At 39.4% G+C, this 72,089-nt stretch overlaps 2 protein-coding genes across 3 annotated transcripts in view; both read right to left on the bottom strand.

Moving 5' to 3' along the window:
- Window positions 1-5,231, bottom strand: part of CUNH4orf22 (chromosome unknown C4orf22 homolog) — a 520,196-nt gene extending 514,965 nt beyond the window's left edge. The window contains exon 1 of the mRNA XM_006084529.2: window positions 5,076-5,231. Coding sequence (XP_006084591.1) covers window positions 5,076-5,186 — 111 coding nt within the window. The 5' untranslated portion in view covers window positions 5,187-5,231. The remainder of the gene's footprint in view (window positions 1-5,075) is intronic.
- Window positions 5,232-40,954: 35,723 nt separating this feature from the next.
- FGF5 (fibroblast growth factor 5) lies at window positions 40,955-62,183 on the bottom strand. Of its 2 annotated transcripts, XM_006084526.3 has the most exons (3): window positions 61,656-62,183; window positions 54,212-54,315; window positions 40,955-41,665 (listed from the first exon to the last, which is right to left on the bottom strand). In XM_006084526.3, the coding sequence occupies exons 1-3, from the start codon at window positions 61,999-62,001 to the stop codon at window positions 41,315-41,317; spliced, it is 801 nt and encodes a 266-aa protein (XP_006084588.1). In that variant the 5' UTR covers window positions 62,002-62,183; the 3' UTR covers window positions 40,955-41,314. The 2 variants fall into 2 exon arrangements, with proteins under 2 accessions (XP_006084588.1, XP_006084589.1); XM_006084527.3 differs by lacking the exon at window positions 54,212-54,315 and having other exon boundaries at window positions 41,445-41,665.
- Between the last annotated feature and the right edge of the window lie 9,906 nt (window positions 62,184-72,089).

The following is a 72,089-nucleotide window of genomic DNA, read 5'->3' as shown; positions in this document are numbered from 1 at the left end:
GTCACAGCCCAGGGTTCCAGAGCTGGGAAAAGAAGTCCCTGTAACTATGGGCTGTAAAAAACAGTGCAAATTGGGGCTCAATGACACAGAGGCTGCTAGAGACCCAGCTGCTCCCCTTAAATGGCTGGCACACAAACTGAACTTACAACGTCCTGCTTCCTCCAAGCTCCAGTGCCAGGGCGAGGTTCTGGGGGACACAGAAACATATGAGGAGGAACTGGATTGTCTGGCATCGGGGCAGGAACTCAGGGGTGGCTTTATTCCAGGTGGAGGTGCTCACAGGAATCATTATTCCTATGCTGGGATCTTCTCAGTCACAGGGCTGACTGGCAGGCATTTCTGTTTGCCCACCCTAGTGATTCCCAGAGACCCCACCCTACCCAATTTGAAACCCCATCCAACCTGTGTGCATCTGATTTTTCATATGAATGGCCTGTCCTTGCTCAGGCTAAAATCTCTCAAACAAGCTGCAGCTGGGTCAGGGAGCCACAAACCTATCAATAAAAGGCCCAAGACCTGGCACCAGCATCAGCCTGCCTTGCTTCACAGCTGGGCCTCATCTGGGCACTTCTAAACCCAATACAAAGAGGAGGAATCTGCAGATCTCTCTATAGCTCCTGCTGGGTGGCCCCAGGTAGTGACTGATTTTACTCCTTCCTGGAGACCCAAGACCAGTGTACCCAGTAGTCAGTGTCAGACCATACCTTATTACAACTACAAATCCATAAGTGACACACTCAAGAGGCAGATTCAGTGAGCACCAAAGCCCCACTGAAGCAAGTCCTGCTCCATAAGGGTGTCTCCTGCACAGAAGCTCTCCCACTGTAGTCACAGCTAGTCCTCACAGCCAATTGGCCTGAAGGTCAATTCCTCCCAGTGACACCAACAGCAATCAAGTCTCAACTACAACAAGACTGTTCACACAGCCCACAAAGGCGTGTACCTAAAGAGTCTACCTCAGGTGATTGGGGAGGCTGAGCCACTGGGCCCTATAGAACACCTACTATACAAGGCCACTCTATCAACTCAAGGAGACATAGCAGCTCTACCCAACACATAGAAACACATACAGGAAAGCAGCCAAAATGCAGAGACAAAGAAACATATCACAAATGAAAGAAATAGAAGAAAGCAAATTACTGGATATAGAGTTCAAAGTTACGGTTATAAGGTTACTCGAGAATCTTTTAGAAATCTCCAAGGGACTTAGTGAGACTTTCAACGATCTTAGTGAGAATGCAAATAAAAAGAAAAAAAAAAGGAAAAGGACCAGTCAGAAATTAAGCATACACTGACTGAAATAAAGAATTTTTTAAAAAAAAAAAAGAAGAAGAAGAATATACAGGGATTCAACAGTAGACTAGAGGATCTGGAGAATTGAATCAATGATTTGAAATATGAGGAAGGAAAAAACACCCAATCAGAAGAGCAAAAAGAAAAAAGAATCCAAAAATATGAAGATAGTGTAAGGGGCCTCTGGGATAACTTCAACTGTACCAACATCCGCATTATGGGGGTGCCAGAAGAAGAGATTAAAAACCTATTTGAAGAAATAATGACAGAAAACTTCTCCTACCTGGTAAAAGAAATTGTTTACAAGTCCAGGAAGTGCGAAGAGTACCAAACAAAAGGAACCCAAAGAGGACCACACCAAGACACATCATAATTAAAATGCCAAGAGCAAAAGACAAAGAGAGAATCTTAAATGCAGCAAGAGAAAAGCAGTTAGTTACCTACAAGGAAGTGCCCATATGACTGTCAGCTGATTTCTAAATGGAAACTATGCAGGCCAAAAGGGAGTAGCAAGAAATATTCAAAGTGATGAATAGCAAGGAACTACAACCAAGATTACTCTACCCAGCAAAGCTATCATTTAGAATTGAAGTTCAGATAAAGAGCTTCACAGACAAGAAAAAGCTAAAGGAGTTCATCACAAAACCAGTATTATATGAAATGTTAAAGGGTATTCTCGAAGAAGAAGAAGAAGAAGAAGAAGAAGAAGAAGAAGAGAAGGAGGAGGAGGAGGAGGAGGAGGAGAAAAAGTTCAAAAATATGGGGAAGGTCAATGGGGAAAAAAGAGATATATGTACTATGTGTAATACTTTAAACAATAAAATAAAATTGAAAAAATATGAACAACAAAATGGCAACAAATACATATCTATCAACAATTGAATCTAAAAATCAAAATAAATAAGAAATCTAATGAACAGAATAAACTGGTGAATAAAATAGAATCAGAGGCATGGAAATGGAACAGACTGATGATTCTCAGAGGGATTATAAAGATTTTAATGCATAGGATATATGCATTACCTATGGACACAGACAATAGGGTGGCAAAGGCCTGGGGCTGGGCGGGAGCTATAAGAGAAAAAAAGAGGGGCATCTGTAATAATCTCAATAATAATGATTAAAAATAATTTAAAAAAAGAGTGGAGAAGGTTAGAGAATGAATCCAGCAAAAATAGCATGGCCATTTTGTATGTGAATCATTGGTACTAATTTTTATTGAAATTAATTGAAAACTTTTGGCAGTAAAACAATAAAAGAGTACCTGAAAGATAATAAATACTTGCAAAATGTTTGCCAATTAAATAAAACTTAGGCTGGACTATAAGCACTATACTAAAGTTAGGTGACTGAGATCAAGTCTAGAACTGATTCTTACTGAAATTTCTAGCAATTAAGGCAATATCTACTCCAATAGCTGCTTGGTGAAAGTTTATTAATTAAACAGATAGTTGGATGAATACATGGATGCATGCATGGACAGATGGATGTATAGATGACTCATAAAAGTTTACAGACATAAAAGCCCTTGAATATAGTCTTGTCCAACTCCTTCATTTTTCATATGAATTAATGGAATTTCAAACTGGTTTAAAATACAATAATATAGAATTAGAACCCAAATCTCATGACTATAGGATCTTCTAACTTTAATATGCTATCTCTCATTTACCATTTAAAAATGCTCCATTCAAACCAAAGTCAATTACTGATGATCATCCCCCCAAAAAAGAACAAGAATCACTTTACAGAGCATGCATGTTCCATGACCCCTGACACATGCCTGCCATGAAACAATTCTGAGGAGCCCACTTGTCTCTGTGCAATCTATATGAGCAATTAACCTGCATCCACATAAGTATTTGAGAATATAGGTCCATAGATCTAATGGCACTTAAAAACTGTCACTACTCTCTCTCTCTCTCTCTCTCTCTCTCTCTCTCTCTCTATATATATATATATATATATAATCTTAATATCATCATTCAACCAACTCTTCATCTTGTTTTTATGAAAGTATAATAATAAGCTTAATCAATGCCAAATTTAAAAGTAAACTTATCATTCCCCCAAATATAATCACCGTTTTCCATTTTGAAGACCTTTAAAGTTCTGATTGATGAAACACAAAGTATCAATGTTTCACTTCTAATCAACATTAATAATTTTAGTTCCCTACTCATATGAAAAACCCTGCCTTAAAAAAAATGAAACCCTTCTTAACGATACTAGGTTTATGCTTGGCAGTTTTCCACATGTGCTATAAAGATGATTTTAGTCTATTGGGATGTTTGTTGTCTGTATTTCATTCTTTTTAAACATTCAAAAATTTAGATGCAGACACTGTTTAGCACCATTATTTTCCCCCTTCATTTCAGTGATTTAGATGCAAGGTATAAAGCTCAATTTCATTACTTTAAACATATTACCTGCATAAAGTTTTAAAAGCTTGTTTTTCAAGCCAGAAGCCATGTTGGAAATTTTACTGGGATTCAGTTTTCAACATAATTCCAGAAAGATCAAATTACTTGTCTGAGGTCACACAACTGGTTTGTGGCAGAGCTAGAACTAAAATTAGATGTTTCCATTCCTTCAAATTATGTTCATATCTAGCACATGAATATGTTTTGGAGAATAAGCACTATTCAAATCTTGGAGTTCACTTTAAGTAAAATCCCGCTTAATGCAATATTTGGACTCCAAATATTTCAATCCACTAAAATGCTTAATGACGTTGTTGCAGATAAGGAGTTTGGGGAGTTGGCTGCAGGATACAAATCCTTTTCAAATTCGGGTGTGGGTTGGTGCCACACAGTGGTGGTCTTTCTGACTAAAGAGGAAGGGGCCAATTTGGGGTTCTGGGGCTTGTCCAGAAGGGCAGAATCTCCAGGTCAGCGCCCATTTCATTGACCTGGTGTGGGAATATGCGAGGGCTATGGGGACCCACCCTCCACCTCCCGCTTCTTAGGACGGGTGGCCTATTATTTTCCTGTCCATCCGGGTTCTCCTTGAGGAGACAAAAACTATCTCTTCTCAGACCTTCCCCCTATCAATACCCTATCTCACACACACACACATACACACACACACACACACACACACCTTTAAGAAGCTGGGAGGGGCGTGGTTGCTGGGTAGAAGACAGTAACCAATCTCATCACGTCTGATTTTGCTGTGTTGCAAGCTTTCTTTTCTTTTTCTTTTTTCTATCAACATTAGCTGTGATCATCAATTGGATAAACATGAGTCAGTAATATGCAAGCACAGCGACCTGAGTACCTACCTGTAATTAAAGGGCCTTCTGAACCAATGAGCGTAAGGTGGAAGTTTATGGGTTCAAATGCCCAATACACCACCAGATACCCCAGGTGAGTGCTGTCACCTTCTATTCTTCAGTACAAGTTGGCAAAGGAACGAGAAACAGGGTGTCAGACCTGAGTTACAGCAGAGTCTCAGCAGGCCTCCGACTGCAGGCACCAGTTACAGGAGAATGACTGGGACAGGGGAGCCGCCGGGAGGGGGCCCGGGAGGCCGAGCTACGGAGATTCAAGACACCCCATGCACACGCGCGGGTTTCTGCAGTGGGTGACGCCAAGGGCCCAAATTCTGAACTGACCGAGGCCTCGCAGGGCAGGAAGGACGCCGCGATTCGCCGCCGCCGCCACCTGGAAACTGCGCGGCGGGACGCTCACCGCCAGGGGGCGACCACCCCACGAAGCGGGGCCTTGGAGGGACCGAAAGACTGGCCGGCCATGGCCACTCCGCGGCGCTGTCGCCCTTACCTCCAGGTAGAACAAGTCCACGGTTGTGATCTGCGAGTCGAGGAAATCTTCATAGGTGTTGAACTGAGTGACGATGTTGTCCACCGCCGTCAGCCCCTCTTCCTGATCCATCGCGGTTGCCTCGGCTGAAGCGTCCCTAGCAACGCAGGCAGAAGGTTCCACCCACTGCGTTCTTTACCAGCAGCTGGGAGCTGTGGACGTTAATCCCGCCCCCGGGGGTGGTTACCTTTAGGGCTTCCGCCTAATTCCTGGCAACACCGCCTCCCAGCGCACACTCCAAGTCCAGGTCTGACACCTCAACTGGTTCAGACTTGCGTGAAATGTGGAGCCAGAGAGAGATGCAAAGTGCAATCCAAAATTAAAAACTATAAGACTGCCAGGATAGTACACAAAATATTATAGATCAGCGCTTCTAATCTCATTCTAAAACACTGTTATGCAGGACAGAAATATCGAGGTTAGTTCTCTGGTAACTAACATTTGTCTGTAAAGAGAATATCTCAGAACAGAAGTCTCAGGTAATGGTCTGTGACCGAACCCAATTATTTGAAAAGTTATAACTTAAAAGTAAATTATTGCTAGTGTTTGCGTATGAGGAAGAATTTATGAATTTCCCAAAGGGAAGAAGCTTGAAGAAAATATATTTGAAGACTTCTTTTGGCACCAAGTGCTTGTTTTATAAGCTTTTTACTTTTTAAGTTTCAATAAGCACACAATGAAAGATCTTGGCTTATATGTATAATTTTATTGATATTTAGAGGGAGAGAAAGAGGGTTAGAGACATAGAAACATCAACGAGAGAGAAATATTCCTCCGCTGCCTCCTGCGTATCCCCCACTGGAGGTGGAGCCTGCAACCCCTTCCCCTGTGCCCTGACCAGGAATTGAACCAGCAACCTCTTGGTTCATCGCTCCACACTCAACCACTGAGCCAACCCTGCCACGTGAAGCTGCCTTTCTTAAAGGGTGAAATATCTGTGGAAACTTAGAAAGTTTTACAATCAAGACCTTTCCTCTAGAACAAAGTTTTGCATATTTAAAACATGAATTAATGTAATCCAACATGGCTTTTGGAATCCATTTTTTTGGATTTTAATATTCTTCAAATTATCTTTGGGAATTAACACATATTACAATGGGAGCCTGTGGTAGCTGTAATTTGGTAAGTACTTACTGAATTGATTTTGAAGATCTTCACAGATGATCTAAAAAAAGTTTTATTTCAATGAAAGCATCTAGTAAGATACTTCACTTTTAGTTAGCTTTACCTTAAAAAGGTCATCTCCACAATTAGGATGTACAAATGTACGAATTTCAAGTAATATAGACACAATAATCTCTAGGATATCAATGACTTGTTTTTTAATTAATGAATATGTTCTGAAATGTTTAAAGGGCATTTTAGACATTGTTTTAAAATGAAATTTAATGATTGGATTTAGGTGAAGAGAAAGAAAGGAGAGAGAAGCCCTGGGCACTCATAACATGACAGCAACACAACAAAAACATTTATTGAGTGCTTCCTGCATGCCAGGCACTGGCCTACGTGCCAACAATGGATTACATCCTTGTTAATATTTGTGTTAAATTATTGGTCACCCACAATTTGACTTCATCTAATATCTAAAAAGATATGATAATGTAAGTAGTCCAAGAATGAGAAGAAGTTCATTTTACTTGAGACATTCTGATAGAAGACATATGTCTCAGTTTTATAAGTCCCTCCTGAAAGAGGCATTATTCTGGGCTAATTGAATACAAGAAAGGTCTTAGAAAAGTTTCAACCACTTAGTTTGTTCAGGAATTATAAATATTTGCTTTATTGCGATAATGTTTATCCTTTACCACATGCCAACTCTGTTCTAAATACTTTACATGTATTATTTTATTTAATCATGATAATAATCAACTAGGAAAGTAGTGTAAGCATTACTCTCAAAATAGAGACAGAATGAGCCTAAATCAGTGGTCGGCAAACCGCGGCTCGCGAGCCACATGCGGCTCTTTGGCCCCTTGAGTGTGGCTCTTCCACAAAATACCACGTGCGGGCGCGCACGTACAGTGCGATTGAAACTTCGTGGCCCATGCGCAGAAGTTGGTTTTCGGCCTGGGCGAGTCTATTTTGAAGAAGTGGCGTTAGAAGAAGTGGGGGGTGTTGGTCGGTCGGGCACAGGCGGGCCGCGGGATACACGGAGCAGGGGAGGCGTGCGATTCATGCACGAGTTGAGTGAGCCAGTCAGTCCGCAGTTTCATGTGCAGTGGTTAGTGCTAGTCGAATCCGCAAATCGCGCGCAGTTGACAAAAGTACCCACTAGAAGCATAAAGTTACCTGTATTTTTCCAACCAGCTGCAAATCCTACAGGTATTTTTGTCATCAATTTAAGAATTGTAAATTATTTTGTGTTGGTGGCTTTATTATTATAAAATGAAACATTTTTTAGGTGCCCTGTTTGAGGTGGCTACAAAGAAGAAGCAAAGAAAAACGGAAGATGAAAACCGTGAATTTAAAGTTGAATTTAAAGTTGAATGTACCTACCTATATAGTTTAAGTTTAAAAAATTTGGCTCTCAAAAGAAATTTCAATCATTGTATTGTTGATATTTGGTTCTGTTGACTAATGAGTTTGCCGACCACTGGCCTAAATGAATTGGCCAAAGTTTTAAAGATAAAAAATAGCAACATAGTTTATTATTCCCAATTTTCCACAAAAAAGAGGTAAATAGAGGTTTGAAGAGCCACATGGAATTAATAATGAAAGTTGCTTTTTGTTTATTGGAAAACAATATATGTCAAATTGTGAATGGGAACATGGATTGACACAAACCAAAGGATCAAAAGGGATGGTCTAGTATGAGGTGTGGAGGCAAGAAAGAGCGGGGCCTGTGGAGGGAAAAGTGCACATTATTTTCACAGCTGTGAGGGGCCCAATAAAGAGAGAAAGAGAAGAGAAGCTGACTGGAGGAGGAAAACTAGTAGAAAGACTTCAAACGCTAGGTTTGCATAAGGTGGTAATCATAGACTTGAATAAGAGAGAGGGATACAATGACACTGAGTTTGACTGCTGATCGTGCACTGCTGAACGACAGTATCTCACTGCTAATGTAAGCACTAATTGCATTTCCGACATTTGCCTTCTAGTTCTCCTCCACCGAAATGTTATCACTTTCAAGAAACAGCAAAGAATCTAGGGAATCTTTGGGTCCATTAAACTGTAGCACTTTAATGACAAGGACCTATATGTTAATAAAAGGTTAGGTTATTGTTAGCCTATGTATCATTCTATTATGATTCATTGTGGTTGTGGAAATCTCATTAAATTTGCCATTTGGTCAACAGCTTTTTGATGAAGTAATTTCTAAAGTGTCTAAATGTAAATAAGCACATAAATATTTTCAGTTTAGTAAGATCTTTCAACTGAAACTACTGATTTTCGACAAATCGGTTTCTCCATAAATATGGAAAGCAAAACGATTTATAAATTTAGACTTGTTCCTTACAAAAATACTTGAATAATAATAGGCCTAATTCAATTGTTTTTCTTTTCACTTTCAGACCTGTGTCTGATACACTACATGAAAGGATGGCAAAAAAGAAATTAATGAGCTTCAGTAAGTCTATGTTTCCTGTTGCAAAGTCTTTGTTATGATTGGGAAACACTTTATTTTGGATAACACGCATGCCTACTTAAAGTCTAGGATTTTTTTTAAAGATTGAAACCTGGAATTTAGTACCCAATCCCAAAGAAATTCTATTCTTTGCAAAAGAACCAACAAGTATTGTATATATTTACAACAAAAGTACAAAATGTGAGAGAGAAGAAACACATGCTATGTAAGAATAGCAAAATATATGTGACTGAGTTAAAAAAAAAAGTGGGGCACAATGTAGGAATGTAGGCAAAATCTCAGCATAAGCATCTCTGAAATAAATAGGCCTTGGTACTGTACTTACCTGGTGGAAGTATATAAAAGAATTTCAAATCTCTGCACTTTTTAAATTTCAAATATTCAGCAATATACCATGATATCTGGGGAAGTGAGCGGCAAGCATCCTTTTGGTGGTGTTGACATGATAGGAAGGGGAATGCCTTGCTTATTTTGCTAATAAGATGCTAAATACTCTGAGTAAGAACTTGAGGCTCCATTAAAATGGATTAATAATACATTACCATATTGTAAGAAAGAAAAACATATGCACACCCGAGTAAGATAAGAGATTTGTGTCTGATGTTGCCCAGTTCCTTAAGTGTCTGTGGATTGCAGGTGAGGACTATTGCCTAATCATCAGCCAAGGAGAGCTCTTTTGCGCTTTGTAATAATGACACTGAATTTATTGAAGGTGTTTCTTGTGATGAGATCACTGGACTTCCACACCATCTCAGTTCTTCTAAATTGCTGAAGTTCTGGTTCCACAGCTTCTCTGTCATGGAGAGACCTGTGTTCCTGTGTTGTAACTCATTCATTTTCTCCTCCTTTATCTGACAGCATAAAAGGAAGGGCCCAGAAGAAAGACAAGTATGAGATGGAACTGCTCCCAGGAGTTGGCAGATGTCAGCAGCTGCTAAAGGTTGACAGCTATTACTGTGCTATGGGATAGAGCAGTGGTTCTCAACCTTGGCTGCACATTAGAATCACCTGGGAATCTTTTTAAAATCCTGATTTCTGGGCCTCATCCTCCAGAAATTCTGTTTCTTTGTTACTAATGTTGTGGCCCCACCACATCACAAAGAAACAGGAACTTCCGGAGAATGAGGCCCAGAAATAAAAATTAAAAAAAAAGATTCCAGGTGATTCTAATGTGCAGCCAAGGGTTGAGAACCACTGGGATAGAGGATGGATCTAATTGCCACAACCATCTCTCTCGAACAGAGGAAAACGTGGGCTCTCTCAGGGCTCTGTACTGTTTTTCTTACAGTTTCACTGAAAATTCCCTCAACCTCTTTGCCTACATGGACATCAGGCTCTACCCTAAAACACCACTTTTCTGAGTGGCCCAACACTCTCAGAAAACATCCCACATGAATGGATGGCCACCACTGTGCTTAGAATAAATTAATATCTTAGAATGTATTTATGAAGAAAAGTCAAAAGTTTTTATAAATGGACACTGTTACATTTTTCAAAATTATGTGGTTAATATTAGCCAAAGGAGCACAAAAATATTGATTTCAATAACTAAGAGTGGATACTTGTGGCAACCACTGTGTCTCAGCAATGAGAATTTAAATGTGAACTTATTTTAATGAACATGGCAGAAATGTGTATTTGTTGGCCTTGGCCAGTATGGCTCAGTGGTAAAGCATAGGGCCTGCTCACACACCAAAGAGTCTCGGGTTCAATTCCCCATTAAAGGCATGTACCTGGGTTGCAGGTTTGTTGCCCGGCCTGGCTTCCACTCTCTCTAAAAATCAATAGAAAAAATATTCTCTGGTGAGGATTAACAGCAACAACAACAACAAAAGAATCTCCAGTTATCACATTTTCTATCAGGACCTCATTAGCATTCTTATTGTTCAGATTCTTTTTACCTTTCTCTGAAAACTTACTTTCCATGTCCATTCAGAATATCTACTGTCCTATGAATATTCCAATTTATAAGTGCTAGCCCATGTCCATCTATTTTTTTCCAAATTATTGCTATTCTCAGTCACTAACATCAGTGCTGGTGTCTCTGATTCGCATTATGAAACACTGAGGCACAGGAGGTGAAGGCAGCCAGGGGACTGGCATGGCTGTGAGCGAGTCTGTAAAATGTGGCTCTAATCTAACACATGCTTATCAATCACCAAATGCATCAATAATGATAACTTAGTCCTCTGTTTATGGTCCCATGTACAATGCACCATGCTCCTAATTTTCCCCTTTCCATTTACTATTAGTTTATGAGTCAATTATTGGGTTTTGAGGGTTTGTATAAAGGGCTACTGATAAAAATTGAATGCAAAGTACACTGAGAACCTTTCGAAATAAGCAATCTGAGAGCAGACAGTTTTTTTACTCCATGTTCTTTCATGATGTTTCCCAGTAGATTACATATTCCAGAAAGAGCACATGTACATGTAGCACACAGTAAATTCCTGAATTTAAAAAAAAGTAGTTTAAGCATACTGTTCCTTACTTTGATTAAAAATCTAGTGTTTGCCTTGCAGCATTACTGCAATGGAAGTTATCAAGAGCAATGTGACTATTGGCAATCATTCTAATTAATTTAAACCACCCAAAATTTTCAAATAATTATTAATACATAGTGAAAATCTGATCTTTAATCTAAAACAGACTAAAAATATGCTAAGTAAATTAAATATAAAATTAAAACTCATACTGGTTTCTGGAAGTTTGGCCTGGATAATTATTCAAGAGTGAAGAATTATATTATTTTTATGAAAATTTATTGACCATTATAATATACATGATTACATGACTAATTTGTTCCTCCACATGTTAATCAATCTTAATTAATAGCTTTTTTAGGCAAATGTAATTTTTATGTAGGTCTTTAAATACTAACAAAAAAAGTAATTAAACCTTCTAAAAGGTTAAGAAAAAGTATTTAAGACAATTTTCCTGAGAAGCCCACATTTAATAGACAGTGCTAATTTAGGTTTTAGAAAAATCAAGGTCCAATTATGTTTATTTAATTAGAAACCATAATCAAATGCTATAACTTCTTTGTATCTTACTCTGTTGAGAGACGATGATAAATTACAACTTCCTTCAAGTCACAGTTAATCAGTGAGGTTAATTGAGAGAAATGAGCTACATGAAACCGAAACCATCTTTTCTGCTCTTCATTTTAAGTCATGAGCTCTTCAGTTCATGAGGTCTGCACCCAAGAAATCAGATGACAGCTGGCTTCCAATCACTGTTCAGTTTCTTGATCCAGAACCTATTGCCCTGAACCTATACACCATGTTCCAACCACGATCGGACCTTTCCATTACTGATGAGGGTTTGTCATTCTTTTTTTATATATAGATTTTATTGATTTTTTACAGAGAGGAAGGGAGAGAGATAGAGAGTTAGAAACATCGATGAGAGAGAAACATCGATCAGCTGCCTCCTGCACACTCCCTACTGGAGATGTGCCCGCAACCAAGGTACATGCCCTTGACCGGAATCGAACCTGGTACCTTTTAGTCCGCAGGCCGACGCTTTATCCACTGAGCCAAACCGGTTACGGCGGGTTTGTCATTCTTCCATTTACAGTCTAACTTTGTTTTTGTGCCCTATATTTTACTCTTCTTTCCCAGTTATGACCTTGGCCATTGCTTTGGCCTGGAGATGGATTTTTTTTAAAGTGTCTTTATTGTTGAAAGTATTACAGATGTCCTTTATTTTCCCCCACTGACCCCCTTCATGGCGCCCCCGCCACCCCCACCCCACCTTCACCACACTATTGTCTGTGCCCATGTGCCGTGCATATAAATTCTTTGCTTAATCTCTCCCCACATCCCTCACCCCGCCTTCCCTCTGAGATTGGTTAGTCTGTTCCAAGTTTCTATGTTCTGGTTCTATTTGGTTCATCTTCCTCCGAGTAATGCATTTAGCCCAACCTCCTGTGGGTGGCGCGCTTGCCTGTGTCTCCCCAGCCTGAAAGCGATCCACCCACCGGCTACTTCTGTGTCCGCCTGTGGTGCCCTGCAGGAACAGCTTTCCTCCCTGATGAAGGCCATAGCACGGTGTGGTTTGAAGGGCATCAGACATGCCAGCCCAAAGCTTCCCTGGCAGCCTACCTGAAATTCCAGGATCATTAGTGTTGCACCTTAAAATTAAGGGTGTTGTTTTGAATCTGAATCCTCCTAGCCCCCACTCCTACCCTTCCCACTGAAATAATTGTTTTTCCTACATTAGTATTGAGAACTCAAGGTTTTTTAAGATTTCAACAATTGTGCTATAGCAGAACAGATGGTGCTTGGTAAGCAAGATTTTTGTTTCTTATAATCAATTTCTTCCCTTTTATTCTCCTTAGTATTTAAAAGGGGGGAAGTACTTTTAAAAAGGGGGTTGCCTCATCACTAAGGACAGAGATTGGTGTGCAAAGAAGAGGAGACTGGCTCAGGGATGATGGTAACAGGAGTGATGGAAACTGCAACAAAAATGATAAAAATCCAAGAGGACACAGGAAACAGTATCCAGACTGATCCTCACAGGTGATTCTACTTCCTAAAACCCAGAATGTTCTGAGTTTTTGTTTAACTGTGGGGGTGGAGAGGGAGTTTGTTATAAATGCCTTCTGAGCAGTGGTAGATTTTAACAAGACTAAGCCTTTTGTTTCCTGGGGAAAAGAACACATTAATTAGTAAATAGATCATCAAAGATATGTTTAATTGATTATTTAAGCTAGTTATAGAAGACAGCACTTTCCTGAACATATGACAACTTAGACAAGTTGATTTGGGGGAGGGAGAGATGAGGTGAATCAAAGGAGAGAACTTGGTCCAGGTGAGGTGACCTGTTGTGATCGGAGATTAAGAGCAGCCAGGGATAAACATGGGGATATGGTGTGATTGGGGTGCTGGGAAGAAATCACCAACATGCCTGAGGGATGAGAAGAGGAAAACAAAGAGAGATCTTAACCAACTTTACCATCTTGCCCAGGGTTACAGTTCAATTGTTCTGAAAACATGTGCTTCTTGCAGAAGAGAGAACCATGGAAAGATACACACAGATGTCTTCTAAAGAAGAGTTCATATCTACTCCCAGGCCCACCCTCAACATTTGCATGGCCTAGAGCCCACTCTCTTTTCTCCTCTCACCCTTAATATACACACCCATGTAGACACCCAGCCCAAAGGATTAATCTGGGCTGACCACTACTCAGGCCAAGGCCATACACCTGCAGTATGGAGGCTTTGTTAACAGGGAATTCCGGAATCCCAGGTACCCAAAGCCTAGTCTAAAAGGAAAGGACCTGGTCCAGGTAGACGTGTTCTATTGACACTTCACTCCTCAAGTGGGGAGGGTCAGGAGGGTACACTTAAAATTATGGGGCCAGGCATCGTCCTCTGCCTCCCTACCCACCACGAGGAAGCAGACTGACAGTGAGCAGGGCTGAAGCACCAAAGAGCAGTCCATAAAATGACCCGTGTCCACGATGTGACTAAGAACATTTGCCAACCTTACTGGGCTACCACCACATTGTTCCTCATGCACATTTGGTTGTTTTGTTGCTGTTTTTTCTTGAAAAGGGGAAAAGAAATAAAAGAGCAAGTGGACTAGAATCAAAGTCTCTCAAGAATGACAAAAATTTTCGTGTGTTTTTAATTAAATCTTTATTGTTGAAAGTATTAAATATGTTCCCCTTATTTTCCCCCATTGACCCTTCTAACCCACTCCCACCCCCTGCCCCAGGCCTTCACCACACTATTGTCTGTTTCCATGGGCTATGCATACATGCATACAAGTTCTTTGGTTGATCTCTTCCCACCCACCCACACTCTCCTGCCTTCCCTCTGAGATTCCAAAGTCTGTTCTATGCTTCTATGTCTCTGGATCTATTTTGTTCATCAGTTTATTTTGTTCATTAAATTCCACATATGAGTGAGATCATGTGATACTTGTCTTTCTCTGACTGGCTTGGTTTGTTTAGCATAATACTCTTCATGTCTCTCCATGCTGTTCAAAAGATAAGAGATCCTTCTTTATTACTCCTGCATAGTATTCCATGGTGCAAATTTACCACAGCTTTTTTTATCCACTCTTCTACTGATGGGCACTTGGGCTATTTCCAGATCTTAGCTATTATAAATTGGGCTGCTATGAACATAGGGGTGCATACATTCTTTCTGATAAAATATCTTGTCATCTCACTATTCAAATTGGAAGGAATTTCCAGTCATTTTAGAATTATGACACTATGCCTTAAGTTGTCCAGTATCACATTTCCACTTGTAACCTATTGTAATATGGTATATACACACACAGTTTTCATTTAAAGTGACTTTCAATTCAAGACACATGAGACTTTATCAACACCATGTAGAAAAATAAGGAAATCTCAGTGAGAATCAGTTTTATTAAGTGTGCAAATGTAGGTAAAAATTTTGATTTCTTTGAAGAAAGATCAAATGTGTTAACTTCTGATCTCTGGATCATGGGAGAATAGTTAAGTTTACAGCTGAAAGATCATATTTCATTTTACAGATGAGAAAACTGAAATTCAGGTTTAGAAATCTAGATAGTACCTTGTATGGTACGTGCTTATAAATATTTGTTGAATGACCCAAAGTCAGAAATAGTGACAGAGCCAGTGTTAGAAGCCAGAAGGACGCCTGATTCCTGGTCTACTGTTTCTGCAGCACTCGTCTTCACATTTCCCCTACCCGTATTCAGCCATGCATTAAGACATAATCATGTCCGGTCGTGTGGCTCGGTGGTTGAGTGCCAACCTATGAACCAGGAAGTCAAGTCATGGTTTGATTCCCGATCAGGGCACATGCCCCCGTAGGAGGAGTGCAGGAGATAGCCAATCAATGATTCTCTCTCATCATTGATATTTCTATCTTTCTCCCTCTCCCTTCCTCTCTGAAATCAATAAAAATATGTTTTTAAAAAAACATAATCAGTCCTAACTGGTTTGGCTCAGTTGATAGAGCTTCAGCCTGCGGACTGAAGGGTCCCAGGTTCGATTCTGGTCAAGGGCATGTACCTTGGTTGTAGGCACATCCCCAGTTGGGAGTGTACAGGAGGCAGCTGATCGATGTTTCTCTCTCATCGATGTTTCTAACTCTCTATCCCTTTCCCTTCCTCTCTGTAAAAAAAATCAATAAAATACATTAAAAAACATAATCATAGTCATATAGGTCCAAAATCTAATATGTAAAGGGAGAGGGAAAAGCAAACAAAAAAAATGCACACACCCCCCACACACACACACACAAAAACCTACAGCAAAATAATGCACTTCCAGATACAGAAATGCGCCTTTGTACGCTTCTTTAAGGGAACATAGTGCTGGTTCTTTCAAGGGCTATAACAAAATGTCCTTGCCTTATGCTCCATGGGCATAAGACTCTGGCAAAAAGGAAGCCATTCTAACCTTCTGCTCAGATGGCTTTAGAAGTGTTTCAGCTGCTTTAGCACAGATATACACACACAGTACTGATGTCTATTTAAGTGTACTTAAAACCCTTTTTTCCCCTAAAGAATTTGACAAAAATCTGACCTACTATAACTTCCTAGGTACCTCAGCAAATGCCCTATGCTGATTTTATTTCACAGTATAAAATGTTTTATCTAAATACATTAGTTTCTTGAGACAGAGAACTAGATTCAGTGGGTCTTTTATTAACAGTCCATTGTTTTTTTTAATAATACAACTACAGATCTGCTAAAAGCATGGAGTCATTCCCCCACCAAACCACTGTTCCAAATGTAATTCCATCTGCTTGATACTTTGACATTTTAGGTCTGGAAAAGCACAGGGTGAAAGATGGCAAAGAGCAGGGAAATTTTAGTTCACAAGTGAAACAGCTCACTTAGAACAGAGCTTTAGGAAAGCAGAATCCAAAACCACTGTGACTAATACATTTTTTTCAGATTGATTAAGAAGAAAGGCTCAGAGGCCAAAGAGAGACAAGAGGCAAACAGAACTGGCTCTTGCACCAGCTCTTCAGGATTCTGGTGCCAGGCCCTAAGATTATTTTCATAGCTGGGCAAGAATGGTAGGATGTAAATGTAGAATTCATTGCCAAGATAATACTTTCTGAAAATAGTGTTTTGTACTGAGGTATCAACAACAACAAAATACATATAAGGTTTACACCAACTGTTTCTCTGGATAGGATGCACCTGTTTAGAACAGAAAAAAAAAGTCTAAAGAATTTGTTCTCCTATTTCACATCCCTTGACCTTTTCAACCATTAACTTCACAATGCTAATAAGTGACAACCCAAAGTTTAAATGAATCTGTATTGGGAAGTGTATTTAATGTTGATTCATCCAGACCAAACAAAGTTCTGTTTAGAAAACAGTCTAAAGTGTTTCCTTATTTTTCACCGGTATAACTGGAAAACTCATGCTGAAAGGCTGGATGCTTAATATTATAAGTGTATGATTGTTGCTTCAGAAATAATACTTTCTTAGTACCAGCTTTATTGAAATAAAATTCACATACAAATAGGATTCACTAATTTAAAGTGTTTGAATGTAAAAGTGGTTTAATGTGATGTAATGTAAAAATAGTGTATTCACAATTGTGCAACCAATCAACATAATCAGTTTTAGAACATTTTATCACTCCCAAAAGAAACCCTGTGTCCTTTAGCTACCACTCTCCAATCACCAAACACCTATCCCCACTGCTAGACAACCACTAATTTATTTTCTGTTTCTGTAGATTTATTATTCTGAGTATTTTATATAAATCTCATAATATGTGCTATTTTGTGACTGACTTATTTCTCTTAGCATAACATGTTATAGTTCATCTTTTATAGCATGTATCAGTGTTTCATACCTATTTTTGGCTAAATAACATTTCATGATATGGATAAAATAAATTTTGTTTATCCATTTATTAGTTGATAGACATTTAAACTGTTTTGACCCTTTGGCTGTTATGAATAACTAGAGGCCTGGTGCACAAAACTCATGCACTGGGGGGTGGGTGTCCCTCAGCCCAGCCTTCACCCTCTCCAATCTGGGACCCCCTGTGGTATTGGGCCTAAACCGGCAGTCGGACATCCCTCTCACAATCCGGGACTGCTGGCTCCCAGCTGCTCACCTGCCTGCCAGCCTGATCACCCCCTAACCACTCCCCTGCCAGCCTGATCGATGCCTAACTGCTCCCCTGCTGGCCTGATTGCCCCCAACTGCCCTCCCCTTCCATCCCAGTCACCCCCAACTGCCCTCCCCTGCTGGCTCGGTCGCCACTAACTGCCCTCCCCTGCCAGCCCGGTTGCCCCTAACTGCCCTCCCCTGCTGTCCTGGTCGCCCCTAACTGCCCTACCCTGCTGGCGATCTTATGGTGGCCATCTTGTGACCACATGGGGGTGGCCATCTTGTGCGAGGGCATGATGGTCAATTTGCATATCACCTATTTATTATATAGGATGTTACTATGAAAATTGGTATACATGTCTTTTTATGTATATGTTTTCATTTCTCTTGACTGCATATACCTAGGAGTGGAATTGTTGTGTCCATGGGTTTAAACATTGTAAACCCATGTTTAACTTTGGGGAACTGCCACACTGCTTTCCAAAGTGGCTGCACCATTTTACACTGCCACCAGCAGTGTATGAGGACTCTAGTTTCTTCATATCCTCACCAACACTTATTATCTGACTTTCTGATATAGCCACCCTAGTGGATTTAAAGTGGTAGCTCATTGTGGTTTTGATTTCCATTTCCCTGATGGCTAATAAGATAACATCTTCTCATGTGCCTATTGACCATTTATATGTCTTCTTTGGGGAAATGTCTATTTATATCCTTTGTCCATTTTTAAAACTAGATTATTTTACTTTTTAGTATTGAGTTGTAGTAGTCCTTCCTATATCCTTGATATGATCTCCTTATCAGATATGTGATTTGCAAATAATTGCTCCCATTCTGAGAATTTTCTTTTCACTCTTTTCATAGTATTTTTTGAAGCACAACAGTTTTAAATTGTGATAAAGCCCATTTAATCTATTTTTTTTTCTTTTGTTGCTCAAAGTTTTGCTGTGTATCTAAGAAAACATTGCCAAAGCCAGGGTCATAAAGATTTATCCCTATATTTCCTTTATTGAGTTTTAATGGTTTTAACTTTTGTATTTGCCTTAAATACATTTCAAGTTAATGTTCACATGCCATATGGGGCAGTAGGCCAACTTTATTCTTGTCAAGGTGGAAATCCAGTTGACATAGTGCCATTTGTCAGAAAGACTCTTCTTTCTTCCTTGAGTGTCCTTGCACCCTTACTGAAAATCAGAAGTAAGGTAGCTGCTATAAAATGTATGTCTCCTCATAACAGCTTAATAAAAAGTTACTTAGGAAAAAAAGAAAGTCAGTTAACCATAAATATGTGAGTTTATTACTGGCCTTTCAATTCTATTCCATTGATATATATGTCTATCCTTAGGGCAGACATGCTTGCTGTCTTGATTACTGTTGATTTTCAGTAAGTTTTAAAATTAGGAAATGTGAGTCCCCCAACTTTGTTTTTTTTCCAAATTGCTTTGGCTGTTTGGGGTACTTTGAGTTTCTATAGGCATTTAGGATCAGCATGGCAAAGAAGCCAGCTGGGATTCTGATAGGGATTATGTTAAACCTATAGATTAGTTTGGGAAATATTGCCATCTTTACAAAATTAAGTTTTCCAATCCATGAAAAGGATGTTTTTCTATTTACTTAGGTCATTAGTTTCTTTCAACAATATTTTGTAGTTTTCAGAGTATCAGTTTTAAACTTACTTTGTTAAGTTCATTCCCAAGCATTTTATTATTTTTTATGTTATTCTGAATAAAATTGTGTTTTTATTTCATTTTTGAATCATTCATTACAAGAGTATATAATGTATACTCTTATATGTAGAAGTAATATATAGATTGTTATATTATGTGTCAATCTTGTATGCCACAACCTGACTATATTTATTCATTAATTCTAATCATTTTAGTGAATTTTTCTTAGTATTTTCTATATGTAAGATCATGTCATCTAAATAAAGATAGTTTTACTTCTTAGTAATGCTTTGCAAATAATAATTTACATTTTAGTTTTAAGTGAAATAGTATTATGTCCAGTAGTGAGAACTTAGACAATTATTTGGATTTCTCAGTTTTGTCAAAATCTACTTTGCATTAATACTTGATTATCTCAGATAAAAACTTTTTTCCTCTTTTTGTTTTCTTTCTTTAATATAAATTGCTTGGACAATTGTTTCCTCTAACCACTGTACTTCCCCAGAATAAAACTGCTACCTTTCTTCAAAAATAAAGTTGTTACCATCATTTTACTCTTAAAGGGTTGCATAACCTAAATTAATCACAGGGTCATTAGTCTTTGACTTAACAAAAATAAGACGAATTTCTTTATAAAATGATTTTACACATTAATTGAAAGTACGGAGTAGCAATGTCACTCACTGTGGCAGTAAGTGTGTAGTAATAGAAATCAGGCAAAGAGAATGTCTGTCCACAGAAGTCCCATTAAATGTTTAATATATGTGTCGCCATCACAAGATGTACATACCTGCCACTTGTGGTTACTTTCCGCCTCTACAGATACAACTGCCCTTGCAATCACTTTGCAACACAGTAGATTGGAAAACTACCAGCATCTGGCACACGACTGATAGCAAGGCAATAAAAATTAGTCAAGAATTATATAACTGATCCTGGAAACACTGTGAGGCTTCAACATGTCTCTCTGTCTCTGTCCAAAATCCATCTATCATCCACCTATGGCTGTCTTCATTAGAATTATGTGTCTGAGGCACTCATAAGTAACTCAGCTGATACGTTAGTGTGTTACCAAAGAGGGGACTGAGTTCAGAGGCAACCCCATGACCCCATGATGTGGACTCCAGAACCAAGGTATATTACAAGGAGGGTGGCCGGCAATTAAGTTTCTCCCAGAAAATATTTCTTTTAAGAAGTTTTACCTGGAAGTTAGGAGAGAGACACACAGAGGAAGAGAGACAGATGCTGTATGTAGTGTGAAATTAAAACCCCTCATCAGAAAGAAATAAATTAATCTGTGATATAACTTCATCTCAGTTCTGAGTTATTTTGTATTATGTGCTTTGATAAAGAAAATACACATAATCACAGGGAAGGTTTAAGCCAGGGGTGGGCAAACTTTTTGACTCGAGGGCCACAATGGGTTCTTAAACTGGACCGGAGGGCCGGAACAAAAGCATGGATTGAGTGTTTGTGTGAACTAATATAAATTCAAAGTAAACATCATTACATAAAAGGGTACGGTCTTTTTTTTTTTAGTTTTATTCATTTCAAACGGGCAGGATCCGGCCCGCGGGCCGTAGTTTGCTCACCGCTGGTTTAAGCAGTTAGTCCTCTAGTCTGGCTCTTTGTATTTCATGTTTTTAACAATTAGTCACTCACACATTTTTTTAAGACCAAGCTTTAACTGTTATAAAAATAGTTATTGAATGCATACTAAAATTTGGCAGAGTTGATAGCCTAAGTTACATTAAATCATAATAAAGCAAACCCACAAGAATGCTTACTTACAAGTGACCTATCAGAACATGCCCCCATAAACTGTATTTGAATGCTGTTGATTTTAATCTCAGTGAAACAATGGAGCATCCATATTAGTGCAGAGGTAGGAAAATCAATCTCAAATTGACTCCAGAAACTTAGCTATTAACCAGAATGTTCGGAATTTTAATCTTGGATCTACCCTTTCATGGCGATATCATATTGGGTAAGTCACAAAATTTCTCGTAAGCCTATTCTCTTATTGGTAAACTAAAATAAAGTTTATGCAGTATTTTAAAGGATGAAAGAGAAGATGCACATAGAAAAATTTAGCACAATAATTGGCACATAATAAGTTCTCAAATTGACTTTGAATACTATTACTGTTCTTAGCCTACTTATTTGAAAATCTTAACTAGTAATTTATGTCTTATACTCATATTTATTTTAATTATAATTGAGAGCTAATTACAAGACTATAATTTCCTCATTTATAACCTAGGCATTGATACTCTCTATTATTGATATTAATAAAACACTTTAAAATTTAAATATATATATAAATATATAAATTATATATATATGTATATGTGTATGTATATATATATATATATTATATATATATATTTATATATATACTACATATACTATACGTAAAGCATATCTATCTATATATATAAAACCCTAATATGCAAATAGACTAAATGGCCAAACAACCAACCAGTTGCTATGATGTGCACTGACCACTAGGGGGTGCGTATGTGAAACATGGTGGACATCGGCTGTGGCGGGATGATGGAGTAGGTGAGCAGGGGCACCAGACCAAAGTGGGGTGCCAGTCACTGTCATCAGGGTGAGCCTCTGGTGGTTACTGAAAATTCTTTGCTCCACGCACCGTGGTCCTGCCCGGCGCTCACACCTACTGTCAGTGTTGGCTCCGCTCACACCCGCAGCTGGTGCCTGAGCCACCACTCACACCTGCTGCCGGCTCAGGCCCCAATTGCTCTGCACTGTTGTGGGAGCGGCGGCAGTGGGAGTGGGGCTGCCAGCAGAGAGGGAACCGGGGGCTGCAGCGGGAGGGGCCAGGCGGGGGCATGGAGGAAGGGCCGAGATTCGCCCCTGTGCCCACCACAGCCTTGAGGCCCGCAGTTCCTTTCAAGGTGCATGAATTCTTACACTGGGCCCCTAGGATATTTATATACAGTCACCCCCTTGGTAGTCACAGGGAATTAGTTCCAGAACCCTGAGGATATCCAAGTCCTCAAAATGTCATAGTGTTTGCATATAATCTGCACACATCGTCCTATATATTTTAAATCAACTCTAAATTACTTATAATAACTAATACAATGTAGACATTATGTAAATAGTTATTATACTGTATTGTTGAAGTAGACCTAACTGCAAAGTGCACTTTAGCAACAACATAACTTCCCCCCACCCCTGAATATTTATGATCTGTGTTCGGCTGAATTTGCAGATGCAGAAACCACAGATTTGAAGCACCAACTACATATAGAACAGATATAAAGCTATACATAGAATGATATATAGACATATATACTCTATATAGTAGATACATATGTAAGTAAAATTTTGCAAGTTTTCCACCTTAGCATTCCATTTATTACCTCTTTTACTTCCGGGAAGGTAGTACTTTCTGGATGGGGGACTGGCAAATAACAAAACACAGCCCGCATGGAACCATACATCCACATTAATTCAATAGCTGCTATTGTGTCTGGAATATGTCCATTTCAGAGGCACTAGGCAAACACTAGGTGAGATATGACAAGCCCATTTCACCTATGTATCACCTAAAGATGTTAGCATAGGACCTAGGAAATAGTAGGAGCTCAACAAGTATTCAGTGAACAAAACTACATCCACACCTGATGAAAGATAGGAGAAGATGATAGGTAGATTAAAAAGCTAAATAATACAAGAAAAATGTCCCATTGAATATACTCTAAGTCAATATAAAATGTTTTACTATGTTTTACTACATATTGATCATTTATTGGAGAGTACAATTGTACTTTTATGCAACTTATAAATCTATAAAATTTAAATAATTTTTATTAATAGGGTTGATTTTTTTAAAGTATGGACTCTTTGGGGGGAGATGGGTTGCTAAAATATTTCTCATCTATTTACCTATTGATCCATCTTTTTTTTTTTTTTTGCTTGAAATTTCTCTCACCTGAATTTTTTTTTTTACATCCAGATGTGATGGAAGTGAGGACAACAGAAGATATGATTATCAGTGGGTATGAAATGGATTGTGAGAAGTCTCTTAGGCATCTAATTCCCTAAGTCTCTTAGGTACCTACAAATTATATCATCAAACTCTTAATATGTTGAATACTTCACAACAGATATGTATCCCTACACACATATGTGTATCGAGGCTTATTAGAAACATGTGAATGAAAATTGGCATTTACCCATTGACTGTGCCACAACAAAAACAAAAGTTTACACGAAATTCGCAACTGAGCTTTTCTGATTTAATAGTACTTGGAGATATGTTAGAATAAGAGGGAAAGAGGGAAGGTCAGAGGGAGAGAGGGAAATGGGAAAAAAAGAAAGATCTTTTATGCTACAGCAAGAGGGATATTTACAACATTAAAATGTAAGAAGGATAGAGTATAAGAGCAATAAACAGAGTGGCTGTATCTGTCTCCTTCCTAAGTACTCCATTTAGAATCTGATCCTTGTCTGGTTTCCAAACCCAGCAGTTGAAACCAAGCATGATGAATGGACCGTAATAATTGAGTGATATTCTTCATATGGTACCTCTCAGAATCGCATGCTGTCGGGAGCAACATTTATGAGAGGAAAGGAATGCACTGTAGCTAAACCCTTCTCAGTCTGAGCTTTTAAGTTGGTTTCATAATAAAAAAGAATCATGAAATCCAATGGAGGTGCCGCTAGCAGCAGTCTAACAGGAAGCCAGGGGAGCTTCCTCTGTTCCACAGCAGCTTTTGTGATTTCACAGTCGGAAGAGGAAAACTGGGTACTCTCAATTCATAGTGTGAATATAATTCTGGCAATTTCTGTGTTTCCCTTAGAGCGTCAATCTTTTATTATTATTATTAAAAAGTGAAAGGTTAACTTCAATAAATAAAAAAGCCAAAGGAATAAGACACAAGGATTGAGATCTCGGAGGCATCAGACTATGTTGTCTCTTAATAATATGTAAATGTACAAATGTCCACTGTGCATGAAACAAAGGAAACTATGAGTAAAGCTTTTATTTTAGGGCGACGAAGCATGTTGAATAGCACAGATGAAGAAACGAGTATAGAGCACTAAAACTATGAGACCTCGTTATAGAGATGGTTGAGGGCAAGGCAGGTGCTCCCATGCAGATGTGCTCTCTCTGAGACCAAGCTCTTTCCCTGAGCCTTACTGCTTTCTCCTCCCATAGAGGATGTTTGCAAAAATGGCTGTGGACTTGGTTTACGAGTGGACAACTCACCCAAGCCAGTTTGTCTCAGTGGTTAGAGTGTCAGCCCTCAGCCTGAAGGGTCTAGGGCAGTGATGGCGAACCTTTTGAGCTCGGCGTGTCAGCATTTTGAAAAACCCTAACTTAACTCAGGTGCCGTGTCACATATAGAAATTTTTTGATATTTGCAACCATAGTAAAACAAAGACTTATATTTTTGATATTTATTTTATATATTTAAATGCCATTTAACAAAGAAAAATCAACCAAAAAAACGAGTTTGCATGTCATAGGTTCGCCATCACTGGTCTAGGGTTTGATTCTGGTCAAGGACACATACCTAGATTGCAGACCCTGTCTCTGACCCCTGTCAGGGTGTGTGTGGGAGGCAACCAATTAATATGTCTCTCTCATATCAACGTTTCTCTCTCTTTGTCTCTCCCCCTCCCTTCCACTCTCTCTAAAAATGTCAATGGAAAAAATATCCCTGGGTGAGGACTAACAAAAAACAGAGTGTATAACTCTACGTGTGCATGAATCCCACAGTCCTGTAAAGGCTGCTAACACGTCAGAGTAGGAGCAAAGGCAGTGGCTTTGCAATCTAGACAGTCTCTGAATTGTGACAGGAGCTCTGGTAACTCAGCAAACTGGTAGCTGTTATCATCCAGCACTTGATTAAATAGTGCTTTAAGGAACTATCACTAACTTTCTCTCATGGTATTTTAAGTTTTGTATTGTTCAAACTTCAAGTCTCTACAATAATGGTTCTCAACCCACGTCATGTTAGAGTCATCTCAGGAACCATTAAAATTATGGAAACTGGGGACCCCACCTCAGGACAATGAAATAAGAATCCTTAGGAGGTAGCCCTTAGTGGGGGTTTTGGGTAGGAAAAAACCTTGGAATGGCAATGGCATTTTTAAAAGTGCCTCCCAGCCCTGGCTAGAGCGTCATTTCGTGCACCAGAGGGTTGCAGGTTTGTTTCCTGGTCAGAGCACATACCCAGGTTGCCATGGGTTCCATCCCAGGTTGGGGCGTTGTGTGGGAGGCAACTGATCAATGTTTCTCTCTTATATTGAGGTCTCTCACTTCTCTCTCTCTCTCTCTCTCTCTCTCTCTCTCTCTCCCTTTCCTCTCTCTAGAATCAATGAAAAACATATCCTTGATGAGGTGAGGATGACAAAAAAGTGCCTTCCAAGCAATTCTCTTGAGCAGCCAGAGTTGAGAAGCACCTGGAGCGTCCTCCTGCCCCGCTGTGAGTTCATTGTCCTTATGAAAGACCTGCAGTGTGAGTGACAGGCCAGAGTCACAGCTAAAATCCTAGGTCAATGTTCTTTCTACCTTTTTTGTTCCTTTCTTTAGGAAAATTGCTCTAGGACAGGGTTCTCAAACTTCCCTATTCGTCAGAATCTTCAAAAGTCTTGCTAAAACAAATTTCTGCCCCCCACCCCCACCCCAGGGCTTCTGATTCAGTGGGTCTGCAATGGACCAGAACATTTCCAGGTGATGCTGGCGCTGCCAGTCCAAGGAACACGCTTTGAGAACCACCACCCTGAGCATTTGGTAAAAGCCCACCCTAATGACCCTTCTTCCCTAATGATCTTTCCCAGGGAAGGGAAGATTCTTTGACAAAACGCTCCCGAGTCCCCCTCTGATCAGTGCCTGTCAACGGGTTTCCCTCTCAGTAGCTGTAGGAAGCCTTTAACTGATTTTACCAGCTGGACTCCCCCATCGGCTTTCAGCTCTTAAAGAACAACCCTCTTTTCCTTAAAACATTTCAAATACACTTGAACAGAGTAATTTTCTAAAGCCATGATGTTTTTCCATAGATGCAGCCCAACTGTGATTATTCTACAAGGTCTTTGTCGGTGCCGTGTAACCAGGAGAGGACACACGTGTGTTACATTTTGCTTCTTCACACACAGTACAAGTTAATTCAAGGAACATGCTGCTACGAAATGGAAACTGATACCTAAAGTCTGGGGAACGCCAGCATACACTTACATCAGGAAGACATGAGGAGCATTCAAAATTTAGAGTGAAAAAGGAACTGACATGTAGAGAGACCCTACCATGAGCAGTACACATTGTTCATTCATAAGACAGCAATCTGTGTTTTAGCAAGTCCCCAAGTGATTCTCACGCAGACTAACATTTGAGAACCATTAGTCTAAGAAAATAAATATTTGAATGTTGGTATTTTAGAAGAAAAAAAAATGAGGTTTTACCAGGTCTGGTGAGGTCTCCTCTGAATGAGAAATACCTAGACGGGAACCAAGGTAGCTGGGAACTTGGAGAGAATGGCCCCGAGGTGGGAGGTGGTGGGAGCAACGCATAGAAAAGAAATGAAGCTGTCACTTACTTCAAGCAAGCTGCATGCACGCCCTATGACTCTATGGTGGGTGCTCAGGCCATATATGCTAGAGGACGCCTTCTGGAGAAGGGTGCTTTCAGAATCGCCCGGCTTACAGCAGCCCTCTCACCCCAGAGAGTCCTCTATTCACAGGATTGCCTCGCAGAGGGAAAATATTAATGAATTTATAGGTGGAGTTAGGAAAGGAATCGGGTTTGTGGGGAGAGGTGGCGGGGGACAAAGCAGGGGATAGAAGGTGAGAGCTGCCTGAGTCAGACGAATTCCTACTTAATTCTGATAGTCACTTCCTAGCTGGTGATCTCAGGCAAATTACTTAATCTAACTCAGGTTTTGTCCTTATCTATAAAAGGGGATAATCATACCTACCTCAGAGAATTGTGAGGATTAAAAGAGATAATGACATGCTTGGCACCCAGTAGGAACCCAATTGTCCAAAGACAGCTGGCAGACCCAGCTCTCCCTCCGGCATAATGGAAGCAGTCCTACCTTTTTTCTTAAGTAGAAGCTTTTCTCTATGGGTTTTTGCTTTTCATTATCTGCTTTGTCTTGTGTGAATAGAAATGACCCCAGAGAGAGAGAGAGAGCCTCGTCCTTCCCCAGAGAATAGGTGGGAACTGGTTACATATCAGCTCATTTGCTCATCCTGCTCCCCAACCTTTCCAGTCTTTCCCCTCCAGCCCTTGCGTAGGTGGGGGTGGGGTGCCGCCACAGGCTTGTTTATATACTCCAACACTCAGCCAGCTCTGCATGGAGAATCATTCTTAATTAGTCACTTACCTAGCATAACTCAGCAAATCTGTGTTTCAAGTAGAGCGAGCCTATGTAGGACTTAATTCCTCTACTTCCCATTTCTGCTCAAGAAGGTGAAATGAACTATTCAGAATGGAGGAGACTTCAGTCTCACCTTTGCTTCAGTCTGCCTGTTTAGGATTGGTGAAATTTAGAAGTAAATACTTACGATGCATAGATGAATTCTGCATGCCAGCTACCTGTCAAGCGTAGCAAGTACTCAGCCAGCTACTGCATTATGTTTTGGGTTAAAGCCACTCTAAATGATTTATTGTTTCTAAATTATTTACGTGGCATTATTCCTTTCTTGTAAAATGCAAAAGTGCTGTCAGGAACAGCACAGCAGCAGGTTATGAATGGGACTACAAGTAAATCAGGGTAATTAGAGGCCTCAAGTTGCAAATGCTGACAAGTTCTCCACCAGCCACCACTTCACCGCCAATAATAAAATTTGCATGATTTCCTGACATTATACTCACCACATATTTTCATTGCACGCTCACTGTAATTACTTAGGGCATGATCTCAACGCTCATGGCAAGCAGAACTCTCACTGAACCCAGCCGTGACTATTACAGATGCTTAGAATTAAAGCGGGTGGAATTAAGGGAAGAGTTCCCTACATAGCTTTAGGGATCTGTGATGTGTCAAGTGAATTTTGACAGCTTAGAAAAGGAGAAATATCCTCAGCTACTCCTCAGCAATGATCAGGTCAAATTATTATGAGACTAAGATATCTCAAAGGTCGGTTTGGGTCCTGGATTTTGTGACGATTGGGGCCTGCAATTTGTTTTCAGGTTTTTTGATGTAAAAAAAAAAGTAAAAATAAATAAAAGGTGATTTTAATGCCTGATAGCAAAGCATATCTAGGCATAACTCTGGATGTAACTACAGGAAGAAGAATTTTGTGTTATTCTTCAAAGAATTAACAAGTAAAAAAAATTCAATACACCAAAAGATCAGTGGGCCCCTCTAGATGTATAGGTGACTAAGGCAGGTCAGATTCAATATGTGGAATCCATATTCAGCCTCTCTTTTTATCCCTCAGTGCTTGGTGCATCTATCATACACACCAGCACACGAATTCATGCACTCTCCATGGCTGTCTCAATAGAGAAGGAAAAGTTTAGGTTTTGAATGACGTAATATATAGCAGAGCTTCAAGGACGAACATAAACTAAACTAAAGTAAACCTTGGAAAACTAGGGGAAAAATGTAATTTGACTCTCAGCTTTGCCTTTTGACCCTAGGAGATTTCTATAATCCCTCAGCCTTCGTTTCTTCAACCTGAAAAGGGAGAAATTGCTCATTCACATGCAGTGGTTGTGAGGGCTAAAGAGATAAGGTGCCAGCACTCAGCACAGTATCTAGTGTAAGAAATAATGGTCATATATGAATGAAAAGAAAGAACACATTATCCAGAAATGCCCTACCTTGGTTTATGGGTATTTTAGTAAGTCCACATATGATGGAAAGTCTTACTATGGAAAGTTAGTGTCTGAGTTAAGAGAAAACTAGGAAACAGCAAGAAGAGGAGCCTTATTTTCTATAATTTAATAACACTCTGTCAGAACTGAAAAGAAGAATTTTAGGAATGAATCATCTCTCCCCTGACCTTGAAAAGCAGCTGGTGGAAAGGCATAGCAAGAAATGTCACCTCATTGGGGCTATCAGATCTTAGGCATTGGAAGTTATTGCTCCAAATCATGGTACTCCCAACCCCAAAGATATCTCCTGATAAATCCTTAATGAATGAAATTCATGAAGAATTCCCAGATCTTAGCCTGGTTTTGGTCAAAGTTTCAGACATAGTTACTGGATCTATCCCCTTCAGAACTGTTACAGGGCAGACGTCTCTTGGCTTTGTATAAATACGTGAGGGAGGGGGTCACTTTTTGCAATGGTAAGGTATATGAACTTGTAGTAACATATGTGCAATCTTTAGAAAAGTAGAAAAAAAGTCCATTGTAAATAGTTTGTGTTAATTACTCTAAAAGATTACATCAAGCTCTGCGGTAGGTTTACTCATCTTTAATTATATCCATTTTTAGACCAGTAGTAACTTATGAGATTTCTGGAATGTGTTTAGTAATCCACTGAGGAGATTGACTCAGTCATAGAAGAAAGATTTTCACTGTGTCCAATTGCCGTGACTGTCGACTACCATCATTCGTTCCCCACACTTTAACATGAATAGGGAATGCATCAAAAGTACATAGTTCAATTAGCACAATAGCAAGCATGAAGCTATTATGTGGAAGTGACATATTTTATGTTGAATCACTTGAGTGGTCATAACTTCTGCTAAAAATATGCATGTCATTTTTATTAAAGTGCCCTTTTCTTTGCCCCCTACTGTATTTTAAAGACAAAACAGACCTTCTTTTGTAGAATTCAGCAGGCTGCTCATTTTTTGTTGTTCTTGGTAACATTTGTGTTCTTATTTCTCCCAGTCAAGATATGTGGAAAAATAATCTTTTCAACCTTCTCAGAGACAAGATCACAAGCTTTCTGAGTGAGTGCCTCACTATTGAATGTGTGGTTTATTGCTGAAATATTTAAGCACATCTTAAGGTCAGTTCCTATGAGGGCTATTACCAGAGTTTTTTTCTTCAGTGATATTTTGAACAAAGGACTTAAATTATAATTAATGTAGACACTGGTCAATCAACATACTTCTAACTAGTGAGTGTTATGCATGTTTTAAAAGCTTAGATTTGGATAGTGCTTTAGAAGCAATTGAGTCCAGCTTTCTGTATCTCCGTGTATACATATCTATCTTTGCCTTGCTTTTTTGTCATGGTTGTGTTTATAACTGTTAGATTTTCTCTCTCTCTTTTCATTTGGAAATAACTCTAAGAAACAATAAAAAAGTCTTAAAAGAGAAATGAGCTTATGTATCAGTGGATGGATAGGAGCTACATTAGGAAGTGTTATCTATTTGGAGATGATTATTGAAAACAAGATTTAAATCTAGTAGGAGAATTAAAGGTTTTGGTTACCACTAAATTAAAATAATCTTATCAACTCCTTCTACTCCAAAGTAATAGAATAATGTTGAAAGACCTATGAGAGTTGGCAAACACCAGCAAAGGAAATAAAGGAATGTCTGTTGGTTTTTTTATTCATTCAATTAACTGTCCTGATTAAACTAATCAATTCTTATTGGAATCCTCTCCACCCTGTGACTGTTAAATTGGTCATTTCTGAGTGCACCATGTTCAAAAGTTTCAAGGACTATGTGTTCATAGAGAATACTTTCTTATTCCTGCCTACCCACTCGAGCCTTTCTACAGGGAGCATGCAGAGGTTTGTAGAGTTTTGCTGAAGGAACAGAGTCCTCCATGATACCATTTACAGTCTAAACACAAGGTTCATCTCTAAATGAGCCAATGTGGAAGCAGGGCTGGAGGAGAAGCAGGAGAAAACCCAGATGTGATGGTTACTTTTACATGTCAACTTGTCTGGGCTAAGGTATGCTTAGATAACTGATAAAACATAATTTTAGGTTGTGTCTGCGATGCTATTTCTGGAAGAGAAGCATTTGAATAGGTAGACTGAATAAAAAAGGTCACCCTCCCTAATGTAGAAGGACATCATATAATCCATTGAAGGATAGGATAGGATAGGATAGGATAGGATAGGATAGGATAGGATAGGATAGGGTAAGATGTATGGATGCAGTTTGAATTGTAGGATACCCCAGCTGGTGTCAGAGAATTGCTTGTTGGTGTGAAACCCCCCTACACACACACACACACACACACACACACACACACACACACACACACACTGGAATTATTGATTCCAAAAACTTCATGTATAGTATATATTGTATATTTCTATACAACTTGGTTGAGCTGAAATACCTAGGGTTTCTCAGATATGGAATTGCACAAAATAAACCCAAAATTCACTTTATGCTCAAATTATTCTCATATATCAATTAGGTTGGAACAAATTAGTTGTCAAAGAAAAGAAACCACAGGTCCAAAATCTCAGTGCTTATGCTAAAAGCCCATGATACCAAACCTAGATTTAAATCTCACCTAATTGCAGTTTCAACCTCTCCCAGAAATGTATTTTTAATTAACCAGTCTGGAATTTTCTGGTCAAGCACCAGTAAATTAATCTGCCCTCTTTGTCCTCTATAGAAAAAGAGAGGCAATCTGCATGATAAAAACCCCTTCCTTCTCCCACTACCCCCCAAGAAAGATGTCTGAGCCCCAAAATATTCCTGTATTATTATTTTTTTATTGTTGCTAATAACCACTTTTCCTCACCTTCCTTCCCATAAAAACTTTTCATTTTGCCCAACCCCTTGATGTAACCTTCTAGTTGCTTGTTGAGATGCTGTCCAAATTATGAATTGCTGAATAAAGCCAATTATATCTTCTAATTTACTCTGTTGAATTTTTTTTAACATAGTGTTTTCAAAACAAACGTTGTAGCAGAACTGACTACATCCATTCATTCGATCAATATTGCATGCTCTAGGTACTTACATACTACTGGGGAAAGGGGGGATACAGAGTATTTACATTCCCCTGAGGAAACCAGTGAAACAGAAGTATACAAGATAATTAAGAAATGTGAAAAATTATCTGAAGAAAAAGCGATAGATCAAACTACATATGAGGGTAGCTTGAACTAAGGTGTAGAGTAAAGATAGAGAGAAGCAATAGGATGCAGGTTTCATTTTGAAGGTTTAGGCAAAAGGAGTTACTGCAATATTGGATAAAAGTTATGAGAGAACGAGAAGGCACCAGAAGGACTCCTAGTTTTTTGGCTCACATCATTGAATAAATCATCACACTGTTTATTAAACTGTGGAAGTCAGGAAGCTTAACCGGTCTGGGAACAAGAAGTGAGTTTGGGACATGCTAGGTTTGAGATTCCTGTTAGACATCCAAGTAACACGATAGAGTAGGCAGCTGATTGTGTGAACCTGGAGCGCTGGGAGAGGTTGAGGCTAGAGATTTAAATTTGGGAGTCATCAGCATACAGACGATATTTAAGCAGAGGTGAGATCACATAGGGAGTGAGTTTAGACCGAGAATAGAAAAGAGCCAAAAGCTAAGCCCTGGAGTCCTGCACAATTTACAGGTCAGATAGAAGAGGAGCTCAGCAAAGAGATGGGGAAAGCTGCCACTGCGCTGGCAGGAAGATCAGGACTATGTGGAACTTGGAATAATAATTTCAAGAAGGAGGGAGTGATCAACTTTTAATTTTAAGAGACTTTCAATATCTTGGCAATAAGTCACAAACTGATTAACATTCCTATATAATATTAGAAAAATATAGTGTGTGTACATTGATATAATAAATATAACAGCTAATTTCTTGTATGCTGGAGTGAAGAATTAATGCCTAAAGATTGCACTTTGGGAAAATAGTAGTTTAGGGTTAAATAGCACTGAAATTTATGACTTTGGCATTGCTTATGAGTGTAAAGGTCTTTGTGCCCATACGAATGTTGAAATATGTCCCTCCCAAATGTGGAAAGAGATCTTTCTAGATACTTTTCTTGTTTCCTTCTGTTTTCCTTTGCAGTCCAGGGTACTCCTTAGTGTTTACTGACCATAATACCTTTTCTTTTTAAAGATTTTTAAATTTATTTTTAGAGAGAGAGGGAGGAAAAGGGGGAGAGAGAAACGTTGATGTGAGAGTAAAACATCAATTGGCTGCCTCCTGCATGCCCCCTACCTGGGATCAAGCCTGCTATCAAGGCATGTGCCCTAATGGGAATCAATTAGCAACCCCCTGGTGCACAGGACAATGCCCAACCAACTGAGCCACAGTGGCCAGGGTGGGGCTTATTTATTTAATTCATCCCCCCATCTAGACTATAAACTTTTTGAGGGAAGGAACCATGTCTTATTTATCTCTGTGTACCCAATATTTAGTACTGTATTAGGCATAGCATACAGTAGTCACTCAACCAATCTCTATGGAAAACACACAGGTAAGCAAGCCATGTAAATTATAATTTACAACAGCAAGACCCAACCTTCATTGCAGTGGAGCGAAGCTGATTTTAGGCCCAAATATCAATGTGAGACATCATTTGCACTTTTCCTTTCATTTTCTTTGGGATACAAAACTGGTTCTACCTTCTCTGGTCTTTGAGTCTCTTTATTAGGCAATTACAACCTTGATCAAACCCCGAATCATTCAGTTCATTGATATTACTGTTTTGATGTACGAGTCTTGACATGTTTTAAAGAGTTAATGAGACATGGACCCTGTTACCCTTGGGTCCCTGCCATTTGGAAATTTAGAAGTTTCCTTCCTTCGCCTCAGCCCTGAAAGCCTGGAGAGAAGTACAAGAGGCCTCTAGTTCTCTCTTAACCTGCAACCTCACCTCTTATGAATGTTTCCATTAACCCTTGAGTGAGTCACGCTGATGCTTGATGATAATCCCCTGGTGGACATGCCTCTCCTTCCAGAATGAGTGTTGACATGAAGAAATCTCCAGTTCCCCTACCGCCAGGCCAGTGATCCCAAATTTTAACCGCATCGGATCCTGCCTGCACATCCTGCCTCTGGCTCCATACCCACCTTTACGCCCACAGCACGAAGCTGTGACTACAGAGGCAGACACTTGCAGGGTGGTCCTCTGAGCACACCCTTAGGCAAGAAACATGAAATATTTATTGACTGCAGGCCAATGTTACAGGAACTCTGGCTGAAACCATGGTGAGTGTGCTTCTGTAACACCCAAGGTAGACACAGCAACATTTGCCAACCCCCTCAAATCTCCTGGGGGTGGTGTGTTTGCACTAATCCGAGCAGCTCCAAAAAGCAGCAGCTGTTCTCCAAGGAGTCTGATATCGTCCTTTGTTTAAGACCAACAGTGGGAGGTTGTGTTTTATTTTATTTTTTCAAAGAGCTAAATTGTTAACAACATTACAGCTTTCTGCAAGCAGATAGAAAGAGAGCTAAATTCACATCTTAATTTTTCAATCCACACACTTCTTTCTATCCTGTAGACATCTTTGTCTTGAGAAATAAATCAGACTGAGAAGCACACATCAGTTTTTCCATTTCTGAGCAACTCTGAAATTAGATGGCCATTGATCTTCCAATCCCAGCTATCAAGTGAGTATTGGTTAACAGAATTTGAAGTCTCCCTAGAATAGCCTACATCCCTTTTTTTCTATGTTCTATTGGGCCCCTAATTATCTTTTAATGAGGCTAGAATAATTTTGCATTTGGTCAACCAATGGAAAGTATGCCATAACTTCCCAAAGGGAGCGCCAAGGGAATTTGTGAAGCACTTCCACAGTATATAATCTAACCAAATTTAAGCTTTTGGGTCCATTGCTGCAAATACTATCCTGACATTAAATTCCTTTGGCAAGATTAAGTGTCATTTTAACTGAGAACTGGATACAACTCTCAAAAGATATGATCCACATCTCTGATAATATAAGCAAGAATGTAAGTTTTCCCTCAAACAGGTGCCATGTTTATTTCCATTCCCAGGACCCAGCACAGCACCACTCTACTGTAAGGGGTTGAGTAAACACTAACTGTTTTTATTAGACATTTATTAGATATTTCTGCCATAAATTATTAGCAACCAAGAAATCATAATTCTTTCAGTTTGTGTAGGCTCCTTGGATTTGCTACACTGTGTTGAACCATTAAACATTAAACTCCCTGGACTCGTACAGAGATCTTGTGGTTTGTGCTCTGTGCCAGCAAGCTGGAATATGTGTCTTTTTCTCATCTGGTCTCTTGCTCATCATTGGGAAAAGCTGAGGATCTTAAGCAACATGATTTCTAAGGTGAAAACAAACTCTCTCTCAGGCTGACCCAATTTTATTACCCAGTGATACAACTAAGGTAGCAACATAAACGGGCATGACTTACCCCCCTAATCATAATTTGCAAGAACTGCAGGCCTCCGTGGGGATTTATAGTTGGCATTGTGATGACTTATTCTTTCATTACTTAAATTGAAAACGTTTTACTCCTTTGTAATGCACACTTATGCAAAAGAGAAAAAAAAAAGTAGAAGACTGAGACTATCCAGCTTTCATGCAGCTTTTTTGTTTTTAAAATTGAAACCCATTCTGTCCCGTGCTCTATTTGCATGGCGACTGTTAGGGAGGTCTTTGTATATTCTTCTGGTACATTTAATATTCTAGTACAATGAACAATTCCGCTTACTCTCGGGGTCTCTTTTTTGAGCAGAATGTACGACAACTAGTGAACTTTAAAAAATGTGAATATATAAGCTGTGTCAGGTTATGGAACACATACATCCTACAGAGAGAGCCCTATGGTAGAAGGAAGCACTGTTGGGAAAGCAGCTGTAATTGCACTTCGGAGAGTAAAAGCCATTGTGTTGCTTCCTCAGCAGAAATTCACCTCCCTGAATGAAAATCTGATAAGTTTCCCAGTTTCCCACAGAGGGAATGACAGAGAATTTAATGAGAAACGCCTAGGAACCGGACCTGGTACTGTGTGATTATGCATTCACTAATCTCTCTGTAGGGTACAGAAAGAGGCAGTCTTCCCTGAGAGAGTGTATCTGAAAAAAAGGAAAAACACATCTAGAAAAATATGACCAAAAAGAAATGTCTTCACTTTCCCATTCAGATCTACCGACATCCCACTGGACTTCTCGTTTGGCTTACAAATGACAAAATCATCAGGATTTGCATAGTCACCTATTTTTAAGATTGACAATGAAATTGAAGTTTCATATGCTGACTAATTTATGAATACTTAAATGCAGCTTCCAAAAATATAAGTGCCTGAAATTTTTAGTTTGGACTCAGGATTTGCATTTGAGAAGTCCAAATACAGTGACGAGGTTACCTGGTGTTCTTATTCTTGTTGTAGGAGCCATTTCATATCTTACATGAAATTCTCTTCATCTTAATCATCATCTTCAAATGAGTTTTATTCAGCACCAATAGCCATCCTATAAGCATTTTGGAGCACCGAAAATATTCTAGGGACCTATCAATATAACTACATACCCAGTTCTGTGAATTAGGAGCATATCCAATACCTCCACAAAGTGTTTAAGTCAGAGGAATACATTCAAAATTACTATCAGGGAAGAGCATGTCATAAGTCCCTTTTATTAGCTTGAGCCTGGTTTAGGCAATGTGCAATGAGGTGAGGACAGCTATATTTCCTCTGGAATTTCAAAATCTGAGAGTACGTTGATGTTACTATGCACAAGAAATGGAGTGAACAAGTACTGAGCAAATCAAGGAATGTTTCACTAGCTGAGTGCCTTGTGCAGAGCAAGAACTCAGAAAATACTGAATTACTGGAAAGGTAAGGGAATGGTGGAAAGGGTGGTGGAAAGTTATGTTACTAGCTATCCTTATTTGGAGTGTGTCAAGATGAGATTACTGATATTTCTTCACGAATTTCTAGGAGGCTTATGGATAGAGTGGGATCTGTCAAAATAGAGATGGTCAAATCTTTCATGTTTAACTAAGGTTCTAGAACTGTTATCAATAATGACATTACTCTGACCATTCCCCTCCTGATTAATTCAAATATATTAAGTCCCTCATAAAATGCTAAGCCTGGAATTGGGCCTCATTTTTAAAATCTTTTGATATAATCTCACTCTTACCTAATTTTTTTAAATCTAAGACAAGGCTTTACAAATATGTTTATTGCTTCATTGACATTTTTTTTTCGTGTGGTTATCCAGTTTCACCTGAAGACAAATAATGTCCTTTTTTGGATACCTCAACATTTTGAGACTCGGGACTTATGCTGTCATTGATTCAAAGCTGGGATTGACATTGGAGATCATATGGTGAAGGACAAAGCAAGACCTAAAAAGTGACTTGTGATAATTATATGGCAGAGTCAGGACACAACATAATAAAATAAAAGTAAGGACTCTTGATATCTAATCTAATATTTTTATTACATAAAATTGCTGAAATACTGATGGATGACTTGTAGCTTAATTGTCTGATGGTCTGAGTGTTGCATATGATTCTTAGATGCAAAAAATGCCCCCACTGACTCAGCTCAGGCTGGGTTCTCCTCCCTTTCCTTCCAGAGAGTAAGTTGTAGGAGGTAACTTCTTCGACACCTAATCATCTGATAATCTTATTTCAAACACTGGTCAGTGCAATTGGACTGACTTCTAAAAAAGAAAATATGGGGCATGTTCATTTATCAAAAAGTTTCTTTCAAAAATTTTTAAAAGATCAATTGGCTTAAAATTGATTTTACATGATTAAAATTTAAATGTAGCAATGAAGTAGATATTAAAGAATTCCTTTGATAAGTTATTTTTGTGTGCTTCCCATTACAGTCATTTCTATAATATTGCTTTTATTTTTCAAATTTACTCTGCAACTTTCTGCAAGTGTAAAAATGGGGCCAGAATTCAAGTCTTGGCTTAGTGCAATATTTTCATTTTGTTATTGAAAATGTGTGAAGTCATAACTTAGTTACTGTTTCCTTTGGAAGACTAAAAAATGTTAAAGTAAGAAAATTGTTCAAGTTTTTATTTCAAGATCAATTTTATAGAAATTTATCGATCAGATTTATGGTTTTATTTTCAATCACATGAAATAAAAGCATCTAAGATGATATTATTAAATTCAGAAATAACTTTTGTTAGGATCCTCTATTGTTGTCACATGATTTTGAACTGCTAGGCCTCTATAACTCAGCTAAAAGAACAAAGGTAATTTTTATGTATCCACACTCTCAAATTAGTAGAAGGAAATGATGGTATATTTTGTGAAATAAAAACCACAGTGTTATATATCTTACTAAAAATCTTACTTCCCTCTACTGGTGTTCCAAATAAAGAATATCATAACTTAAACATAGTAAAATTAAATTGAAACATCAGTGTGAAAGTGTCTCTCATCTATATTCTAGGCAAATTAGGTACCTAAATTTTAATGTAAAATTCATTCACATTTTTAGATGAACATAATCACAATTAAACAACTTTATTTGATGTTAGATGGGTCCAGTTACTTTAAAAACTCATCAAAAACCACATAAGGACCCCCTTAGAAAGTTCTAGGTATTAGTAAGGAATCATATTTCTACATGTTTTCTGTACATGATGAGTTCATTCAATTAATTAATTTAGGTACTTTTTGCTTCAGTGAGCTTTAATTAAATGTAATTATGTATGGCCAGTAAATAAGGTAAGTCTAATTTAAAGGCGCTTTTTTAGATTGGCGCTAAATTTTGAAATTAATGAGTCCTGACTTGCATAATATATATGTGGTAGCTATCTTACTTTAACCTTCATTTACTAATCAAATCAAACTAGGGGTACAAGATAAGCTATTATTTTTTAGTTAACATGAACTATCAGCAGCATTAGCCTAATGCAATATATGCCTTACATTAATTTACCTGGTTATTAGTCATCATTAATATCATCTTGTCTACTGTTCTCCTGCTCTACAACTTTAATTTTTATGTGTACTAAGAACTCGATATACAGTGCACAATTCTTAACAATACATTGGAATAAACTAGAGTATTATTTTTAGCTTTATACTGTGATATAAAGTGATATGGAAATTGGATAAGAGTTGGACATATCTTTGTTTGCAAATTTCCATTGTTTCATTAACCCTGGAGAATTTTAACATAAAGTTTGGTAATTAATTTTATATTTTTTAAAATCATGCATTAAATGCAGAGAATGTTCAATTAAATTATTGGCTTTATAATAAAACACTATACTAGAGTATATGCATGATGTTTTAGTTGATGGATGGATTTTGTATATAATTATGTATATTACACACATGTGGGTATAGTTTGTTTTTATTAAAACAAAGCAAGCTGCTTAAATTGTAGTAAGTTCAATTTTGACAAGTTTCCACTTTGCATTTGTGCACCAAAATAAAGTATACTTTTTTTAAGAAAGATTATCAGTATTCTTTAAAAGAAAAGAAGCATGCTTAAATAGAAACCACAAGCCTCCTGTGAACTCTTGCTCTTTCTATGAAAGACATACTTCTAAACATTAGCTATACCTTTTTATTGCAATATTTTGGAAGATAAACACTTGTGTACAATAGAACGCCATAAAAATGATTACCTAAGAAAATAAATAAATAATGTAAACTCTCTTAAGCCAAATTTTCTGATTTATGCCCAACATTCAATTTGGCTTGACAATTAAATGCCGGTTTTCAATTTATCAAATTCCCAAATTAAGTTCCCCATATCACACAGCTGGCTTTTTAAAAATATACATCAGAAATTTTCCTTATAAAAAAGCAAATCTATTCACTGGAATAATTTCCATTAGGATAGGAAACTCAAAGAGTGTTCTACTGAGTAATATGAATATTTTTGGCAATGGGACTGGACCTGGATAACTGTCACACGATTCATCTCCTTCAGTTCTCCCTGTGTTTCCGGTAAGTGGGTTGCTCCCCGTGGATCTATACAGTGGGGACGGCAGAGGGTCATAGAGGAGGTGTTTTAAGTACTCCGGTTTCATAGTGTATGCTTGTTGGACAGAATAAAATGTTTTCCTCCAAGAATGAGGGCAGGGAGTAGATGAAAGGAGAAATGAAGTCAGGGCAGAATTAGATCTCAATAAATGCTGCAGAGTTAGTATACTTGTACCTCTAATCCTCTTCCTTATCTCCAACTATTAATCCCATCAAAATGTCCATACTTCTAACCCATTATAGCCCCGCCACAAAAGGGGAACAATTCCACATGTCATGAATGCATATACTCGCGTGCGTGTGCGCACGCTCACACACACACACAAACACACACACACACAGACAAATCCAAGCTGAGCCTTTGGTGTACTGAAGAAAATTTAAACATTTTAAGATGTAGAACTAAACTTACATTATCTGAGGTATGATAAAAATATATAATAAAAATAAAAAGTGCAGTGAATAAGGAAAATGAAAAAGAAATTCACGTTACATATGGGCTATAAACACACTTATAATTCATTAAAATGGTTGTTTATGTCACATTAATTAAAATAATAAAAGTAAGAAAATATGCTCAATGCAGAGGTACTTTTTAAAAAAACACAAAAAACAAGTTAATAAAATATTTTATCTGCATCAAAATATTCTTTAGAAACCAAAAAAAAAAAAAAAGCACAAACAAACAAAAAATAGACACATGTCATGTATGTTCTTTTGGGTTGATCTGTAAAAGTCAGAAAAATACATTGTCCACACTGTTTAACTTCTTGAAAACAGAGTCCTAGTATGCACTAAGCATACAGCAAAAAGCTTCCTGTCTTGCTGAACTGAGGCAGTGTGCTCCCTGTATCCGTACAAAGAATTCCAGTTCAGTTCCTACCAGCAAACATTTGTGTTTCAGTCCCACTGAAACAAATGACCTGACTTCCCTGCGGTGTAGTGGAGCTGAAGCTGTGTCCACCTTTCTCTCCAGAGCTGTAAGGACACCTGTGGAAACTCCTGAGGGGGCCTGTGGCTTCTCACAAGGCCAAGAGGAACATTATCCAAAACGGAACTTGAGTCTGTATTTCACTGTGTTGGGACTCTTCCGGGGCGCAGAAAGGGTCGGGACCTTGGGCTTGGCTGGACTAGGTGGCTTCTTCTTCTCAGGAACAGTCACTGTGAAAGAGAGTTCTGGCTGCTCAGACTGCTTGAACCTTGGCAGGAAGTGGGTGGAGATGTGCTGGGGTTTCACCCTGGGGCTGCAGCCCCGTTTCGCTTTCCCTCTCTTGTTCAGGGCCACGTACCACTCGCGCCCCGTGTTTTCAGTTCTATGTATTGCTGAGGCATAGGTGTTGTAGCTGTTTTCTTGAAATCGCTCCCTGAACTTGCAGTCATCTGTAAATTTGGCCTGGGGGGGGGGGAACAGACATTTAAGTAGCAATAATATTTTCAGTGTGTGATAAAATGAGGTTTTGTACTATAAAGGAAAAAACAAGAATTCCGTCGACCCCTGCCTTCCTACTATATTCTCTTGTATAAAGAAATACTTGCTTGTTTAACAGTCTTTATTCATCTCTGTAATGCTGATTTCTGTTTATTATGTACTTAGTAAAATAATATCAATATATATTAATATATATAAAAGATAGCAGGAGTTCTTATTATATTCAAATTCTGTTACTGCTTTTAAATTACTTTTAAAATTGTAGTTAAAAAATTAACTTATAAGATGTTCTCCTCTTAAGCCATCAAGAAAATAGAACTGTATTGCTAAGGAACAATTGCCTAGTAAAACATGAATTTATTATCAGAGAAATGGGGTCATGTTATTCCTTTGAAACAAGAATACATTTTTCAGTGTTATCAGTGGAATCCATAGTACTGAGAGAGGGCTAGCATATGGCTCTATTAATATTGCATGTGTTAGATTTCTTTAGGAGAAAAATATATCTTCACACTGTGATACAAGAGGCTGTATCTGATGCTGGGAAGAAAAAATTGCTTTTTTGAATCACTAGCAATACTTCAGCCAAATCTCTCTCTCTCTCTCTTCTCTCTCTCTCTCTCTCTCTCTCTCTCTCTCTCTTCTCTCTCTCTCTCTCTCTCTCTCTCTCTCTCTCACACACACACACACACACACACAATATATGCCCTTGAAATAGTAGAAAAAGTAGACAAGTTGGCATCCATTACAGTGCAGCTTGGTAAATGGAATTATGACTGCGGAATGCAGAGAGTACAATGATAGTGTAAAGGAGGGGGATCTAAGAGGATGGAGGCAGCAGGAAAGAGGGCTGGAAAGTCTTCCTAAAAAAGGTGACCTTTGAGCTGAGTCTTGAGGTAGTGAGGCAGGTGATGAGGGATGTTCAGGGAGCAGCAGGAACAGCGTGTTCACAGGTCAGCATGACACTACTGTGAGTAATGCAGTGTGACTTCTACTCAGGATGCACGGGAGAAGGAGCAAGAGATGAGGCTGACAAAGTAGGCCAGCATGAGCTCGACAATGGCTTAGTTGTGGAAACAGGATTATGGTATGGGGGAAGAGGCTGAGCATGGAGTCAAACAAACATGTGATCAATGACCAATTCTGCCAAATGAGGTCTTAGCTTTAGGTCCCTTATATTCACAATCCTTACACGCATAGGCCTAGTGGGAGAATCAAAGTATTTTTCTAGGGAAAAGATCTGTAGCTTTCATCAAACATGAGTCCACAAACCCCAAAAGCATTAGAATTCCTATCCTGAACCAGACCACCAGGTTTCACAATTTCAGGGAGCGCCATTTGTACAGAATTCCTGGGCTTGGAAATACCAAATATCTGATGCCTATATATAAAAGCACTAAATATATGTACAGTAAGTCCTCATTTAACATTGTCAATAGTTCTTGGACAATGGGAATTTAAGTGAAAGGGAATATAAGGGAACCAATGTTGCCATAGGTTAATTGCTATAAACACAAGTTACGTTCCTAAGGCATATTTTCTCATCACAAAAACATCACAAACTTCTAAATAAAGAACCAAATCCTTCTAATACTAAGCATGGAAAGAAATGTGAGCTATACAGACATTTAAGAAAGATTAATGAAAACAAGTAAGAGAATTCCCTTCCAACCCACTTATTGTAGTTCAGGGTCAAAGGTAGCCTGGGACAATTAGACACACCAGTTCACCTCATGTGCACATCTTTGGGATGCAGGGGGAACTAGGATCCCCAGAAAAAACCCACACAGACATAGGACAATGGCAGACACCACACAGAGTGACACTGGCCAGGATTCAATTTTTTTCCTCGTCAATGTTATAATGACACGACATGGAACAAAGCAATGTTATTTGAAGACCTGCTGTATATGATACACTTTTTCTATGTCAGACCAAGAGGTTCTACACTGGAATTCAAAGTCCTTGATTTTTCTAATTATGCCAAACTTTTTTCTGCAGTGTAGATCACAACACCAGTCTGAAAGTCTAAAAACACTGCAATGCAATCTACACAGATCTGTTTATGGCCACATGGAATGTTGTTTGTGCAAAACACTGACAACAGAAAAATATAGTTCCAGAGCATCTCCAACAGCACATTTACCGTATGTGTGACATTTTCCACTCAAGTGTAGTTCAATCAATAAAGTTCTGCGTTTGGGAGCTATGCAGCTATCTATCTGGAATGTCCACAAGGCTACTGTGATTCTCTGGATTTGATCTCTAGCAGACGGAAGCAGGGGTTCTTCTCTCATCCCACAACCTACAGCCTATGTCTAGGCCAAGGGTGCTGTGCTGACATCACTTTAGAAGAGCTCATTTATTGCTCCTATTATTTTTTACTTAAAAAAAGACTTGTTTACAAATAAAATCTACATTTGTCTACAGGTGCCTAGCTCTTAAAAGGGCTCGAATGCTCTTTCACTCAATTAGATAATCCCAAAGCTTTATTTCAAAATAAAGGCTATAGCCATTTGGAATGTTATCTGCTACATAAAAGGATAGGCATTAGAAAGGTGTGAGGGATTTCATTTTTAAAAGTAGCAAAGAGTATATACTGCATTACACCTTGACCTGACTTCTACTACTGTTTCCCAGAAATCCATTTTCCTAAAATAGAGATAGCTGTGATTGCTTTATCCAATTTTCACAGATAGGTTTAAATGTCCTGCATTTATGTAACCTATTTTTTCCCCTGACATTGTCAAAGAAAATAAAGAAAAGGCATGTCATTTTTATTGGTGTGGTACACACACACACACACACACACACACACACACACCACATTGAATGAAACCTTCAGCAATTCCACCTTAAGAGTCTTCACATGAGTAAGAGCCCACTGATTCCACCCACTAAAATTATTTCATCTAAAAACTTTCTCTTTTCATCCTCAAGATTCATGTTCTGAAGATCTTTCTTAAGAGAAAAGATGGCTGTTCAAGCTCTAGATTTTTCCAGGGTCACCTAATTGTCATACGGGGTTGAAGTGTTCAGAACCTGAGGACCACACACTACTAGCAGTCACTCAGTCCTTCTAAATCCCACATGAAGACAGGAGTACGGTGGTCAGACTGTTTTGGCTTTCTTAATTGACTTCTAATTTAATGTTTTGTCTGAAAAATTCCTCCAGCTATAACGGAACAGAACCATTTGAAACAAACATTGTAGGGAGTTTTTTCATCAGGAGATCTAGTTTCTTCTTGAGGGACTGACTGCTCCTGTGAGTTCTTGTTCAGACAAGATCGTGACCCCAAGCAGAGCATCCTTATAGCAGAGTCAGTAAGCAGCATAGGTCTCAGCTACAGGAATTTAAATGCATGTACATTTACTATGACACAATTTTGGATAATAAGTTTTCTGGGCTACTTTGAAAATCTCCTTTGAATTATAAGAAGTCCTTCAGCAAAATAGTACTTTTTAAATAATAGAACTGTATTATTTCCCTAGGAAAAGTGAAGCTAATACAAAGACTTTTTTCTACAGTTAAGCTGTGAAGTGGACAGGTGAGTCAAATTTCAAATAAGCTATTGAAATCAAGACCTCCGCCACCTCATTGCCTTACCTCCATTGGCCACTACAACAAAATCAATTATTAAAATGTTCATAAAGAACCTCTATCTATATTTCAAATTCTTTTTTTCACAAATTTATTCTACAAGTGATTACTGACTGTATTACATGCCAAACACTGTGCTAGTCGCCACTTTTACAAGGAAAAACAATATACACATTGTCCTGCCCAAGTTCTTTGTTGACCTAAATTATCTATGATTTTCTCTTTAATTTGTCCTTGATCTTGCAAGTGTAAAAACAAATTACATTCAATGGAATATTAGTTAGCCATAAAAAAGGAATAAAATCTTGTGATTATGACAAGGATGGAGCTAGAGAGTATTATGTTAAATGAAATAAGTTGGACAAAAAAAGACAAATACCATGTGATTTTACTTTTACGTGGAATCTAAAAAACAAAACAAATGAAAAAGAAACAAACTCATAGATACAGAGAACAAACTGATGGTTGTCAGAGAGGTAGAGGGTAGGAGGTTGGGCAGAAAAGGAAAAGGGATTAAGAACTACAAACATCCAGTTATAAAATAAATCATGAGGATATAATATACCACATAGGAAACAGAGTCATTAATATCAGTATAACTATGTACAGTGTCAGGGGGTAGTAGACTTATTGTAGAGATCATTTTTCAAGGTATATATGTTGAATTACTCTGTTGTACACCAGAAAATAATTTAACACTGTATGTCAACTATTATTAAAAAGAAATTTAAAAAATAACTAGATTAGCAAAAAGTTACATTTAATAAGCCATAATTGCAAAATTAAAAATAAATGTTCAAGTCAGCTCATTTCTATGTAATTTAATATAGTCCTAATTAACAAAACAAATAAAATTTAAATTAAACTATTTTTCGCTTGAATATCCAAATTATTCAGAGGGAAAATATGGTGGTGTTAAGGAAAATAAGAACTTTGGGATTTGGGATTACCTTGATTGTACCCATCTCTGCACACAGTAAGGACACAGTGGATATTTAGAAGAATGATCAAATTTAGTGCAAAGAAGGTAAAACTTTGATTAACTGGGATATTCTAAAAAAAAACGAATTGAAACCTGAGGGTCAATTAAATCAAACAAAATGCTTTCTGAAATTGTATTTTAAAAGTATTTCTAAACTCTTTTAAGATGGTTTTGTTTCTTAGTAAATATCATGTTGTATGATAATTAAGAATCTTGTAACAAATGAATGGAGGCTATTCAAACAAGTACCTATTCTTATTAAGTGAACTATAGAGGTAAATGTGCAGTCTGTGAAAGAGGTCTAGAAGTGAACTCAGCTGGGTATTTAATCAATTTTAATTCTTTATTGCACTTTGTTTTATTTAGTTCACCTCTTTCCCTTAAACCTTATAAAGTTAAGAAATAACCAAATATAAGTAATTAAAATGTTTTATAGGCTGTAAGGTTATTAAATAATTAAAATATTATTATAGACTATAATAAAAAACAATTACAGACCAAATTGTGCTCTAAGCAGTTTCCTTGCTCTATGCATTTCCTCTTCTAGTTCCCTTGCATCCTTCTTGGTTCCCATGCCCACTCCTACTAGTGGGCTGCCCCTGACAGGTGCTCTTAACCTGAGCTGTTTTGCATGGTTGTGTAGGATGTTCCCAGCACAAAGGCACCTGCTTTTGATGGCGAGTGAAGGCTGAAAGCCAGGCTCTGCTCCAATTGCTCCCAAGCCAAGCACCCCAGAACAGGGCTCCATGCTCACAGAGAGGCGGCCTATTACTCTTTACTATAAGTCTCATACGGGTCAGTTGTAGCCATACAATGCTCTCTCCAGGACATGGCCACATTTCCTGCTTATCCCTGCCCAACTGTCCATTCTATGTCTCAGTTCTTCCTACTCAGCAACCAAGGGAACATACAAGTTGGTTTAATAAACTAACCTGAAGTCATGTAGTGAAGAATGCCAACCATAGGATTTCTAGTCCAAATTTCATGAATTGACTTAAAATTACTCAGGGACGTTTTTTAAGAAGATGGCACTGAAAGGGAAGATGGAAGCCCCTGCCCCTCCCAAAACCGAAGCCAAAGGCTTTGAAGGCCAAGAAAGCAATTTTTAAAGGTGTTCTCAGCCACACACACACACACACACACACACACACACACACACACACACCTTCCCATGGCAGAAGACTCTGTTGCTTAGAAAACACCTAAATATTCTTGGAAAACCACCCCAAGTTGAAACAAGCTTGACCACTGTGCTATCATCAAGTCCCCTTGACTACCAAGTCAGCCATGAAGAAGATAGAAGGCAGCCATACACTTGTGTACACTGTGGATCTCAAGGTCAACACGCACCAGATCAAAGAAGCTGTGAAAACACTCTTTGACATTGAAGTAGCCAAGGTCAAAACCTTGATCAGGCCTGATGGAGAGAAGAAGGCATATGTTGGACTGGCTCCTGACTATGATGCTTCAGATGTTGTCAACAAAAATTGGGATCATCTAAACTGAGTCCAACTGCCTAATTCTAAATATAAAAAATTTTAGAGTGTAAAAAAAAAATTTACCCAAGGAGCTGATTCCAAATGTGGATTCCCCAGGTGCTATGTCCAGAAATGGTGTTTTAGTAAGTCTGAGATGAGACCCTGGATTTGCATCATTAACCAGCATCCCCTGAGATTCTGATGCGGGTGAGGTGAAGGCCACACTTGGAGAAACATAAGATAGAATTTTTTTCTTTCTACTGCTCTTAATTACTCAATAAAGCTGGGCTATTGAGGTGTTTTACATATATTATTTAATTCTCACAATAATTCCATAACTATTAGAAAGTTCTTATCTGATTTTCCAGTCAGAGATGTAAGGAAAATGATTCATCAAAAGCCCCACATTCATCAAGTGCCTGTGACTTAAATCTCAGATCTTCTGATTCCTAGATTCAAGCTCTTTCCATAACATCATACAACCCATGGGCATCTCCTAGGCTTTTATAGTTTCACCTGCCCTGAAGTTATTTCATGGTAAAATACAGATGAAAACCAAATGCCACTCCCCAAGCCATCAGAGAAATAAAACACCAGCTCAGGCTTTATGCTATAATGGATTTCTGAAGCTACAAGTCACATCCTCACAACCAAATTTCCTCAGTAAAATAGGCCTTCTAAACAGATGTACACAGTGTAAAAAGAGGGAACACTGGTCTTTACTGCAAAAACAGAGTCCTGAACCCATTTTTGAGCTTGAATTACTACACATTCAACTTCACTATCTAAACGAAAAGCTCTCAGACTTAGAGGGCAAGGGAAATTTCTACTCAAGTGTCTTTATTAAGCTCATGGTTTTGACTGGAAGAGTAGAATGCTTAATAAGTTACTTTTTTAATGATGATAACTATTGCTCAAGCCTCCATTTTCCCTTTCAGTTAACATGCCCAGCTCTAGGGACTGCTCACTCCTCCTCACTCTGCCCCCAGCACAGGAAGTCCAGTTCAGACTCTCATCCCGGGCAAGCCAGCTGGCACCCTCCAAAACCGAGAAAGGAGGACGTTCCCGTCCTTGCTTAGGGCTGATCAAGCACACATTCCAGGCCTGTTTCGTAAACTCTGCAATTAGCTTTCCTTCCAAACATGATCCCCTAAAACCCTGAGAAACAAAAATAATTCCACCACATGCTTCTCCCTGGATCTTTAAAATAAACTGAAATGCTTTTCTCCAATAGGCAATGAGCTGTCATGCATACTTTAGACTGAAGAATATCTGATAACCACCTTTTCTGGGATTTACATTTTTGGAAGGAAAAGAAAAACAAGGTGCAAAACCGGACTCTGAAAGAATTACGACTATGAGCATTGGAAATCCTTGTCTCATTAAGAGCTTGAACCTGAGAATTTTGCTTTCAAATGAGGTTCCTTGGAAAAAGAAAAACCCAGGAGATAAGGGCTGCTCAATACATGAAAAGTTTGGGCTTCAAGGGAAAAAAAAGGTCAATAATAAATAGGATTTGGGAATTGTCTAAATATCTGAGGGGTCACAGCTGCCTGACCTCCAAATCAGAAAGTCTTCTAAAAGAAGAGATTGAGGGTCATCAAACAGCTGCCTGAGAGCAATTCAAGTTTGTTTTTAACATGAAATGCTGATATAGTTTCCTGACACTAGTCTAAGTGTTTTATATTTATTATCTCATTTTAAATGCTCAACTATCACAATAGATTGTAACTTGAATTTTCCCACTTTCAACCTTGATAAAACCAAGAAATAGAAAAATTGAACATAATGATACAGTTTAAGTAGAATAACACAGTCTAGTTGTGCTCTGAACCACGACACTTAAGGCCTCATATCTGGACCCATCTCAGATAAATGCAGAAAAGCTCTCTATAGGACTTTCCATAAACACAACAAACCTGAGGAGAGAGCAGGAACAGTGTCAAGAAAGAGCACGAAAAGACAGACGAAAAGGTAGAGGCAGAAAGAGAAGCATGCTCGGTTCTATAAGGGATCCCAGGCTGGGAATGATGAGTTGAGAAAGAGGTCACGGCGAGGGCTCTGACTAACCCTCACGACTCTTTGCTGAGCAATTTTCTACTCCTACTCTCTCTGATTCCCAGTGCATTTTGAGAAGACCATACACTTTCATCCTTGTAAAGAATGCTGAACAAACCTGCATGGTAGGATTTGATTGCATTGTATATTTAGATTATACTAGCAGAGGTTTTAAGGAGAGCTGCATGTAGATTAGTAAGAGTATGTACATTGGATGAGTTGCATGGAGCAGTGCATAGTAAGATGGTTGAAGTTCAAAGAAAACTTCTAACAGAGTTAACAAACTTAGCACACAAAATAAATCAGAGTAAATGCTGCCTACGTCTAACCATTCTAGGCTGATACTTTTATTTCCCATCTTTGTGTCCATTGGCAATGATGCATTTTCTAAATGAAGATTTTCTGTGGACACCACAGAACTCTTCTCTGTTTTGAAAGTTCATCTTAACGGGGGTTCCCTAAGAAAGTCATCATCACATTGAATAACCAACATTTGTCAAACTCAGTGATAAGTTCTGTGGCAAACACATCCCCCTTTTTCCAGATTTTAAAAGCAAGCGTTGGGGAAATACAGAAGTAGATGTGTAAAATATTTCAAAAAGAGCTTGGAATGAGAGAGAGAGAGAGAGAGAGAGAGAGAGAGAGAGAGAGAGAGAGAAAGAGAGAGAGAATAAGAGAGAGAAATGGTGTTAGGTGGGGGGGTGGAGAATTGGGGAGGGATAAGCAAAATATTCTAAAGATAAACTACAGTATTTGTTCTTTAAAATGTAATATAAAAAGTATTATTAAATCATGAAATTATTAATTCTTATAAAATAATAGGTAAAAACAATGTAATTAGTTCCACACAAAACATAGTATCTTCTTGGAAACTAACTTTTATCTATCAGCATTATAGCCTGTAAAGAGAAAGACAGGATTTTAAAATGATATAGGTCTAGTTCAATCACTTAACTGTGTTAACTTAGGGAAATATTTAAATATCTCTGAGACTCTTTCTCTATGTAATAAGATGCTATGAGTCAAAGAGCTTTTAAAGAATTCTGCAAATACATTATCTTTATCTAGTAACTGATATTTAATATTCTAATTGTTAATATAAAAACCAGGTTGAGAATCTATGTACAATTATCCATGGATGTTTCTCAATAGACTATTGATTTACTTTCCCCATAATTATATGAATACTTTACATTGTTTATTTCACATTTACTTTATAGGTAAAACTCTAAAAGTAGTCTTTATTAATTTTTAAATTGTTTCCAATCTTATTGAGACATAATTGGCATATAAGTTGTGTAAGTTTAAGATATACGTGATGATTCTATACATAGAGCAGGTCCTCGAATAATGTTATTTCCTTCCATATCATTTTATTATAGCGCTGATGAGGAAAAAAATCTATTTTGGGCTGGGCCCACTGTCTGTGTGGAGTTTGCACATTCTCATCATGTCTGTATGGGTTTTCTCTGGGGACTCCAGTGTCTCCTCACATCCCAACGACGTGCACTTGAGATGAACTGTCTAGATTGTCCCAGTGTGGGTGAGAGTGTGGGTGAGTGTGGGTGTGAGTGACTGCACCCTCAGTGGAAGGGTGTCCAGGCCATGATGTGTTCCCGTCCTGAGCCCTGAGCTGTTGCGCGACCCTGAACTGAATAAGTGGTTTGTAAAAGAATGATCTTACTTGTTCTTATTAATCTTTCTTAAATATCTGTATAGCTCACATTTCTTTCCATGTTTCATATTAGAAGTGTTTGGGGTCTTTATTTAGAAGTTTTGTGATGAGATATGCCATAGTAATTAACTTGTGTTTATATCAATTAGCCTCTGGTAAAATGGGTTTCCTTATACATAGTTTTGCTTAAATTTGCAGTTTCCAAGAACTTCTTGATGACATTAAGTGAGGACTTTGTGTGTGTGTGTGTGTGTGTGTGTGTGTGTGTGTGAAAATGATTATAAAGATACTCACTATATGCCTCTACACAATTATTAATTTGAAACAAATCACAAATTACACATTTAATCCTAAAAATGTAAGGTTTTTTAGCCTTTTTAATTATCATACAACTAGCTGTAAAACAGCTAATTCAAGTACTGTAAGTATATTAAAGTTACACTAACAATTTTCAACATGTTTAACTAGAAATTGATAACAGGAAAGAAAACATCTGGGATTAAAATGGATAATTGCTAGGATTAATACTATTTCTAAATTCAACTTCCTTCAAAATGAATCACTTTATAATTTAATTAGGTTTCCAGCTAGAAAAAAAAAGTGCTAATAAAAGCTCCGATAAGAAAAAGTGGGCTTAGACAATTGGTTTAAAAAGAATCCGCATAATCATGGGGCTTAATTTTTTATCTACAATTCAGCTCAAAGTCATCAGAATGACTTTTATATCAAAGAGTTTCTGTGAGTGACAAGAGCAAGGCTTGCTTTGTACTGTTTAAAGTCATTATTCCATGAAATAACTTTAGCCTGCCAAGATGAGAAAGAATAACAGATGCTGTTTTTGCATTATCTGCATTACTTCAGCCAGCCATCCTTAGACATTTGGGTCAAATTTCGGGAAATTTGTTACTTGCTTTTGACAGAGGAATCATGTATCCTAACCTCTCAGTTTGACCTTTCTAATTGGCATCCATTTGTAATACTTTGCTTTCTGTGGCAATTATCCTTAAGCTGGCCTAAGTTTAGTCTATTTTTTTTCATGTATTAGGGCATGAATATGAAAAAAAATTAATCAATATTTTCACCCAAAACAAACTAGTAAGAGAAAGTTTTTATACATATACTGCATATTATTCTGATGGATTTTGAAGGTGTTTTAACCTTTTATAAGCTTGAAGTTGAATGAGGAGAAGTTTTTCCGTGCAGATGTTTGGTCATTGTTTTCTATTCTATATGTGGATTTTTCAAAATCAAAATTTAAAAATAAAGTGGCATGTCCTACATTTCCAAAGCCAGCAGAAATTTGCCCCTCAAAATAATTTAGAAAATCAAAGAGCAATTATTTTATGAATACTATATTATAGCTTACTAGAATAGAATAACTAGCTCAGAAAATAAATTAGGTAAATAATTCTGGTGGTTGGGGATTTAAAAAGTTTTTCATTTATCTTCATAAACTGAAGTTTCAGTAGATTATTATATTTAGATCATCACATACTAATAAGTAATATTTGTTGAGCACTTACAATGTACCAAACACTGATCTAAAAGCTTTACATGTGTTATCTCATTTAATCCTCAAATAACTGTAGAAATCGCTTGAATGCTACTGCCTCCTCCAAGTGGTATTTAACAAATCACATTTAGATGGTAGGGGGAGGAAAATTAAAAGTCTTACACGCTGAATCAAATGGAGTTCTCACTGAGTTTTTTAAAGGTCTGTAAAGTAGAAATCATAATTAGTAAATTTCACTCAATTAAAACTTCCTATGTATTTTGAAAACTGGAAAAGTGATCTTTCTCTAATTTGTAATAAGAATGAAAGGGAATAAGGACTAAAGGACTATCATTAAAGACTTGCTTTTTCAAATGACTTAAATGTGACAAAACTTAGTATACTATAGAAAAAGCATAAATTATTTTTAAGTGCTGTGCATATGTACTAATAGAAATTAACAGAATCTGTGTGTAGGAAAACTAAGCTAAACATATTTTATTATCTTTAAAATGCGCTAATGCTTCTCGAGAAATCAACATTTTCAGAACAAAGCAAAGCAATCTATAATTTATAAATTGCTTACAAAATGTATATGATCTGAAGAAATGTTTATGAGTGCAAAATTAAGTCTTCATAGTTTTAAAAATTGTTTTTGATGCAACAAAAATATAAGATGAGTATTTCACAAATGGATCAAATAAAATTTCTCTATATAGGGTCAAAGTGGTCTAATTATTGCTTTCTTCCCTCCATACTTATTAAAATATAAATATGTTATATTACTGTGACCCAATTCTTGACATCATGAATAACTTGTAAAATTAAAAGAGAACCTGATCAACTAAACACACATAATCATCATAAATATATATTTTTAAAATGTTATATAATATGTTATTTTCATAATATTTCTCTCACTTGGACAACTTTTAAACAATAAATAATGGCAATCACTTGGAAAATGTTATTTTCAAATGCAATTATCCTTAAATTTTTTGTGGACTCTATCTTTTCAAGTAAATAAAATATTTACATGAGTACTTACAAAAACACATACAATGTTTTGGTTAAAAATACATATAATTTTACAAAAACTATATACATTAAGTTCTCTGGGTAAGTTTTCCTACCTACTAACTAATTTAGAAAGTCACTTCATTCCATTGTACAAATGTAAAATCTCCGTAACACCTTTAACAAATATAAAGTGGTTCTACTTACACTTGCATGGAGTTTTCCTTTTTTTGACATCGCTAAAAATTTGTTGCTGAAAACTCCTCGTATTCCTACAATCCCCTGAGACACAGCAAATATTTCCAAAATACCTAGGATGACAGAAATCCCAAAATAAAACACAGAGGCCTCCATATACCATTGTGAAGAATTAAATTTCTACATAAATTCTTTCCATTCTTTACTAATGCAATTTTTGAAAAAGTATTTAACAGTTTTTTTATATTCATTATTTAAAGAGGCTAGCAATCAAGTGTTCATTTAAAATGATAGATTTCAAGATTCAAAAATGTAGTTCAACTTCATTAGTAATTCTTTTTTTTCATACAGTCCCTTTTAGTAAATAATGGTTGACAATAGAATCTCTTCAAGTTCTAAAGAAATTGAAGGACTTTGAAAACTATTTTTCAAAATGATTCTCATGCATTGTTTTTCTATCAGAGACAATGCGCTCTTTAAAATTAAAGCACATAACATCTGTACTGAAGATGAGCATAAACTGGTGAAAGCCTTAAAAACAATACTTATTTACTTAAAGGAAAACCATCCTCTCAAACTACCATCATTATAAAAATACAAGTCCATATATACCAACTCGATCATTTAGTGAGCAGCTTATTTAAAGATTACACATAACAAGATACTAAAGGCAATGTAAATCACTTGGGAGTATTGGCTCAGGGAGGTGTTTAATGGATTATGGTTTGAGACAACTTACATCTTGGATGACTTTTCTGGAAAAAATTTAATGAGGTATTTTATTTTGTTAATGCTTATGTTTGCTATTTCGGAGTTAACATTAACAAGTCGAAGTTCCTCTGTCTCCTATGAAAGCCCACATCTACTTGGTCAAGAAAATCACACACCACAGTTCACAGAGCATTTTAAAAAATGAGACTCAATCTATATATAACTGGAATTCCTGCCTCTTTTCCTGTGTTATATGAACACAAGAAAAGCATAGTGCTTTTTGTTAATTGCCTACATCAAATTGTAAAAAAGAAAAAAGAACAAAATAATATAGTTCATTGGTGCAACAAAGGGACCTGTCTTAGGAAGAAAGGAAGGAAACAAAGATGGGAATGACAAGGGAAAAAAGTTCAACTTTTCAATATTTAATATTTTGAGCATATTTCAGCCGATTTTCTCAAAATAATCTCCCCCTGGAGTATTTTAAATACATATAAATTTATTCAGTTTACAAAAAAGTGGTATTGTGGATACGCATATATATTTAATAAATACATATGAATAACTTTATTGAGCACTTATGTTGCACAAAGTGAGCTAATACCTAGAATTGCAGCAAATACTGCTGCTTATTTATTAAACTCAATTTCTGAATAATACTTGATCAGAAAGCTTATGGGGGGGGGGAGGAGTAGCAGAACTATGTTTTTGTTATATGTTCTTAACCCAGAATAAAAAAAAACACATCTCAAGAAACTGCAGCTACCGATTTTGTAATAGGTGTTTCTTTAGAAGGAAAAAAACACCCCAAAACTCTTTAAAAGAAACTTCTTTTGCTTTTAGAAAGAAACTGCTATCTCAAATTCTTTATTGCAAAATGTCTTCAAAATGCTATTTCTAATGGATTTTGGTATCTAAATTATGACTTTGATGCACATCCAAAGATTTAGAAGCATTATCATTTTATCAAATGGTAACAAAGTATACAGAACATTTTGTAAAGTTAAAGACACTATAGGATGTAGCATGTTTAATAAAGCATAAATAGATATCTGATGCAAAATTATATTTCTATCAAAATTACAGAATGATCTTGCAAAGAGTATTAGTAATTTTAGATATCTGAGAGATGGGGAATGTAATGTGAATACTGTGTAAATATGTTACAAAGTGAGAACATGAGAAACTGTCTAGGTGTGAATGATAGCTGCAAAGGAGACAACATGGAGTGCATAGAAGAGACTGGGCTGCAATTTACCCATGGTTCTACATTGGTAGAGGTGTTTCATTCCATTCTCTGGAAAATTACCTGGTTTTGTAAATGCAAATGTATTCTGTACTAGTGAAAAAATACATGACAGCATAAAAGATAAAAATTTCACTAAGTGTTTGCATGCTAACATTGAAGAGGTCAAAATAAAAGGGCTCCAAAAAATATATGTTTAGTGAAAACATTGCCTATGTAATCTATTGGGTTCAACAACTAACATGTTCTATTTTTAAGAAAGACCCATTTTCACACATTTAACTTGTTTTCTATAACTGTACATTCTGTGTGGATATATGTTATGTAAATTTTTCATTATAATGAATTTTATGTATGAGGAAGATGAAATTCATAATATATGTGAATTGTTATTATTTTATTACATACTGCATGGTTTCTTTTCATGTAAGTTCCACTACTGAAATTATAGATTGTCTGAGAATGAAAGGATTTTTATCATTTTAAGAAAATTGTATCTAATTGAAAGCTTAAAAAACACTTTCACATATATCGTTCTACTTAAAATAATGAGGACCACAAGGGAAGACACGAGATTCAATAAAATAATAGTTTTCTCACATAGGCAACTTTGGTATCACCTTCTAAATCTTAATGTAATTATGGCATAAATTGTGAATGTTGGTAAAATCAGAAATTCAAAAGTAATTTCAGTCTCTTTTTCTAAAATATTAGAGCAGATTCTATAATTCAACCTATAATTCAACTTCCTGCCTCCCCAAGAGATTACTATGATTTTACTATGCCAAATCTCAGTAACTCACTAAAGATTTTTTGCATAATATACTATATAATAAATCTATGTGCATTAAATCATACATATAGAAATCCCAAGAAACATTTCTCAAAAATGGATTCTTTTTTAATTTCAGTAATTTCCTAACTCTTGTTGTGAGTCAGTAATAATAAATTTGATGAAAATTTGCAATTTATATTGTGGATGCCGGGATGGTATCCTTAAGCAAAAGTGTGTAAGGCAAATTGCGTCTCACAGATCACAGATAGTCAATGAATGTTCCCTAAGTTGGACTGTGTTCTTTGACCCTCTTTCGCTTTTCAGGACACCCACATGCACACATCCGTATTTTAGCACTCTCCTACTATGTTGGCCCTCTCCTGCTTGGGGAGTGGAGCAAGGGAATAGAGATCAGTATAAATGAATTCACATTAGAGTGCTAGCAACAACATGTTACCTTTCCTAGGGTAGTCACATTTAAGAGGATCAAAGGAAAAGTGTAGTGCTCACAGAAGGAATTTTCATACAGGAATTTTGGGGTTGACATCTAGGTTGAAGGAGGCAAACATTTGGTGTCTCTCAGATTATACACACTGTTTAATCCACTTACAAGCATAGGCATGCAATGCAAAATAAGTGTATTTCAGGAAGAAAATATATACCTAGATTTTTTAGTCTGCTCCAGATTTTTAAAACAATAGGACTCTAGTAGAGACAACTAATATAATTATATAGGCTTCTTTCTTTTCTCTCTATTCCTAATAAGGCGCAGATACTCCATGTAATCAAAAGCCTTCAACAGCCCATCTGAAAATCCCCAAAGAAAAATCATTTAAAACTGAAGTTTCTCTATTTTTGTTCACACAGCAACAGATGTGCTGTGTCATTATAAAGTCTGAGTCTTAAATATCCAGTTTATCTGTTTTCATTGATTAGATTAGTAACACAAACTAATTGAGTTTTTCTATGCAATAGATACAGATTCTGCTTTATCTAAGTTTGGGAGACTATATAAAGGTTGACTCTACATGACATCAAAATTTATAGTGAATTCAGATTTCTGAAGACCAGTGAAATTAAGGATTCAGTTTAACCAAAATATATGATTGGAATTTTCATATTTTATATGAAGACTTTGATTTTCTATATAGTATTAAACTTTTGGTCCCTAAATTGAGAAATACATAATTGCCTATGCTTTAATAGCCCAAGATAAGACAGCAGAAGCATTGTATTGAAACTAACCTTAATCACTATAAATTAAAGCAAAGCCTTTGTTTCTATTCAATAATTGGATTTCATCATCTATTTTTGTCCCATTTTTCTTAATCCTTCCCTAATATTTCCCCATAATAAGAGTAGATGTGCAATAAGCTTGATTCTTTTCTCTGTCTTCAAAACTTGGGATAACTATTGTATAAGAGAAATTAAGAATATACTCAGTGGTATATTTTAACTAAACAAATTCTATTTCAAAAATCTATGGCTAGTGTGTACGTCTGACAGTAAAACTAGAAAACATTCACAGTTGCAAAAATATTTATGTCACATGATAGTTGGGATATATATGTTTGCTCTCACAAATATCACAGAAAACTATTGAGTTTAAAAGATTGCAGCTTCATAGCAAAGTTTTGACTCTTTTCTGAAGTAGCAAGCTGACACACACACACACACACACACGCACGCACACACACACAAAAACAAAAAACAATGTTTTCTGTCATTGCTCACTCACAGACAGTAGAATTAGGTGATGAGGTAAATTTCTGATGTATCCTCTATTGTCCTCTGTGATACCAGCTTTTTCAGTGTCTCTTGTGAGACTTAGACAAATGCTTCCTCGTGTACTTTAACCAACAGTCCATGACCAATGCCTTAGTTTACATATGTCAGGAAGCCATCAAGTGCTGTGCCTTCAAAGGTGTATGTGGCCAAATGTAATCACCAGGCTTCTGTTTCTCTTTCACAGCTACTTAAGGGCAGAGACTCATTTTAAATTTCCAAATTACATGCCATTCTAGTAAATATGACATATTCCATACACTCTTCATGAATCAATGGTAGCACCATCTTATGAAGTAGTATTGGCCACTCCAGGCATCACAAAGCAGAAAAGTCACCATGATTTGAACACTTCAGCTATTGTTTCCTCTGACAAAAATCAATGGCAGTCAAAAACAAAAAGATATTCCCCCCCCCACCCCCACCCCATGAGTCCAATAGTAACCAAAATATCAGGCTGGGTGAAATAGGTATCCTATATTGGGTGCATGAATGAATGGATGAATGAATGATCACGTGCCATGTGAAACACACAGACTAAACTCTGAAAGGCTATGGTAAATTGGAATTAATTAGGAAAGTGATAGTTTAAAAAAGTTCTTTTAGTCACAGTTTAGAAAAGATCCCTGTTCTTTTGTAGACATTTTTCAAAGTGAATTTTAAAATAAATTAGATCTTAGAAATAACATATTGGTCAATGTCTTCTGCAGCTGAAAATATTCTTTGTTGAGCTGTTCTCATTTTCCTTCCTATACTTTTCTACAACTTCCCGTTGGGCAAGGCCTAAGCTGCATTTGCTTATTTATTTATTTATTTAGGTCTATATGGTTCCATCCAAGAGAAGAGGGTGAATGTCTTGGGAATAAGTCTGTTTTTCAGAGATACCAGCACATGAAACACACCCTAGACATTCTTTAATTCGCTGGGATGCAAACTGCTGTCTGACGCATGCTAACTTTGGGTCTGCCCTTGGGAACCCAGAAGTTACCCTCTGGTGGTACTAATTTCCTAGATAAACTACAAGAACAGAATAAAAAAAGGTTTTCCGTAAGATAAAGGAGGAAAGAGTCCTAGCAGTGGGCACTGAGCTCTGATGTCTGATGGAGCAAAGGGTTGCGTGGGACAAAATAAGGGCAAATGAAATTAGTGAAAGAGACCTAACTTTCCTGCTCCTGAAATCTCAGAAAATTCCCCTTCCTTCCCCCTATCACCAAAGATAGTGAGTTCTTTTATCATGGTGACATGAACCTTAAAGCATAGAAATGGGCTCCTCCAAGAAGCGTGTGGGAGGCCCTGGGACTTGGGGAGGCGCACGTGGAGGGCCTCTCTCCGGTGTGCCCAGGCCACTCGCCACTGTGCAGCACGGCCAGCTGGAGCTGCACTGCCTGAGCCGCTAGTCTGCGGCAGGGGGTGGGCGGCGACCCGCCCCTCTTCCGGAGAGAACCCCGCAGCAGGGAGATCTTTTTTTACCCCGCCTCCTGCCTCCTGAGCCCCAGGGAAGAGGCTGGCCGAATGGTCCCCCCACCGTCGTGGACACCTCCACTCTGGAGGTCAGTCCCCCTGTGGCACCCGCGCTCCTCCAGAGCCTGGAGGACCAGAAGCTCAATTGCCTGTATGGTCCTGGGTTTGAGCCGGAGCAAGTTCCCAGCCTGTTTCCGCCTCTTTAAGTGTGGAATGTAGACACTCAACAGATTAAGTGAGCAATTTCCGAGGGCCAGGCATAGCTCTAGGCAGAAGGAAAACAGTAAGGGGTCAAAACAATGGAACTTTCCGAGGGTGGAGATGGAAGTACACCTGGGAGCTACCAGGCTGACACTCCTGAGCCCGTGACAGCAGCGCTGTCTCCGGGACACCTCTCCCCTCTCTGTGGTCCGGGCCGGAGCGGGGGTTCTACCTGATGGACTGACTCGGCTGGAAGAGCGATGGGGCCCCACCAAGGGAAAGCTCGGCAGGGACCGCCCCAGCCCGCGCACACCCCCAGCTGCCTGGGGCGGCGAGAGGAAGCGGAGGAGGGAGGTAATATCTGCAAATGCTGGCCGAGTGGAAGACAAGAGAAATGAGAAAGTAGCGAAAGAAAGAGCTAAAGCGAAAACTCAGAAAATGTAAAACCTGGCTTTAAAAAAAAAACCTACACAATTTGCACCTGTACCGAATTGAACCTCCTCTGAATTTCTTTTAAAATAAAGAACTTGACCCTAATTGTTCTTGGGGGCCAAAGGCTAGCTGCTCTTTCGAAAGGTGTTGACTTTCTTGGTCTCAAGATATGAAACGCTACTAAACCCAACTCTAGAGCTAAAATGCAAATGTCCACCGCGATGCCCTTTTTAAACGTGTCCAGTTTGCCAGATCACTGTCTTCCCTACAATATAGATACATTACTCTATATGTACGTAATGTGCACATACGCATACACAATAGACATACGTATGCATATATGTTAAATACTATATATATTCATATTATTTGGGGGTTTATGGTGGTGGTTCAGGGGCTATGTCAGTTTTATTCTTCTAAAAAAATAACAAGTCATGGGTAAGGAAGAGGGACACACTTTGATGCCTAATGACAAATGCCAGCCTAGTAAACAGCAGCAGAAAGTAAAGAGAAACTGAAGGAGGAGAAAGGAGGAGATTTGGGGTTTTTTTTCCAGGCACGGGCTGGAGGCTCCTCTTCGGGACCAGAGCAAACTGGAAACAAGGTACCTATCTCTGTGCACCAGCCTCCGGGGAGCTACACTTCAGGGATCGCCATTCCTTACCCACGAGTGGGGTGCGTGTGTGCACGCCACACAAACGCGTCTCCACCCCACCCGCCGGGCTGTTTCCACGGCCGGGGCTTCGGTAGGTGAGCCGGCGGCCCTGGGAATAACCGGCTGTCCCTCCCCAGTGCCCGGCCACCCGCTTGGGACAGGTTTTGCTAGAGAGCGAGCAACTTACTTAACATATTGGCTTCGTGGGAGCCATTGACTTTGCCATCCGGGTAGATCTGCAGATGGAAGCCGATGCCCACTCTGCAGTAGAGGCTGCCAGTCCGGCGTCCCGAGGGCGTCCACTGGAAACTGCTCTGCTCCAAGCCGCTTCCTGGGCTGCCCGGAGGAGTCGCGGGGGAGGAGGCGGAGGAAGACGTGGTGCTACTGCTGTTCCGGCGGCTGCGGGAGCCTCCCGGGATCTTCTCCGTGGCAGCGGGTCCGAGTTGCCCTTTGGGGGCGAGGCGCTTCTCCCCTTGAGCCCAGGCGCTGAGGATCAGGTGGCTGAGGAAGAGGAGGAGGAAGGACAAGCTCATTCTTCCAGCCGCGGGGGTCCTAAGTGCATCTTGTAGGGCTGGCTCTGGGCTCTGTAGCCCCCGCGCGGCTGCGTGCCTCTGGCGCTGCCCCCCTCGCCGCGCCGGGCGGACATAGCCTCGGGGGAGAGAGAGGGAGAAGGGGAGAGAGAGAGGCCACCCGAACGGAGCCTGGCGCTGGCACTGGGATATTTATAACGCCAGTGATCTCACTGCGCGGCGCACGCCTGCTAGGCTTCCCCTCCACCCGCCGCTTTGTGTACTACTCTCCGGCCGGTGCGAGGAGGGCGCCGGCGGGTCCCGGGGGCGGGGGTGTGGAGGAGGGAGGGGATGAGACAGGGAGGGGGTGGAGGAGCCAGGTGGAGCGGAGCGGCACCCGGACGCGGGGCGCGCGCGCCGGGGCCACGCATCCCAGCGGGTTCTCACGCGCCCCGCGGCCACCCTGGGGCTGGAGCCAACGCGGCGCCGAATTCAGCGGCGCGCGTGCAGCCGAGTCCCCGGGGCCGCGACGGAAACAGGGGTTACTGCGTGGAAGTGAGTTCCCGTCCTCTCCGCCTCGGCCGCACGCCTGGCGCCCAGCCCGGCACTCTCGCCGGCGCGGGCGGGCGGGACCCCAATTGCCAGGTTCCCTTCTGTAGGCCCCGCAGGCTCCGCTCTCACCAGCCGGCGCCGGGGATTCCCGGGGAGGCGAGTCCCGCCGGGAGAGCCCACGCCGTGCAGTGCTTCCGCGGGGAACCTCGCCAGGTATAGCAGCCCAACTTGGGAAGGCTTTGGTGCGGCGCCTTTGGTTGGAGAAGGTGGTTCTGACTGATTTATTAAAGAGCTAAGGAATGGGTTTATTCGGCGTTTAGAGGGCCACCTTGAACCATTACGCCACAACTCGAGCTGCTTTCTGTTGCAAACTCTAGTCGCGCTCAGTATTAGGCCAAATTTGTTTTTCCTTCTGGGAAGCCTTGGATGCGTGTCCGAGAGCGTGAGCACACACGCACACCCACGCTCGCTCGCTCGGAGCCGGGCGACAGGGGAGCGCCTGGGCACCAGCACGTGTGACTGACTATCCAGTTGTCCTCTCTCACCCCAGGATCCTCTTGGCAGGAAGGATTAGCTAACAGCTCGCTTCGGCTTACTCAGAGCTACCATTGACTGAAGGGCCGACCCCAATGAATGATTAATGATGAGCGCGCTGTTTCAGGAAACCTGAGAACCGAGCATTTCAGTGCATGCAATGCCCCTACTGTCATTTATCTGAGAAATATACCTGACTTGCATTCTTGGAATATTTCTGTCTGAAAACACATTTGCAGCTTTGAACTACGCTCTGATACATTATGCATTGGTCATGTTAATGAAAAGGCTGTGATTTTAACCGATAAGGTCAATTCACACACGCCAAGGTTGCCGCTAAGATATGGCATTATCCGTTATTGAGTACCCACTTAAGGATTCCCATTTCCATAATGAAAAGCATATAAAAAGCATGTAGATTTTTTCAGGACTGGAAATCGTCCACGGCTAGAATACATAATATCGAGGCAGCTATAAATGGAAGTCACCTTGACAACTTAGTAAAGTCACCGGGAAGAAAAAAGAGCACACCACACATAGATGTGCATAGCTGGGCACAATGCCCCTGACGCACTAGATAAGATGCTGTCCTGGGCTGAACACCCCTTCTCTCCCCACTGTGGGAGGCTGGAGCTCTGTGCTAACTACTTAACTAGTAAGTAGGCAAAGCAATCCTGGACCTTGAAAACAGACACCTGGTGGCCCAGAATGGTTCCCTTGACCTCTTTCCAGGGTGAATAATTGTGAGATACTGGGACTGAACGCTGTGCCTTCTGTGAGCGATGCCCTTGAGCCTATGACAAAACTGTCATGGTTTAAGGCCTGATGGTGCTGCTGAATGCCACCAGCACGTTTTCCTGCATGTCACTCAGTCTACCTACCACTGATGCCTCCAGTGGCAAAGATTTTCCAACGCAAATCTAGTTGTCTATCCGCCCAGGCCCCTTATCTGCTGAAAGAGCAGGAGAGCGGATCCTGACCGGACACACTGCCAGCCTCCTCCCCAAACCCCGGGGGTGAGGTGTGTGTGGGGGGTGGAGGGGTGGGGAGAGAGATAAGACCACTCTGGGGCCAAGCTTCTGGAGCGGAGATTCCAACTCTTATTTCTTCTTTGTTTCAGCTTTCAAGCCCCACCTCTACTGAAACAGCCATTCTTGCACCTCTCCTTCCTGCAAGATTCCAGTTGGAGATCAGATTTTGTCTAAGAATGACCCAGGCAGGCCAAGACACCTGCTTGGGCTTTAGTCGACTTCAGCCTGAAGGATGGCAAGGTGCACTCCCGCTCCCTCCGGGGTCCCGGGGTGAGGCTTTAGGAAGAGCTGGGCACTTGCTGTGGGAAAGAAATGACCGGTTCTTGTGGGCAGTGATTGAATGTAGCAAATCAGACCCCAAGGCCCCTTCTCAACTCTCTTGGGTACTGGGGGTTTAAAAAAAAAAAAAAAAGAACGTGCGCTCTTAGAACCGCATTGGCATGGTGTGGGGAAGCAAATAGGGTGGATGCCACTAAACTTGAAAAATCTGTAACAAGAGTGTTATGTGTTTGGATTTTTTTTAAAGACCTGCAAACACTGAACTGTGAAAGGTGGCAACACTGGGCGCATTCTGCCGCTGAGCCTCCAGCCCCGTCCCCCGCAGCCCGGCGGAGAGAGGAACGCAGCGCTGTGCGCTCCTGGGCTGCGCCCGCCCCGGCTGGCGCGCCCTCTAATCCCCCCGCACGCCGCATCTCCGCTGCGCCGGCGTCGGAAAACTCTGCGTTCGGAAAAAAATTCATTTCATCGTCTGGGCTATTCCAGGCTCTATTTCCGTAAATTCCACTCGACAGAGAGTGCAAGCACGTTCTGTTTTCCGCGGTTGTAATCAATGGCCCCCTGGCTGTAGACGTTACCCTGGTCCGCTCCCAAGTCGCAGAGTCTAGTCAAAGCCGCCAGGATAGGGGGGTGCGCGGTGCTGTTGTTAATTCCCACGCTCTCCCAGCCCGGAAGCAAGGTTGGGGAGAGGGTGCACGCTCCTGGCTACCTGCAGAGAGAAAGGGAATGCTTCCCGAAGACCAGTTCTCAGCCCTGGCCACCGGAGAGGGGACCGACAAACTAACTAAACGGGTTAATGCTTCCCACCAGCCACCTAGGAGCCAGGCTCCCAGTGCGCGCATTACCTCCTGGCCGAGTCCCCTGGGACTCACCTTCCGCAGCTCCTCAACCCCTTGGCAAGTTCGGAAGCCCCACCACCTCAGGCTCGCCTTTCCCAAAGCCAGCACCTGAGCCTTCTTTCCTGGCTGCTTCCCCCAGTTCTGCGCGAGAAACTGAGAGGGAGGGGAGTGAATAGCTATGGGTATGATCCAGTCAGTCACTAGCTACAGGAATCAACTCAAAACCTGTATCCTCAGGCTGGCACCCAAAAGCCTAAGGAGAGAGAGGGGTGAGGGAGAAGTCAATGCGCACACTTCCTTTCACTGAAGGGACAAGCCTCCATTCACAAGCTTCCTCTGGTTGCACACAGACTCCAGACCTCCCTGAGGCCAGTGCTCCCCAGGCAAGGCCGCCAGGGCCTGGTCCGCCCCTCGGGGCATCTGCTGGGACTGAGGGAAGGAAAGGAGGTAGATAATAGGCTAAGGTGAGCAACCCTGGACAGTGCAAGACACAGTGTGTGGAGACTCTCCAAGCCAGGAACCACGCTGCTGCCCTGCCAGTGGACCTCGCACACGCATTGTTCAGAGAGCCTCGGTCAGTCACACCAAATCTCAGCTCCTGGAGGTGACCACAGTCCATGAGGTTTGTCTGGTCTGAAGTTTGTTACCCTGGAAAACAAGGATGGATTTTCTTTGTTTGATCCAAGCAGACAAGAGCCCAGAGGTTTTTAGAATGTTCTCCTAAGTGAGTTGCTTGAACCTGTCCCTAAAAGACCCTATGGCCCTCCCTCTCCATTCCTGCCACACACTCAGAGGCCGCATCCAGATAGCAGGACCACTTTTTGCTAACCAGGTCCCTGGGGACTCCAGAGCGACTTCTAGTTCCATAGATGTTGAATGGAGGCGCAGTTGTATTGTGGGAGGAATCAGGGGCTGCCCCTGCTGGGGCCTTCAGTTGGTGTTCTTGCCAGGACCCTCTATTTCCTCCAGGCCTGGCTGCTCACCAGCCAAGTTGGCAGCAAACACACAACCAATAGCCTGTGGCTAAAGAAACACTGTGCAGGCTGAGAGGGTAGGAAGGGCCGACTGTGAGAAAGAAACAAAGACTAAGCGTGTACATGCAGGGTGAGGATGGTGTGATTGGAAATTCTGCAGGTCCTGTGGTTAGATCTCTTCCTCTTTCTCCAGGTTCTGTTACTTCCCTCCGAGGGGCATGTGTTTTGAAATGGCCACAGGCAGCTGGTCTTCTCTATCTCTGTGGAGTCAGAAAGCAAAGCAATGTTTTCTAGTAGAAAAGGTTTTGTGACATGAATTGACTCAATGAAATCAGTTACTTTAAAAAAGAAAAGTAACTGAAAGTTCATCTATGAAGCTCAACTCAGGTGCTTGCCAACTAGCTTCTGGTACATCCATGCACTGATTCCCAAAGCACTAAGGCTCCCAGTTATCTTAGCACGCACTATCCAATTGCAGGAAAGTAACCACTCTTAAAGGGCTACTAGAAGCCCCTTACCCTGGCTGTGGCCAGGCAAAGAAGATGGAGGATGCAGTTTCTTGGGCTTGTTACACTGAGTGCAAAAGTCATTTTTAAAGATCATGTCATCATCCCTTTTCCCCACTCTGTCCTTTGTAATGGATTCTGTTCCTGGCACATCTGTTTATAATAATGTCTAGAGAAGTCATTCTGAGTACAGGTGGAAACATGTGGTACTTCCAGTCCTAATTCCTTATAATAAGAGTGGAGAATCAGAGACTTCCCTCATCTATGAGAGAGAAAGAGGGTAAATTAGAATTGCTGCTATTGGAATAGCTCTAGCCTTCTGGATGTTCGGGTTGTATCAGAGAGACAGGCCATAGGCAAATGGGCACTCATTCAAGAAAAATGAGGGTGGGGGAGAGAGAGAAAGGAAGCACAGTGTCCTCTTCTAACACGTCCGCCTTGTGCCAAGTGAGAGGAGGGAGGAGAACAGAAGTGAGACCAAGCCTGGTACCAGCGATAAACAGATAGGAAGCTGCTGAAACCCAGGGTGCCTGAGCTGTTCATTCACCAACCCAGTCAAAGGCCATTTGTTCAGGAAGTAATTTGTTCAAAGCTGGTTTCTCAGACTAAGTCTGAGAGCTAGTCCACACAGACTGTTTTCCTTTCCCACGTAATAAGATGCTTATTTCCTTCATTGCTAAAAGGGTAGGGGGACCAAAATTGGAGATGTAACTGTTGGTGGGCAAGTATACAAAATTTTAAGGATGTCTTCAACAACAGCAAGTGAATGTTTTGTTTCTGTTTAATTTTTTTCCCCAAGAAACGTTTAGGCTTCATCTTCTAGAGAAATACTCCTTGCATACATTTTCTAAAATGAGAAATTTTCTGAGAAGTACAAAAAGTGATTTTGGCTTAACCAAAATTTTTTAAAACAAAACAAAATAGCATCCATTCCTGTGGTCCCTCAAAGGAGAATTATTTGTGAACAGCCCATTTTGTTTCCTCTTCCTCCTCTTCTTCTTCTTCTTCTTCTTCTTCTTCTTCTTCTTCTTCTTCTTCTTCTTCTTGTTTTTCTATTGCAAATTTGCTAGTTCAAAAATCCTGTACCGTTCGATAATCACAGTATACAACAGCAAGAATTTAACAATTGCCCTAGCTGATTTGGCTCAGTGGATAGAGCATCTGCCAAAGTACTGAAGGGTCCTGGGTTCTGTCAAGGGCACATGTCTGGGTTGCTGGCTCAATCCCCAGTAGGGGGCATTCAGGAGGCAGCTGATCAATGATTCTTTCTCATCATTGATGTTTCTATCTCTCTCTCCTTCTCTTTTCCTCTCTGAACTCAATAAAAATATACTTTAAAAAAGAATTTAACAACCTAAATGACTGTCCCCTCAGCTCCCATATACAAGAGGATTTAAAATGGAGCAGAGGGACCCAACACAGAATTTATTTTGAACATTATTATCCTATATACACAATATGAAAATCATGTTGACAATGTCTATGACTTCATATCTATCTGTGTCCTATCCTTTGGCCTACACCATCCTTTGCTTTTCATTCCAGTAGCTGGCTCAGATCAGAGCAGTGAGAGGATCCTTAGCTCCTGGAATAAAAAGAAAAATGAGCTACTAATTCTTGTTCACAGATTTTTTTTTTTAAAAAAGAAGAATTTGTCTTATGCAAACCACTATGTTATGTGCCCTATCTTTGAAGCTCCTGCATGATCCTTAAGGGAGGGATTGAGGAGCATAAAGCATATTACCATCAGGACTTTTCTTGGTTGTAATTGAGGCCATTTCCTGCTGGGAGCCAGAGGGGTGGGCACACAATGGAACTGTGATGAAGGTCCCCACCAAAAGTATTGTGACTTGATTACTGCTCAGCTATTTCACTTTTCTTATGGGTATGCATGGTCTCTAGTAAATCAGAAGCTCCTCAAAGGCAGACTTCTTTCAGCATACACTGCCTTGTAACCCTCAAATGCACAACAAAATATAATTCCTAATTGAGAATCCTTGTGAAGAATGGTTTCAAAAGATAGCTTAATAATCATTTAAATTTCTACCTAAAAGAAGTGATATCTTTAGCATTTAAAAGTATGTTGCATGTATGTCAACTATATATTTTTTTAAATAAAAGGAAGAAAACACGAAAGAAAGTACATTGTAATGCTTGGTAATGTGTCTGTCATTTCCTCTATCAAGGGGACACAAGATTTGAGAAAGTGTGAGTGTGAGTATGTATATGTTTTCATCGTTTGCATTACCATTGCTCTTAATTACAGCAATCATTTTCGCAAATGGGCTTTGTTTTCTACTCTGGCTCTTTGGCTTTTGGCAGGAGGCACCAGACAAACACCTGTTGTCTGTGTGTGCTGAGAAACACCTGTCAGCAGAGCCACTAAGTACTAACACAGGGGCTGTCATCCTGGGTCTTGGGAACCTTTGCTATTGTCAAAAGAAACGAAGGAGCACCTGCTCAGGGCCCAGGAGGGCTGAATGATAGCTTATTGACTTCTGACAGAAGATGTCATGAATCCATTCCCTTCCTCTGCCTGCTCCAGAGAAGCGCAGCCTGGGGCTGCAACATCTGTTAATGAGTGAATGAATGTGGTCAGATTCCAGAAAAATTCCTTTTATAAAGGGGATTGTACATTACATAGATACAGGGCTTTGAGGCATTAAACTCTAAATGGCTTTTATGGATGAATATTTAGCTGGTCAGTGTGGAGAAAGGGAAGCCAGACGAAAAGAGAGAGTGTGCAAACAAACACTGGGAGAGCATGGAAAACGGGACAAAGAAGATGTTTTTCACATGATCATCTTCTTCAGAAAATCACCATTTTGAGTGCTTTGGAGATACTGGGCTGGTTCTATGTAGCGATGGTTATTCTAGTCTAATAGGCATCATTGGATTAAGTCAGCATCAATTCCTGAAAAATCAATTATTCTTTGACAGCTTAGGTGTTTAGATATGGCTTATTCCCACCCATGGAGAAGGAAGAGGATGAAATGACAAAGAGGACTGGGAAGGAGAGAGGGGAGATAAATAGCCTACTTTTTTCAAAGATAGCATCTAATCGTTTTGTTCCCCAAATGTAGACGTAAAGAAATCCATGCCAGCTCAGAGACATTTCTCGAGCCTGCCTCATCCTGTGAAAGATTACCCACAGAGCTGGGCACGACCAGGATGGGGCCACCGAGCCTTCCCATCTGCACCTCTTTCAGGCTGGAGCTGTTCTCCAGGAAATCCTGTGGGAGGGGCGGCCGGCCTGAATGCCTCCTCCAAATGGGCCACGCTTCTCTCCTCTGTCCCTTTGTTTCTCACAAATCCACTCTCCTTGGTTTACATTATGATTTTTCCTAGACTTGGGAGCTTTCTGGGCATTACATGCAAAACTAAAATGAGGGCACATGAATAAAATGGGGTAGGAAGGAGGGCAGACAGGAGTAATCATTAAGAGAACATTTCACCAAGTGGAAACAATAAAGCTTTTTGCAGCAAAAGGAGAGAGAGAACACTTCATTTTACATCTAGCCTGGATTTTTCTCCTTCCTGTGCCCATTCTATGCAACCCATCTGGAACTCCTTTTGGCTTTAGCTTCCAAGTACATGCAGAATCCAAACCCTTCTTACCACCTCCCCTGCAACGTTCAGAGTTAAGCCATCATCATCTTTCACACGGATGACTGATCTCCCCGCTTTTGGCTTGTTGCCTTACAATTTGTTTTCAATGCAGCAAAATAATCGTTTTAAAGATAAAAGCCAGGGTATAGCACTCCTCTCCTTAAAACTATCAGTCACTTCTCATTTCACTCAGAATAAAAGCTAGCATCCTCCCAGTTGTCCTCAAACTCCCACCTGGTACCTAGGCTCACTCCATTCAAGCCACAGTTCTCCCAACTCAGCAGTCTCATGCTTACCTGTGGACATTCAGAAAGGTCACTGGACTGCTCTTACCCAATATATTTGTCTGGCTAACTCTTCTTCAAGGCTTTGCTCATATTTTTTCTTCTCAAATGTCTCTTGACCAACCTCATGAAAAATTACCTGCTCCACATACTCCCTGACATGCATGTAGCTTTAAATTTCTTTCACAGCAATGATTTATTTAATGAACAGTTACATAGCTCTTACTATAATCCAGGCATTCTAGACAGGTATTAATTCATCTACTGCATATGGCAACCTTATGGAGAAGGTACTACTGTCTTGTATATTTAATAGGTCAGAAGAAAACTGAAGCAGAGAGAGACTATGTAACTTACCTAAGTCACGCAGCTAGGAAGGGGTGGAGCTGAGGTTCAAACTCAGAAATTGTGATTTCAGGAGCAATGCTCTTACAACTCCGCTTTGTTGCATTTATACTACAGGGTATATTTCTTGCATTATGTTTATTGTTTTTTGTGTGTTTCACCCTGTTATCATGTAAACTCTATGAGGGTAAGGATCTTTCCTCTATTCACAAATATTTACCAAACATTGAGAATGATGCTTGACACATTGTGGGTGTCCAATAAATATTTGTTGTATGAATTCATGAACTTGATGATTGAGAGTCTGCTCTCATCCCATCTTGAGATATGTAATTTTAGACTAGTTACCAAAACATCTACTTCTCAGGGACATTGGTGTATCTGTTATGAGACTTCACATGGCAAAGAATGAGGAGAAGCAGCATTCTGGTTCATATATTTTATTTCACCCTGTAATTTTTGAATGCATGAACTGCTTTAGAGATGCTGTAATTGTGCATAAGCTTCATTTCTTTAGTATGGCCTTTTCTCCTTTCTTTCCTTTTGATTCAAACTGGCCTTATCTGTCACCCTGACTCACCTACCTCCTTCCCTCTTGCACAACCACTTCATCATTAAACCATCTTTAAAGCACAATCTTTTTGCTTTAAGTATAGTGACCACAGAGGAAGATAACATCTAGGCCTCAGTTATGTTTCAGCTCTGGACGCAGGAAAATGGAATATCCCACTGACCAAATCCTTGCAAACCAGACAGAACAATGCCATGGCTGACATCAGAACCAGAGGTAGTGATCAACTACTCCCTGCCCTAGCACTGACCAATCAATAAACACCACAACCCCAACCATGACCCTAACTTTCTTAGTTGCCATGATTAGTGATTTTTTCCCCTTCTCTTGGAAGCCATTGGAGAGCTAGGTCTTTGTGCATTGCTCACCTGTGACTCCAGATGTGGGCCACTTCCTCAACTAATAACCCCTTGTTTTCTTTGCTGCAAGCTCCTATGCCTGTCTATCGAGCTTTCATGAGCACAGGCAAATGGACTCCTTTAGTTTGATGCTTTTATTTCCTTGTTTAATGGAGATTTTTTTTTTCTTTATTGAGAAACTTTGACTTGAGTACATCAAATAAAACCAATTTTGGGGGGGAAGGATCATAAC

Source organism: Myotis lucifugus, unplaced genomic scaffold (genome assembly GCF_000147115.1).
Source record: "Myotis lucifugus unplaced genomic scaffold, Myoluc2.0 scaffold_12, whole genome shotgun sequence".
Classification (NCBI taxonomy): domain Eukaryota; kingdom Metazoa; phylum Chordata; class Mammalia; order Chiroptera; family Vespertilionidae; genus Myotis; species Myotis lucifugus.
Note: the sequence above shows the minus strand (reverse complement) of the source record. Positions and strands in the feature narration are given on the sequence as shown.

Excerpts from the sequence above, each read along its gene's own strand:
- FGF5 (XM_006084526.3), bottom strand. The coding sequence starts at position 62,001 with ATGAGCTTGTCCTTCCTCCTCCTCTTCCTCAGCCACCTGATCCTCAGC. Across the intron at positions 54,316-61,655 it reads CCACGAAGCCAATATGTTAA|GTATTTTGGAAATATTTGCT; the intron begins GTAAGTTGCTCG and ends CTGTCATCCTAG. Across the intron at positions 41,666-54,211 it reads AAGGAAAACTCCATGCAAGT|GCCAAATTTACAGATGACTG; the intron begins GTAAGTAGAACC and ends CCCCCCCCCCAG.